The sequence below is a fragment of the Ixodes scapularis genome, unplaced genomic scaffold (assembly GCF_016920785.2).
Source record: "Ixodes scapularis isolate PalLabHiFi unplaced genomic scaffold, ASM1692078v2 ptg001639l_1__unscaffolded, whole genome shotgun sequence".
Classification (NCBI taxonomy): Eukaryota; Metazoa; Arthropoda; class Arachnida; order Ixodida; family Ixodidae; genus Ixodes; species Ixodes scapularis.
In genome coordinates this window covers 700,043-770,987 of record NW_024610181.1, presented here as the reverse complement: position 1 = coordinate 770,987, position 70,945 = coordinate 700,043, and the positions used below count along the sequence as shown (strand labels likewise).

At 46.9% G+C, this 70,945-nt stretch overlaps 4 protein-coding genes across 4 annotated transcripts in view; 1 reads left to right on the top strand and 3 right to left on the bottom strand.

The window, feature by feature from the left end:
* Window positions 1-14,359: 14,359 nt before the first annotated feature.
* Window positions 14,360-29,708, bottom strand: LOC115327669 (serine/arginine repetitive matrix protein 1). The gene is made up of 6 exons (XM_040222924.3): window positions 29,386-29,708; window positions 27,030-27,319; window positions 22,581-22,754; window positions 21,348-21,505; window positions 19,225-19,410; window positions 14,360-15,541 (listed from the first exon to the last, which is right to left on the bottom strand). The coding sequence occupies exons 1-6, from the start codon at window positions 29,628-29,630 to the stop codon at window positions 15,392-15,394; spliced, it is 1,203 nt and encodes a 400-aa protein (XP_040078858.1). The 5' UTR covers window positions 29,631-29,708; the 3' UTR covers window positions 14,360-15,391.
* Window positions 29,709-41,665: 11,957 nt separating this feature from the next.
* Window positions 41,666-44,704, top strand: LOC115327683. Its single transcript, XM_040222922.3, has 2 exons — window positions 41,666-41,891; window positions 42,192-44,704. The coding sequence occupies exons 1-2, from the start codon at window positions 41,680-41,682 to the stop codon at window positions 43,225-43,227; spliced, it is 1,248 nt and encodes a 415-aa protein (XP_040078856.2). The 5' UTR covers window positions 41,666-41,679; the 3' UTR covers window positions 43,228-44,704.
* A 6,716-nt stretch (window positions 44,705-51,420) lies between these two features.
* LOC120850454 lies at window positions 51,421-55,364 on the bottom strand. The gene is made up of 3 exons (XM_040222923.3): window positions 53,336-55,364; window positions 52,267-52,470; window positions 51,421-51,648 (listed from the first exon to the last, which is right to left on the bottom strand). Exons 1-3 carry the CDS (start codon window positions 53,396-53,398, stop codon window positions 51,583-51,585), a joined length of 333 nt encoding a protein of 110 aa, XP_040078857.1. The 5' UTR covers window positions 53,399-55,364; the 3' UTR covers window positions 51,421-51,582.
* A 15,449-nt stretch (window positions 55,365-70,813) lies between these two features.
* The window catches only part of LOC121834580, a 14,380-nt gene continuing 14,248 nt past the window's right edge, over window positions 70,814-70,945 (bottom strand). The window contains exon 4 of the mRNA XM_042288306.1: window positions 70,814-70,877. Coding sequence (XP_042144240.1) covers window positions 70,814-70,877 — 64 coding nt within the window. The remainder of the gene's footprint in view (window positions 70,878-70,945) is intronic.

Genomic DNA, 70,945 nt, shown 5'->3' with positions numbered 1-70,945 from the left:
GCCGCCATCTATGTTGTAGAAAGGGTACCGACTTCAAACCGACACTAGCGCCTTTCTGTTCCGAGTGATGCGTGGGAATGCGAGAATGCAGTCGCTACCAGCGTTTATCTACAAACGTTGGCAACTGCAACCTGTAGTTTATAGTTGCGATGTCTCCAAGCAGCTCGGCTGCCGTAGAGATAGTTACAGAAAGAGTAAATTTCCGCAACCAGCTGTCTAAAAAGCAGCTGGTTGCGATCTTTCAATCCTTATTACCGTTTACACTGAAAAAAACTGATGATGCTGTCTGAGCGGAAGCCTGATCCGTTTGAGCATGGTATTATGCGGGAACCACTGAAAGGGTACGGCTCAAAACTAGCCTGTAGGAATATCCAGCAAAACTGGGACTTTCGATTTGGATCGTCATTATAGGTAAATTAGATATTAGCCTTGGTGAGGGCGTCGAGAACGAGAGCTTTCTCGAACAAAATACGACGGGGCAAGTTAGCTGCGTAGGTAAATGTTAAACATGGTGATGTTGCCCAATCCTCGGGTAAAGCCACCATATTTAGCTTTCTCTGATGCTTATTGGGCAGTCAGAGGTTTCTGCTGGGGGAGTTTTATCGACAAATGTTAAATTTTTCACCCGCACACGGATGGTGATAGACATCTCGGGGGCCGCTGTTGCGTTTGTTCTGAGCATTTCTTGACACACTGGTATTCTTCAGCGTTTGTACGGCAACAGAGCGATTTAAAACCTGCGAATAAATCACGGGTTGTCAATAGCTTCCTTCTTGAAATAGCAGACGCTCACAATTCAAGCTCGCGTTTGATTTCGTTGCCCGCGAAACACAATTTCTATCCGAATTTTTTTTTTTTTTCGTTCGGTTTGCGACACATTGTAGCAGACGAACCCTCGTCGTCTGCTCCCGCTCCTCGCCGGCCCCGCCGAAGCGAGGCATGACGGGATTGCATTTTGGCGCACTCCCGATTTTCTCGGTGCAGCGAGTGCATGCACGCGTGGGGTGTCAGCGCTGAAACGAACTCGGAGAGTGCAACCACTCGTGGAGCGCCGGCCGAAACGAACCCGTTCCACGCTGCGAGTGGGCACGCGTGGGCACGAGTGCCGTGAAACGAACTCGCTATAAAACACTCAGTTGGGAAACTGGCCGTCGAAACCTGGGCCGCTGGCGTCCACCGAGACCGAGCTAAATGCGACAACAGCGCCACTCTTTATCGTTTGCCTGTACTGTGGTCACCTTGAGCTTTTTGAAAGCCTGTTTTTGCGTAAAAACAAACGGAAAAGACTCTTTTTGTATGAAATTTATTGGAGTTTAGTACCAAATGATGGGCGCGTGATGTTTTTATCATCTTTAGTTTGCAAGGTTTTGCGGAACAATTAATATTGTTTTCATACAACCATGCCTCAGCGGGCCTTTCAGGTAGCACGTCCTGACCTAGGTGCATTTTAACGTCGGCAGTTGAACGCGGCGCGTCCGCCGGGGAAACGGGGGTGGCATCCTTTTCGTTACCTCCGTCCCTGGATCTTTGTAGCGTACATGTTCCTATTGTATACCGGTGTGATTTACGTCTTGCAGTTTACAGTGTCAATATATGTACTTTTCTTTAAACCCTAAGCCCCAACTGTGGACAGGTAGAAACAAACACCCATGTTTTCTTTGATTGTCCCGTTGCGCGCTCATTTTGGCGTTTGGTGCACCATGGCTTCCGGGGTATCGGCATCTGGAACTTTGTGTCAGGCGGTAGGTGCCCCCGCGGGTGCTTCGCCCTGCTCCTGTTGGCAGTCGGCCAACTGGTCCTCTGGCAGAATCGTTGTGCGGCGGTTGGCCAGCAACGACGATCTCGTGCAATGTGGCCAGTCCTCTCTCGACTGCGGAATACCCTGCTCCGCCACCTAGACTCCGAGCTCTTTTGGTTGGGCGAGGAAGAGTTCCTCAGGCGGTGGTCTTGCCGCTACGTCCGGCTGGTCGGTGGTCACATCCACTTGCTTTTCGCGCCTCTCGCACAGGTGTGAGAGGCGTGGGGTGTGGTGAAAGGGGGGGGGGGGGGGGGGGGATATGACGTTAGCCAGCCGAACGCTACGCCTGGCTTACACTGACATTTCTTAGGTGAAGGAGAGAACCCTCCTCGTGTGTGCTGATGAGATGTAAACAGCGGTCATATTTGGTTCGCTAAGTTATGTTTTTTCGTTACCTCCGTCCCTGGATCTTTGTAGCGTACATGTTCCTATTGTATACCGGTGTGATTTACGTCTTGCAGTTTACAGTGTCAATAAACTTTTCTTTAAACCCTGTAACCTCTACCGCTGTATCTGTTCTGAAAGCCAAAATAGAAGTCACGTGCACTTCTTCGAGAGGCCGCTGCGGGAGAAATGGTGGCGTGGTGTTCGTCATTAGCTCGGTGCTCGGGAGACAGATTGGGGCCACTTTTTGAAAGCTGTCTCTATGGGAGTTTCCCAACTGAGTGTTTCAGTTACGTTGGCTGTACCCTACGCGTGCATGCACCCGCTGCACCGAGAAAATGGAGCGTGCGCCAAAATGTAATCCCATCATGCCTCGCTCCGGCGAGTAGCGGTAGCCAGGCCAGTGGGGTGAAACTCCCGGCTACTTCCGTCCCGCCGCGTATACTTATGACGTTTGTCCGGTCCGGCGAACTGCTTCCGATTGCCGCGCTCCCAGCGGCTGTTGGCACTTGTTATTTAATTTTAAATAAAATTGATTCATATATCTAATGATTCGAAATAAAAGTGAAGTTGTTTTGAAGGTGTGAATGGCTTTGAAGCTTGTTATTGTAACTTACTCTTTCACTCCTTCAACGTGTCTGGGCGCGCTTTCTCTCTCTCCGAACCCGCGCCTCTCGCCTCGAGATGCGCTGGCCGCTGGCGCCGGGAAGTCGGTGGACCGTTAGAACGCGCGAGGGACGCGAGCCGGCGAGTGTTTCGCTTCTGGGAGTGCGTCGCGGCGCGAGATTCGTCCCGCGTTCGTGCGCGCGCGGCTATCTTTTCTTTTTCGTGGGAACTTGTTGTTGGTGTAATGTGGTCAAGCATGGATTTTCGTCATCAACACACCACCTGATGTGCCAAGTGGGGAAACAATGACTGCCGAAAGCCGGGATATCAATGGTTTCGAGTTCGAATGGACGTGCGGTACGCTCTTTTGGTCTTCTCTTGCTTAAGTTTCTGATTAGATGTTTGCAACAAAACCTAACTGTCGCAGTGGTAGTGAGTATTAATTGTTTGATTTTAGCAATAGCTACGATGGTTTCCAATCACAAAACCAAATCCTATCATTGTTCAGGATTGCTCTTCACTCGCCGCGAGAAATATGTCATTGTCAAATTACTGGAGACTTCTGTGTAGACTTTTTCATACCAAGATCGAGCGCATATGCTCACTTTAAAAGATGGCAAACTTTTTGCTGTGAGCTGTTTATTTGGCACTGTTGTCAGCGATTAACGCGTCTGTTCGTGAGGAGTGAAAATATGAGCCTAAATATTTTTCGATTAACTGAGGATGAGCGATAGAGCGATCCGTTCTGGTTTCCCGTTTCGTTTAGTAGTGACTCACTCCTAAATTTAAGTGATAATATTAAAAACGAATGGGCAGGTTCTCGATGAAGACTCAATACCAAAGAGCTGAGCTGTTTTTCTTGGCACTCATTGCTTAGTTTCCTTTAGTGGCAATTAAGACACCGTCGTCGTTCTTTACTTATATGCTTACTTATATAATCAAATTTGCAAGGACGCATATCATCACCTTCGTCGCACGTAACCTTAACGTTTTATCCTGTTTTGTTGTTCATTTCTTTGTTTCTCGTGTGCAAAACAGTGAGAAATTTCGTCTGTATTTTCTACTGTCTGTTGAATAAAAATGAACGCAAAAGGACAAGCATTGCATATTTTTTGTGTATGTGTCACTTTCGTTGCTTTGCTAGGTTTCTGCTGCTTTGCTGCTGGTCTCGCGTTTCAGTGCTGGCTTGTGTGCGTTTCAACGCACATTAACCGGCATTGAAATGCGAAAACCAGCCGCAAAGCAGCAGAAGCCTAGCAAAGCAACGCGCAAACCGAGCAAAAAAAAAAAAAAGCTAAAATATATATATTTTTAACTTTAGGTGGCGCAAGCTACCGCCCATCCATCCAAACACAATGGCGCTGCCGTACAGTTTCGGTTTTGGTTTCGCTGTGCCGCCATGTTGATTTTAGTACAGCCACCAGATACCAGGGGATTCAAATGGCGCTGCGGCCTCCCAGGGTTTTCCAATTTGCGTTCCATGGGCGGTATAGGAAGTTGCACTCCTCTGGCCAGGCGACGAGCGGTTGTTCTGCTACGAGCCATTTGTACACCTGAACCGAAAGGAAAAAAAAAAAGTAGAATTTCTGGTAGGAATTGTGTCTCGCGGGCAACGAAATCAAACGCGAGCTTGAATAAACTACTTCCATAAATCCCTGCGAGCAACACTGCGCTTGTTGGACTATGAGGGAGGAGAGCGGCATGGTTTCGGTTTCGATCGACACGTCGAGCCTCGAGAAGAGATTATACACAAAGCGTGGATTATAAACAGCTGTTACCTCATGTTTCCTGCTCCCGAGCGCATCGTTTTGGGTCTCTAAACTAACCTAAATGGCCAGACCTCAAAGCTTCAGCATAAGCCCGAACCACACACAAAGCTTGTCTTGACACATGCTTGTTTATTTTTTGTACTCGAGCCTTCCTGATAGCATTTCGAGGTCTGTAGACGAGCCAGTGCTGGGAATCTTGACGCTGCGAAGCTAGGGGATCTTGATTGTGTACGAGTCAACACGCTCATGCACCGAGCTCGCAACTTTACATTAGTGTTGCTGGTCAGCAAGTTTGTTACTTGATTTATGTGTCCATTCACGAAATTACCTTTTTCAGTTACTGTTATTTTTTCTTAATACGCCCGAGTACGCGAGGTAAAACTGGGAGACGCCATGAAAAGCTAAAATTACTGACCCGCAGCACTGCACGAAGTGAAGTCCCTACACGCTTGGATTTTATAAATTCAATATCGCATGAAGTTATCTTGCAATCATATAGGCACATTCACACATACAAACCTTTCTGAAGAAAGCAACAGTGGAGCACTTGCGTGAAGAATGTCGCACAGTTCGGCGGACAGCACGTACACGCCGTGAACCCCTATGCGGTGCGCCAAATGAACCAACGTATTCCAAGCGCGTTTGGCGGTCTAATTACGTTTGCATACGCAGGCACAATATCCGGCATGTCGGGAACCAATAAAAGTGCCCCGGTCTTCCTTTTATATCGCTCGAGAATGCTTAGAGTATTGTGGATTCGTGGGAAGTCGGACAATCAAAAACGCAAGCGCCGCATTTGGTCACGGCGTGATGGCATGAATTGAAGCTCCTCAATGAAAACCGAAACTGACTGGGCAACTATAGTCGGTTACAAGTCAAGAAGGTAGGAGAAGCTCCTCCCACAAGTGTGATGCGCCCGTTTCAAATTTCTCCGCAGTCGAAAGAAGAGTTCGCTGGAAACGCTCCTTGTTCCGCTTCAATGGATTCCAACTTGACTCCGATCCCACTTTTTAAGAAAGCGACCTTTGTATTCATTCGAGAGGGAACCGAGCCCCTGAAAGCAGCCTTTGTATCCATCGGGGGGGAAGCTAATCCCCGAAAGTCGTATTTGTTTCCGTCGGTGGGGGAAAACTCTAATCTCCCTCTCGTGGCTTCCACAATGCTAAGTCGAAGTCGAAAGATAAAGCAAATATGTACAGAAAGGCAAGACCCTCCTCGCGCGTTGGCCGCGACGTCACGGAAACGATGGGACGCTATTGGATGCGGAGGTGGCGGAGGGATATAGGATTCCCTTTGAGGGGCATTTGCCGCTACCTTCTTAACCTGTAACCGACTATAGTTCGCAGAGTGCACTGCGTGGCATTTCGCCGCGATGGGGCGCATCAACCCGTGCTTTATTTGAAAGTTTTTGTCGCTCTGTTGCCGTTCGCACGGCTCTGGCCGTACAGACGGGCACAGGCGCTCAAATATACGAGTGTTTAAAGAAATGATCAGAACAAACGCATCAGAGGCCCCCGAGATCTTTATCTTCACCCGCACACGTAAGTGTGCGGGTGAAAAATTGTGTGCGGTGAAAAAAGTGTGCGGGAAATAAGTGTGCGGGAGAAACCTGCGACTGCCCAATAAGCATCCGAGAAAGCTAAACATAACATCATTATGTTTAACAATTAGCTATGTCAGCTATCTTGCCCAGTCATATTTTCTTTAAGAAAGTTTTCATACTCGACGCCCTTACCAAGGTTAAAATATGATGCGTCTGTAACTACGATCGAAATCGAAAGTACCAGGAAACGTTTTGCTGGATATTCGAACAGACTAGTTTTAAGCCATACGCTTTCAGTGGTTCATGCATAATACCAATACCACCTAGAACACAAGGCCTGCGCGTTTCCTCCTCTAAACGTCATCACTAGTAGATCCCCTCAGCGCCCCCTAGCTAGCCCGGATGAGCAACATCGTCTGCTACATCGTCTGCAACATCGTCTGCTCCATTGACTGCTTCAATGGTTTGTGTAGCAGATAATGAAACAGATGCTCATGTCGAGTGTCTTTTGCTATAGCATACGATGAAGTTGGACGTTCACGTGGAGCGTCAAATGCATGAGTGAAAGTGCCTTACTGCTGTGCGAAGGGCCGCAAAGTCCTCCGCTGGGCGCTGGACGCTGGCACTGAACGCCATTTTTGAGGGCGCTGTTCATACTCCGTTCATTCCTAAGCAGAGAACGCAGCCAATGCCAGAAGCACGAGAGCTCGAGGTGGCTGCTTTGAAGCGTTCTTCGGCAGAACGAGCGTGCGCTCGAGAAATGCTCGTCCCAAAGCCAGGAGCGCGTGCTAGCCGGCGCTTCTGGCCGAGGGTGTGTTCGCATGCACGTTACAAATGACCTGCAAGCTCGCTATCAGCGCTATCAGCTCGCTCTCAGCAGACGCGCACGCCGCTGTGGCCGCAAGTGAATGCGACGTAGTTGACCGTGTTCCAAAATTTACTCGATCTTACTCCAGGATAAGGTGTTTATACCTTGGCGTTCTAAAACCTACCCGCGTCCAGCGTTTTTCCATATCTGTCTTGTCACGTGACACGACCTGTCGGAGTAACTCGGATCCGTTTGAATAAGATTTGGAACGCAGCCGTAGTTCTGAAGCGGCCCATATATACTCTCGTCAAGCTTCGGGGTGTTTGCCGCTTGGGGCGGGTCGGGGATCTACTAACGAAACGTCATGCGCAGGCCTTGTCTTCTAGGTGGTATTGATAATACCCACTGATCTCTACCATGCTCAAACGGATCAAGCTTCTGTTCGGACAGCATCATCAGTTTTCTGTGTAAACACCAGCGGCATTGTAGTTGCAAAAAGTTGTAAAAATTTACGTCTTCTGTAAATATCTCTATGACAGCAGAGTTGCTTGAAGTCATCGCAAATAAAAACTACCTCTTGCAGCGTTGGTAGCGACTGCATTCTCAATCATCACGACGAACAGAAAGGCGCTAGTTTCGATTTGAGGTCAGTTCTCTTTATGCGGAGGGCAAGTTCGTCTGCTTCTTGCGCAGGGGGTAGCGGTGACGTCAGAACGCCGAGCTCTGATTGGCTGATCGCAACCCCCTATCTGAGCGTCGTCTGCTCGCAACGTCGTCTGCGTCTGTCTTACCTTTCCTGCGACTTTCGGAAGTGCAGAGGCCAGATTCACGAAACGATCTTACGTCAAAAATGTGCATATATAGACATAACTTTTCACGAAATAAAATTTTCGTAAGTTTTGCGCAGGTTTAGACGAAATCCTACGACAGCTCCGAAGCTGTCTTACGCACTTCTTACGATCAAATCAGCATGGCCGACAGCGTCGCGGTCGCGACGACCCACGGACGTTTATTTTTCTATGTGCGCTTCACACGCGTCTCGACTTCAAGCAGCAAGAAAAAAAGTAAAAAGCACTTGAAACAGACCACGATGAACAAGAACGCTGGATCCACAAACACCCGGGAAAAGCTCCAACGCCCACGATTCCACCGAACGCGACCAAGCGAGCACGACAGTTAGGCCTAGCAGGCAGTCCGCGACTCGGCGACCGTTTGCCCACGACCGGCTGGCGTGCTGAACGGAATATGCCCGCGCGACCCTTGTGAACCTTTCCCGTATTATACTTTGATCGCTGACCTCAGTTTTGGATTAAGAGGTCAATTTCTTCCTCTTGTTACCTCCTTGTTTCCCGAGGCAACGGTGACTCTCGCCGGTGAAAAAGCGGTGAATCTCCGGCAGACGCAGGAAAGGTAAAGCAGCCATCGCTTTGGCTAGCAGACGTAAACAAGATGACGTTAACTGTGCCAACCCGCCGACGCCGTTAAAGAATGAGGGGTCTCGCCGGACACGAAAGGAGGGGAAAAGTATTTGGGAGGGAACTTGCAGACACTAACACCCTCACTCTCGGTTCTTAGCAAACAAACCTCGGCGCCTCGGGACACCTCGCCAGTGAGTACTTTGACTTCCCTCCTTGATGCACGTCTGCTAGTTGTTAGACAAAAACAACGTACCGCTCGAGTTATTTCGTCTGCCCTCTCTGAAAGGCGAAGTCGAGCTCGCTCGTAAAGACCTGCACTTGTAAAAGTCGCAGGAAAGGTAAAACAGATGCAGACGACGTTGCGAGCAGACGACGTTGCAAAGGAGCAGACGACGCTCAATAGGGTGTCCCAATTCGCCAATCAGGGCTCGGCGTTCTGACGTCACCGCTATTTCCTTTCTCATGCGCAGACGACGAAAATGAGCCCACTTGCGAGGCGTATACAACATAGATTGCAGCAGCATGAGTCATCTGCACTCGGCGAACTCGAACGGTGCCATTGCGTGTGAACCGAATAAACCATTATTCAGCGTGTGTGGGACTGGCCAGACAGTTGATTCTTTCGAACGTGACACGCCTGGCGGCAATGTTGTGAGCTCCAGGGGTGTCGCAAACTTTTGTCGAACCGGATTTTTAGGTCGAACTTTTGGGTTCGACTGAGTCGAACCGGTTCGACGAACCTTCAAACTTTCCACCAGAATCGATTGGATTGGATTGGAGTCTGCGGCTCTTATCCAAGGTTCGACTTTGTGGACAGTGTGGCCAGACCTTGATACAAACATGTCTAGGTTTGGAGAATGTTTTTCTTTTATGCAAAGAGTTATTTGAATTTTGTGAACAGCTGCAATTAAAAGAGACTAATTCTAATCACTGAAGAAGTTAATAACTTTTTTTTTTGTACTGTATTAACTGAAATAACCAATCAGCACTGCCCTTAATGCATCCCTCAGTCATCACCATCCAATCCGAAACCAACTGGCCAGCCTGTCGCGCATGCGCACACGAGTCGAACCTCAATACAAGGTTCGTTGAACTCTCTACTACAAGTTCGAAAAAATCGAACCTGGTCAAACTCGAACCTCGGCCGGTTCGCGACACCCCTAGTGAGCTTGCAGTCATTTCGGCACGCATCTTAGTCAAAAATTTGAATCTATACATCAAAGTAGAGCTGGATATCCCTGTCTTGTCCGCACGACAGGGGAACATTTATTTTTCATTATTTTATTTACCTTGAAAATTTTCACGCTAATTTTAGCGGAAAAATTTCCTACCAAATTTGGAGAGAAAATTTTACCCTCTAACCCGGAAACGGGTGCCCTGTGCTCTAAATCATGGCGCCACGGCGAGGAGGATTGCCGTCGATGGAAAGGAGAAAAATGCCGGGAGAGGGACTCCCTCCCACATTGCTCCGGGCCAAAGTCTGAACCCTGTACCCCTGTGGGTCCAGTGCGGGGGTAGAGGCCCGTTCACGCGCTTGCGATCGAGTATGACCGGATATGCTGCTGCGGGGCTGGTTGTCAGCCGTCTGAAGAGGCTTAAAAACTGATCTTGTCGCTTTTTAAGCATCTTACGACTGGATGCGCTGCTGCGGGGCTGGTTGTAAGCCGTCTCAAGAGGCTTAAAAACTGATCTTGTCGCCGTCGGTTGTATTCAAACGCAAATGTGTGAACGGGCCTTAAAAGGGCGGTGCAAGGATTTTCGGACTTTGGCCAATTAACTGCGGAAATCAATCTGTGTCACCTATAAAACGAAGAACAGCAAAGCATAATTTCTTGAGAGCACTAGTTTTTATTTTAAAAAAAATGAAACAAACCAAAGGTCAAAGTGCCTCTCAACCAGGGTGTAAGATAGACAGGTGGGGAAACGAGAGCCAAATGAGCGACCGGATTGTGTCCCCCTCGGTTTTCTCTCTTTCTGTGGCGCCACCTATGTGGAGCACCGCGAACTCTCACTCCGGGTGGGCGACCGGTGGCGACCGGCTAAACTGACGGAGATGATTTCTCGCGGATTTTCAATGGAGGACTGTCGTGCTCTCGGTTTATTTTGCGTACTCACCCATAGAGTTCCGTGCAAATTCGATTCAGATTTTTTTCCTCTCGCCGCAGCGCCATCTGTCGCAAATCGGCGGTACCCGCAAGCAGACAAGTAGACAATCGGGTCACGGCGCTGCGGTAGGCTTCTATGGGCCATTTCCCCACCTGTCTATCTTACACCCTGCTCTCAACTCTCCACGTCGCCTTTCGAGCGACCATGTTTGGGGGAACCACCTGGTTTCCCATTGGGCTCTCTCTTCAGATACCCCAGCCTCTTCCTCCGCGATTGTCGACTTTTAAAGGATTAGCAACGTCAAAGGTCACGGCGAGCGATTGACACAAAGGACGGTTCGCCACGTGGCCGACGGCGAATGCAGCAGCGGAGGGGGACAGGTTTTTGTTGACTTTTGCATATCCCCCAGTAGCGCTGTCACCGTAGTTCCCGCAGCAGCCACACGCGGCTTCAGATCAGCAAATAGTTTTTTTTCTTTGCAACTACGCAGCGGAATAGCAGTTTATTGAAGCAAGGTGACACGTTTTTGGTCACTTGTGCTTGGATAACCAATATCAAAAATACAAACTGCCAACTCTTTGAACATTAATATCATTGCACTACCCATCTAACGGTGAAAATGTTTGACCAGAGGGAAATTGGCGACTCCCTCATGGAAAAGGGGGGGTGGGGGGAGAGAGGCAGGGGAGTGATGTTTTTTCATTTTTTATGCCCGATCCCCCAAAAGTAATCCTGGTGATAGTTAGGGGGAGAAAATTGGCTTAGAAGGGAGGGAGGAATCATGTTTGTCTTTTTAGACTTATAGCCTCGTCCCCCTAGAGCGACAAACACAGATTTTTGCCTGGAAACACCACAAAAGTTACATGTCGCGGATGGTGTCCCACTGTAACAGCCAACACTTGCGACAAACAATCGACAACAGGTTCCTGCTTGTCTTTGAACTTGAAGCACCGCAAGCAGTACCACCGAGGAACATCTCTCAAAGACAAACTTATTCTCTTCACCCACTTGTAACCTCGGCTGCCTCTCTTCCTTCCCTTTTACCCTTCCTCCCGTCGCTCGCCTCACCGTTAGACCTTCAGAGAAAGCCTTGGTGGCCACTGATCATTCCCGCAGTTCCAGTTCCTCGATTGCTCGTGGGGGTCGTGGCTTGCTCGCTGGCGGCTTTGTTGCGAAAGAGAATTTGCTGCGACTGGTTTTGCTCACGAGATGGTGCTTCAAAACAGTGTTGCGAATGGGCACCCGAATTCCATTCCAATTCCATTTTGGCGAATTAAGAGTTTTCGGTTATTCAATTCCTTTCAACTCCTAGGAATGGGGACACTGAGCCCATTCCCACTCCTGGAATGGCTGAATCGTTCCATTCCATTCCTCTAATTCCTAAACGTAAAAATTGACACTTGACAGCTGCATTACACTGCAGGGTTGGGCAGAAATAGTAAAAAAATGTATTTGAAAATAGAAATACTGGGATAGAGGAAAATAGTAGCTAAAATACTGATACTCAAATATATCTGTAAGAATGTATCGCGATACGTATCGGAAATACATTTTAAGAAGAGTCAAAAAGTCTTTGGAAAATCAAATACAGGAATACATTTTATAAGGGCAGAAATATAAATACTGATAATGCAATACATTTTTCAAATTTCTTTGAGACGCCAAAGTGGAAGTTTTTTTTGTTTGTTTTTTTATCCCGAAATTACTTTCCCGCAGGCTTGGCGCTTCGCCTTGAAAGTAGTGGTTCCGGACGAAGAGGAGTCTTCAATGGGTTCAAAAAACTTTCCATCAAGGATTGACCGCGGCCCCTTCCCTAGCATCCTGTCTGTCTGACCAGTGATGCGAAAAGACTTCGACCTCTAAATAAATTCCATCAAAACATCATCACTTCCCTGTCCAATAAGGGCACCCCTGTCAACACTGATCAGAAGACGTCACGGCGGAGTGAACTAGTATTCTTGTATCTGTAAGTGTTGCCTTGAACATGAAACTTGACCCACGCTGCTGTATGAAAGGACGATGCATACTTTCGTTGTAGGTGACCTCGTTGAAGACTATGCAGGCAGTTGCATTTGGAATTTTCGAGAATAGGGTGGACCACCTGAAGCATCCTGTAGCACATGTCTTATCTTCTGTTACGGTTGATAAAACGATACGGTGGCATCCCTGTTGTGAAGGTCCTACCTGCCGACCTTCTGCCTCCAACGCATGAATGGCAGTCCTCAAGTTTCGGTTAGCATCATCCAAACAGAGACCTGTGAATTGCGACCCGAGATGGCCGGCACAGGTGCGAGCTCTCCGAGAAACAGCGCGCTCGAGACGAGTCGCAGGAGTACGAAGTCTGGGTCGGCACAGCGAGACCACGTCTGGCCTCATTCCTGGATATCGTATCACCAGAGCAGCGGGTCAAGTTCACCTCGACTGATGACGTACCCTTGAGCCGTGCAACAGGCGCAGACGCATTCAGGTTTGTGTTGAACTTCACTGGTGAAAGGCGCCACCGCCGCCCCCTTCCCTCCCCCCTTTGTTCTTTGCTTTGACCCTTGTTCTTTTGTATTGCACCTTTTTTTTGCGTATAAGTAGGCTAGGGCTCCACTCGGGTTTGCAGCTTCCCACTCATTTTATTTCTGAACGACTGACTCGCTGACTAACTGAGTATAGCTAAACGTAAAAAAAAAGAATAAAAAATATAAAGAACCGGGCCCATTCCATTCCGGGCAAAAGGCATCTAATTCCATTCCCATTCCATTCCCTCAACGTTACTGCCATTTCATTCTCATTCCACTCCGGGGTCGCGAAAATGTGGAATGATTCCGGAATCATTCCAACTCCGCAGTGGCAACTTCGCAACACTGCTTCAAAACACCGAGGGCTATACGCCACTGGATCAGGAGGATACACCGAGGTTCGAGGACTGACCAATGTAAGACCGCTTGCCACGAAGTAGGACATGACGTTTCGGCAAACCGTTCCGGCAGACGGGAAACTGTCATCACAGTTTGTGATAATCGGGATGCCGTACTGTTCCCCAAAAGACGCTTAAGATACGAAGTTATAGACATGCTCAAAATCGGCATTAAATTTCGTGGTGCTCACCTAGAATTCCTTGAACGACCCCAAAAAAAGGAACGATTTGGGAATTCTAAGTTCGGAAAATGTTTAATGTCGATTGCCACGACTGTTTGCGGAAAGTTGCCAATGGCAAATGCAGACTAGATGAAGATTTAATCAAGAAATAAAGCAATCATCTCCACTTTCACCGTGTTTCTCTGCACGTTTTACGCCCAAAGAGCAAAGCACGAAAACCGCGTCGCCAGACTCTGTCTGTGCATTTTGAAGTGTTTTGTTGACAACTCCAGTGCCACTAGGAAACAAGTTTCCTTGTCCCAGTGTTCTGCGTTGTGTCCGCCAGGTGGGACGGCGGACTCTGACAAACAGGCTGTCTCTCGTTGTCGTGTGTCGCTATAGTTTGTTGCTGTTTGTCGCTCTAGTGGGACGTGGCTATTAGGCTAGGTGGCGCAAGCTACCACCCGTTACAAAGGATACAGCCATTTATAATCCATCCAGGGGGTTCCCGCTACCTGCCTCGCTTTCATTGCCTTCGTAGACAATGAAAGCGAGGCCCATAGCTTTCAGTTACAATTAATAGTACAAACCCAACTCCAAGTACAAATAATACGGTCCAGACTAGAAACCTGAAAAGTGGTTTTTAACCCGACTTGGAAGTACAATGACTTGTCCTGAATGAATGCTGATGAGTTAAACGATAAGACATCGATGGTGAATGACCTGAGATTTGAAGGGAAACTGGGATGGCAGTTTCTTAGGACTATTGACCTTCAACACTTACCATATTTTTTGCATTGGGAGATTGAAATATAGAGTTTAGCGAATAAATCCAAATAGACAAAAAGTTTACTGGTGGGTGTTTTTCTGGGTTTATTTGAAAACACAGAATCCTAGTATACTTAGGCACTCAGTTCATTGCTATTAGACATCAAACTTCCTGATCATTATCCAATTCAACCAAGAGCAAAAAAAAAAAAAACAAAAAAAAAAAGACAGTCATTTGCAAGTTACTCGAAACCCTTAAAGGGTGAGCACTAAGCCGCTTGCAATGATTTCATATTACGAATAACTTAAATATTGTCAAGATTTTGCATCATGACCCTTTAACTAAAGCAGAAACGTGCCGAGTGTTCTTCAGATACACTAGAAAAAAAACCCAAAAACTACGCAAACATATCTCATCTGGTCGAATTGCTCAATCACAATGCTTGCACGCAACCTACTGTCTCATGGAAGCAGTTCACCAAATGACGAGGCCTAAAACCCCTCCCATTCTTGATACTGTGACCTCCGCTCGAAATCGGGATGCCGATTCAAACACCTTTGCCCTAATCTCTAAAATGACAAACAACTTTATTGAAAATAAAAACAAACAAACAAACATTAAAAGTGATATGCTGAAATACATGAGAAAAAAAAAAGGAAAAAGTGCCCGAACTTTAGGTGCAATACGAGAACAGACAAATACGACACCAATCCGCAGAAAACTTTATGTGGAGCGGGTTGCACGCTTCCGTACGCGTGTCCGTTAATGTTGCAAATGCAACTTTGTCATTGAAAAACAAAAAGCACGAGTTCACAGTTAAAACACTAAAATGGTGCAAGGAAGAGTGAGAATGTTGACGAGTGAACGACTTTGTCCACACACAACCGCGGACGCAAGAAACCGGAACGCGATCGAACCTGCGAGGTGGCGCTTTCCTGCCTCTTGGGCCCTCGACCGCACATTCGTCCCCGAGCCGACAGTGTGGCGACAAACTTCCACTGCATTGTCAGCTTGGGGGCGAACGGAGTGTTGGAAATGCAACGATGAGAAGAAAACTATTTACAATGTCGGCAAAACGAAGCTATGTACAGAGCACTGTCGGCGTCTGGAGGAAGCGGGCGGCTTCAGAAGGCCGTGGCGATGCTGGCGCCCAAGGCCTTGAGGAGGTTCTGGAGGAAAATCATGTCTGGCCTCATCAAGGTCTTTCTCTTGGCGTGGAGGGAGCACAGGTAACTCGCCGACAGGAAGTTAGTCACGAAGTCCTCCGACGCGTCCTGGAAAAGAGGTGACGCCCGTCAAACGCCAACGAATCGAGGCGACACGTTAGAACTGAGACAGTGCCAGAAGTTTAAAGTCGAAAAATTTCTGGCTCGCATTTTTTATATCGTTTGTATTCGCATTAGAGGAGAAAATGTGCCACCTTCATTCAAAATGCTGCAAATTTGCTGCATACGGTAGAATCTCGATGATACGACGACGATTCGTCCGAATTTCGGTACGAAACGAATTTTTCGAAATTTCCGGCCGAAGTTCGTTAAGACTAATATATTACGTTTCGGGATAGTCCGAATGCTTTCTCGGCCGCGGTGAATCATGTGAACGATCATCAACAACCTTTACACATCCTGTGGGACGGCATCACTTGACTCCTACGACTGTAGCAGGCCTTTTGAGTCATTTCTCTCGCCGTACTTTCTATGTACGCACCATGCAATCCCGATAACCGTAGGTGCATTACAAAATTCGAAAACACACCAACGTCTAGCGCTGCTCTATGTTGTCGCGTGATGAGAATTTGGCTCGCCGGAGTAACTCGGATTTGCTTACTCCAGGGTTGCTGCTTTATATTTATTGTCAGGCGATAAATGGGTTTCAGCAACTCTGGACTGACTCGAGTGAACGTGAGAAATGATGTTCGGAATTGACGTTGATCGTGGAATCAACGCTCATCTAACGGCTTTCGGAAGTGTGAATTCACAAATCCTACAGTGGCTGCTCCTCCGGAACCAGAGGAAAACTTGAGAATTGAGGACTGAGACCTGCTTTGTGCCAAGAAATCGGCCTTTGATTTCATTACCGCAGATGACAGCCTCGCTACTTGCGGATTAAGGACTGCCGAGGCAATCGTTGACAAAGTGACGGCACCGCAAGGACGGTCAAGTAGTGGAGATAATGACGGCGACGTAACTAATGACAAGCAGCCACCGACGACTGCTGAAACACTGCATGCCCCCGATGAGCTGCGCCGCATAGTGAGCCCGAGATCAAGGTCAGCGACAACAGGTATACGCTCGTTCTTCCATGTTCCAAAAGTGCCGTTTGGGTGACATAAAAAAAAAAAAAGACTCGGAAGAACATTACCGATTTCTTTAGATTGGGGTGTGACCAATGAATTGCACGTACAGCCGCCCCTTTGCTTTTACGTAGTTAGGCAACTTGTTTTTTGTTAGTATGAATTTTGGATGATACAAAAATTTCCTGCGATCCCTCGAGATTCATATCATCGATATTCTACTGCAATTGCAAAAAAACAACACCATATTTTTTTTTAATTTGCAGTCTTGTGTGGTTGTCATCGGAACTATGGTGTGACCTTTTTCGCGGCGCCATCTATCCATCTATCGGAAATAAAGGAAACCGTTTCCTCTCCTTCGCTACCGTCAACGTCTTTCCCTGCGGCAAGCTGCCGTCCCACCTCGATCCCTCGACGATGGCAAGCGTGACCTTGAAAAGTTGACCAACGTGCAGGGAAGGCTGCTGGTCCCAAAGGCGACACCGAACCTCACTCGAAACGCTTCTACTTGTTCAATCTCTTTATAGATTAAAAACTAGTGCACCCAAGAAAGAGAGGGTTCCCACTCCTCGTATTATGGGTGGCCTTGACTAATTCCCACAATTACTTGGCCAAAGTTAGAAAATCGTTGCACCGCCTTTTTAAAGAGGAGACACTGCTTTTTCATGTAATAGAGGACAGGCGGTTGGGTCTGTTAGTGCACTGCGGCTCGGAGAGCGTAGAGCGCAAGCTCGCACAGCAAGACCCAAGGTTCCTGGTTCTTGTGATCCTCCCCACTCCTGCCCGTTTCGATCTGGACGAGCATCCTACCGGCGTGCGGTCGTGTTTCGCCAAGCGGTGTATGCCGGAGACCCAAGGCTAGCAGTGGTACCGACTATATAGGCCACGTAGCTCGATTCAGTCACAGGCCTACCTGACCTACGACTGAATAGGTATTTACATATTGACGAAAAAAAGGACTACCGTAAAATCCGGAGAGATACTCCACCCGAGAAAGGTAACCCACTCCCATTTCTGGCTCGAGGTGCTACAGTGTAGACCGCATATAACGTATGTCGCGGGAGTCGCGAAAATCCGCACTATAAGCGGTACCGCACTATAACCAAAACATCAATTTTTCAGGCCAAAATACATGCCCTGAGACAACTTACCTTTGTAAAAGAATTTATTTTATGTTAGATGAAAAATAAAGCTTAGATTGAGGAAAGTCTTTATTTCACCGGACTAGTACAGTTCTGTCTCAAGTGTGTCACACATTTTGAAAGAAATGAGCGGCTTTTGCCTGGCGCAGCTTTTTAACGGCGTCGCGGGTTGCGGACGGACGTTGCGAGCGTTCAGGATTGCTAACCCTAATCACTTTTCTCCGGAGATGAAAACGCGTATAATTCGCATCCTTCATACGGTACGCGCCAGTAATACCCTGAACTTGAGCACACGCATGAAATGCGCCAAATAAGAAATCCGGGCGATGTTCGAGGACCCAAATGCTTAGAAATCACCACTGTAGTCAAAGTAAACAAACACCACGACACGGGCGTTTCTGCCGTCTTGAGAGCGCCGCCACGACATCGCCGCACGAGCAGGTGGATCTTCCCTTCTAGTACGTGCTGGGTTATCATAGTGACACACAACGAAAATTCGCAGTCAAGGATAGCGCTTTTACGCGGAACGATGAGATGAACGTCGTCTACGACGACGATCACAACCGACGCCATGTGAAGCAGCCTTCTTCTTCTAAGCGTTGTGAAAGATGGTGGGGGGGGGGGGGGGGGGAGGAGAGGGCCAATAGTGTGTGAAGCAGCCGGCGCAACGCGCGCGAACACTTCTCCTCGACCTGCGATTGGTCTGTCGTTGCGGTTGTTTGTTCCCAACGCAGCGGAGGGACACACGCACGTGAACAACAAGTGCGTGCGTCCCTTCGTCGCTATGGCAACTGAAGCCTCTCTCTTCGCTTCTCCCCGCTAGTTCAAGCAACCTCCTTGCCCCGCGAGTGCCGCTTGCTTGAGGGTAGGGAGGCTCGCGGCTCGCGCCGTCAGCGCCGTTATCTAGTGTCGCACAGGGAAGCGTGCTCGCTGCTCCGGTCGTCGGCGCGGTCGGCGGCTGTGCCAGAAACCGCACTATAACCGGTATTTCCCTTCGCGCGCCTGCATTTTAAGCGGTATGTAATTACATGGAGTTCTATGGGAGGCGAACCGGTGGTTTAAAAAAGCCGCGTTATACCCGGTCCTGCACTATAAGCGGTTACGTTGTAAGTGGTCTATACTGTATTCCATTTGAAACACCGAAAGATAGCCCACTTTTAGTAATCATAGTTTCGGATCAATGATGACCGTGGCGTAAATGCGTCTAGTTAGCTATGGCGAGATATAAGCGAACACTGCTGATTGGAAAGTACAGTCATCTTTGCTTCATTGCCCCTTGCTGCGATAACAACTTCGACAGGGACACACAATCAAAAAATAGCATTTTTTCAACTTGCCTCGACTGCACACCGAAAGTTAGCCCACCCCTCAATTTCACCCAATTTTCCAACTATTTTAGGTGAGCTATCTCTCAGGACTTTACGGTATGTGGGCAAACTTCGACAGACAGACGATGCGGGTCGTTGCCGACGGCGACCGGTATGTGCGCCACGACGACGATCGAAAGACGAGGCAGGCCCACCTGTAGCGCCTGCAAGGCGAGCCCCTGCATGTAGTAGTGGTCGGAGCGACTGGGGGCCAAACCCTGCAGTATCTCCCTCACCAGCCGCGCAAACGACAGCCGCGGAATGAGGAGCTGCGTAGTCCTCTGGAGGCGACGGATGTTCTTGAGCCAGGGTGGGGTGTGATGCTTCGACCTCCGATTGCTCTGGGCAGAAGAGGAGTGGCAACCTTGCTGATTAGCTCCTGCCGATTGGCCTCCACCGGGCTAAAGTGTCAACCGCCATTTTTAAAAAGAAAGCTGATGGCGACTTTTTTTTCTTCTAAAGTCTTACGCTGCATGAAATGCGGTATTTCAGGAGCGGTCGTCTAAATTTGCTTAGAAGACACTTAACAGTCGCCTCGGAAAGAAGCTATACATTTATTAATTTTACCGCTAAACCTGGCGGGAAATGCACCGACGGGCAGACGGATGGGCGAAATCTTGCGATTGGTGGAGCTCCGTTGAAAAGCATTTTGCACCTTCAAAAAAAGAACTCTAGCAATTTCTGCAGTTAGGCAAATCAATACCAAATAAACATAAAAAAAAAAGCTCTTCTTGCATTGTTGTGCCATAGGTAGACTTAACAGAGAATGCACTGCATACTGCTTCGCACTGAAACTGCTGGGAGGAACTCTGCACGTCTTGCGCCTCGATGGCACGAATGTTGTCGTGCGCCACGTCTCTGCAAGAGAGCCCCGCCAAAAGCGGAGTAAGCTCTGCCTGCGCACTGAAAGTGGTCTTGAAGTGGCAATGAACACACAGCCGCTGGGACACCGCCCTTCTGCGATGCCATCGGGAGGAAATCGAGGGACCATTTTTCTTGTGACGCGGTAAATGCGCCGATCGGGGAACTGTTTTGGACGCCCTGGTAGGAGTAAAATGTGAAGTTTGTGCACGCAATCGACAACTACAAGTTACCCGTCTGCTACAATCTCTTAAAATTATGCGATTTCTCGTTTGTTTGAGCAGTATTTATGGTCCGTGGCGGGCCGTAGCTGAAAACAGTTCCGAGATAATAAAATTAACTTGTTTGGGGAGAGGGGATTCTTAAAAACCCTTACATTTAATGCTTTTTAGAGAACGTCGAGACAATGTCTACAGGGTGTCCCAGATTACTTGCATCAAACTTTTAAAAAAGCAAACGGAGTCCTCCAGGGAAGTAAAACAAATTGTACGTCGTTAGCAAGCGTCTTAACATAGTTGCCACATTTTTCTCAATCTGCCCAATTATTCGGTCGATTAAGACCAATTAGCAAACTTCAGTTATTCCTTTAAGGGCCGAGTTGTGAATTGGAAATTCTTTTACGATTTGGTGCAAGTCATCCCAGACGCCTGAAATATACATCTTTTAAGCTGTTTACAATCCACGCACTAAATACTTCCAAATGGCATTCACTTACACCTACGCAACGACGCGTTTGATTGCACGGTGCCCCACACACCATACAAAAATCACAGGAAGTTGCATCTCTCCATTGTAACTATTGCACCCGCTGTTGCCGGGTGCCATTAATAATGCCCGCGAGACGGCCAGGGAAACGTCGCTACTCGTGAGCGACGCTCCTTCGGCGGCTTCGCCGCTCGCGCCTGACGGTTTCAAGATGGCGGCACCCGTGCAACCGGGTGGGTAAAGACGGGAGCAGAGCACGAAAAATCGTGAGCGCCGACTTTGCCGGTCCCGAGAAAAGGGACGATAAAGACGGCGGCAGAAAAGAGGGGAGAGAAAGCAGACGGAGGGTTAGCCGTGCGCTTTTCTCTGCAGCGACTGGAGGTCGTTGGAGCTCTGGTCGACTTTGTTTTCGTGGCATAAACAACGCCGACTTTTTTTTTTTTGCATGGCAGGTTTGAAAAGAAGGCAGCTCCGACCTCACGGGCGACGTTCTGCCGCTTCTCCGCGTACAGTAAGGAGCTGCCGGCTACACAGGCTTGTCGGCACCTTACTCCGGTACGTCCGCGTCTGCACCGCCCCGTCGTACCGAAGCGGCCGGGATGCGTGGGACCTTTTCCTCCTACTTTTGGCACATCTAGTTGAGCGGCTTTAGTGGCCGTATTTTTTAAGATGGCGGCACCCACGCGAAGGCTGCGAGGAAAGGGCCACTTACCCTCCTGGGAGAGGTAGACTTTCGCCTCCTGCCGGGTCCCTTTGGTGCCGAAGGCTCCGGTGCCGGTGGCTCTGGAGCTCGGCGTGCCGCCGCCGATGGCTGTGCGGGAGCTTGGCGCGCCGGGGTCGGTGGACGTCTTTCTGGCGTGGGTTTGGCCCCTGAAGAGAGGTTAAGGTAAGTAAGAAAAACCCAAAAAACCTAAAGAAAAAACCTAAAAAAAAAAAAAAATATAGTTTTTTTTTTAGTGTTTTGTTTGAGGTAAGGCAGTCCCGCAAATCCACGTTTGGGAACTGTTTCGACATGAATTGACAAACGACATAAGCTAAGGCCCCGGCGAGCCAACTGGGGCCTTAACCTGGACACTTGGAGAAAGAGTCGGCGAGAAATCCTGCGGCCGTTATTGGTCATTGTCGCACTTGACCTTGGTACCGTCCAATCACAGTCGCCAGATTTCTTGCCGACTTTTTTGCCGAGTGTCCAGATCAGGGCCCCTGGAATGTCTGACCGAGGCACGTGACAACGCACTGTCGATGCACACTCGCTCCGACCTCGCCCGTGGCTCGGTGGCTGCGGAGAGTCAGATGCAGTTGCCGAAGGCTACGAAGAAATCCTTCCTGGCCGGTACATATTTACATCTTTAACCCTATAAAAAAGAAAAAGAAGCAAAAAACCTCAATATAATTTGATCTCACAGGGTAGATTTGGCTTACGCAGAATTTAGTTGACGGCACGCGTGTGACAGCTGCTTCGTTCGATCTACCCGCACCTCCTTCACTGGTGCAGAAACGTGAGGGAGCGCACTTCCGGTCGTATCTTGACACACATGCCGGAAGTACACCGCCCTGCACTTTTTTGCACCGGTGCGGAAAAATCGAACGAAGCTACTGCGACTTCACGCGGCACCGTGACGACGCATTTGGAATGCGTACCGCGCCGGTGTGTTTGGCGTCCCGTCCCGCCCATGCGCCGAAAGCAGTCTCCAAGTGGCGACGAATGACAACAGAAAAGCTCCGCACGTCGTTAGGGTTTACTAGAACCGGGAGGTGTGCCGACTGCGTCGGCCTCTCCGTAGGAGTTGGGCATCGTGCGACTCAATTCGGCCGCAATGCCTGGTCACGTTTTCAATGAAAAAAAAAAAGGCCACAGCGGGGCTGTACTTTTGTATTTCGAGACAAACCTTAGTGCCCCCCTTTCGGGCTGCAAGCCGACCCGTCGTAACCCGCGACCACCAACCTGCGGAACGGCGCTGGACTCTGGAAGCAGACACTGGGGGCCCTTCGTCGTCCACGGAAGACTCCGGAGATGGTTCTTGTTCCGCCTGCTGGGGTCGTTTCTCCGGCGACCTCGCGCTGAAACTCCTCGAGGTCGCGGGATGGCGCCCGGCGCCCGAAGCCGACGCCTCGGGAACTGTGGAATGGAATGGGAACAATGAAAAGGGAATAACTCTGGCAATCGCTCGCGATGCACCGAATCCCTGCCAAACTAATAAGCGAAAAAGATTTCCCGCTAAATTAAGCGAGCCATACGTGCGGGGAACACACGTGGGGTCCACCACGAAACTTTGCGAACGGTAGCCGTCGCTGTAAAAATGGTCCTAAGACTCTGCAACAATCTGAACGAACTAAAGCCTGGTTCACGCGCTTGCATTTGCTTATGAAGAGTACTTGTGATAACTTACGACTAATAGATACCTTGGCGACATCTACGAGGTGGCCCTGGAACTTTCTTTCACCAGAGCAAAGGTTTTGCAGGGATTGCGAGATCAGCAAAAAGGGATTGTTGACTGTTAGGTGGCCTAGCCTTCCTCATAAAAATAATGCTACGTACCGACTTCTGCCAGGTATCCTTTTCTGATATGGTCACTCTTGAGGGACAGTTGACTTTGAGTGACTTTTGCGCTAAAAAAATATTTTGCGACATCAAATGTACATATTATCTTCAGTGTTGGGGAGCACCTTGACTACATTGTACTGAAAGCACTAGCACTTCATGTAGGTTCGGAAAAACTTGTACTTGAAGTACATTCTTCGTGTATGTACTTGTACTTAACTTGGAGTATTTGTTTTTTCATGGTACTTTCTGAGGAAAGCACAAGTCTCTACATCAAAATACAATGCCCAAATTTTGAAAAAAAAAAAAAAAAAAAAAGAGAAAAGGCGCTTTATTGTGTGAAAGCCCGTTATCGTCTTTTGTGACATCATTTGGTCATTTCTCTAAGTAAAGTGATGGCAGGTTGAAGACAGATACAAGTGTAAGTGCCTTACAAGTTGATTCTGTTAAATAGTTTGTCAGCGAGAGTAAATTAACTACTCTGTGGCTACCTGACTTCATCCAATGTTCACCACCACCGCTGAAAATAACTGATGCACCTCTGATTACCCCTGGGGCAATGCATACCAGTTCAAAAATAAGGGAACATAAAGGCACCGTGAAAGGTTAAAGGGATTGTCCGGTCAAATTTTGTATTCGAGAAAACAATTGAATATCATTGTTACTGCCTCGAGATGCATCGTACATGCAATATCTGAATTTTATATGCCCCTCTGCGTGAGTAATTGAATTTATACTGCTTCAATCGCATTCTAGCGCAAACGCTGGTTTCATTGGCAACATTGAAGCTCTGATGTCAAAAAACACAAAGCAAGCATTTCTGTCTCGTCGTTTGCCTGCGAGTGAACGCTTCAACGAGCTTCGTTTTTGTTGTTGTGCTACACTTGTTTCGTGGTTGGGCGAAATTTTTGTTGCGCAACTGGGTGCCACAACCACCGGGCAGCACCCGCGAGCCAAGACATGACGTTCCACTCTTTTCCGCGAGACGTAGTGACGAGCAAAGTGGATCGTCGCTGTGCGTAGGGACTAGGTTCCCGTCAAAATCAAGATCCCGTTTATGCAACAATCATCTCGCAGAAGACAGCTGAGCCTTGAGCGGACAAAAGGCTCGTAAGCTGAGGTGTGACATTGTGCCAACGATATCGAACTACGTTCGTTCACTCCTCGGCCAAATCGCGTCAATCAATTTGACTATGCAGCGAAACCGAAAGCAGCAGCTAGGCCATCTGGAAACGATACCAGAGGTTGTATATTTAGAACGCGTGCAGCCCGATTCTGTTTGACCCGCGTGTGGAAATGGAGCGTGACTATGATTCACCAAGCCTCGTCCAAGTCAAGTGACGACATGCATTTGAACGATTCGCCGTTTGCCTTCGACCCGCGGACATCGCTTCTGAGGAAATGACCCGCAACCTCATCACCGCTCCAGCGGATCCGCCGACATGTGTACCCAGATGCCGCTTCAGAGGCGAAATCTGCATCCTTTGATTTGCAAGCGCCCCTAGTTCGATCGGTGGCCGTCGCAGTTGTGTTTGCGCGAAACGGCATACGTTTGCTCGAAACCTACGGCTGTTTGCGAGTAATATCCTGCTAAAAGGCGTGACTTTTCTTGCACATGCTTAGGAACTGCATTAAAAGAACCGTATTTCAGTAGAGTACAGCCTAGGAGACTATTATTCGAATCAAAATTCAAGACATCCATCGATTAACGCTTGTTATCCCGACCATCCGACAAACCTTTGTGTTTTGTGACGTCACGCAGCACTTACGGATGTCAGCCATTGACACTGGCGAAATTCGAGGTGCAGTTTCGTACCTACGCTCATGAAAGGTTTAATTAACAAAGGGAGATCATATATCAAAATAAAAATGATGTTTGTCTACATGAAAGCTTCCTCGATGTAACAAGCGCAAAAGTTTAAGTACTTCCGGTTTCGACCGGACAATACCTTTAACAAGTACTTGCGTTCTACTTTGAAAGTACAATTTATTTATATTACAGGGAGTTTTAACAAACGAGGACCATGTTTTTTGGTCCGGGTAACTAAACTATGTGTCAGAGAAAGCTCAAACTCCGTGAGAACATGATGCTGGCAGTTGGGATAGAATGTGAAAGCTTGAGAACATGACGTTACCTTCATCAAAAGATAATTGAGAAACAAAATTTCTCTGAGCCAACGTCTACCTAAGCATGATGTTGTTAGAACAAGAAATGACACTCATGTAGCATCTATTTCAGTGAAAAAAAGAAAAGAAAAACTTCTCAGCAAGAAAGAAGATATTGTTTTCTTTCTTGCTGACAAGTTTTTTTCACTGAAATAGATACTACAGGTACCCAGGGTCATTTCTTTTTTTTTTTTTTTTACATTATTAAGCTTAGCTGGACTTTGGCTCCTAGAGAAACTTTTGTTTTTTTAATAATCTTTTGATCCAGGCGACGTCACATTGTCAAACTTTTGCATTCTATCCCAAAAACCACCGTCACTTTGTCACGAAGTTTGAGCTTTCTGCGATGCTTAGTTTATTTACCCAAGCCAAAAAACGTGGTTCTTGTTTCTAGGGAACTCCCGGTACTTTACTTCAAGCATGATGTGCTTGGTGTACTCCCTGCTTTACTTGAAGTACATAACATCCAATTTACTTTCGTATGTAAAGTACTTTTTAGATGTATTTTACCAAACACTGATTATCTATTAGAAATGGCCGCATACAACGGAGTCAAAACTTTTCAAAGCGAGCATAGAACGAACGTCATCGTCAGAGTCATGATGTTGAGAGTTCGGGCATTCATTGGTAAGAAAGAATAGGGCGAAAATGAAAGCACGTCATTGGCCAAAATTGGGTCAATGGCCTTGGACGCGTTGATTGACAGCATTTGTGACTAACCACCAGTCACGAATATTCCTCTAGCGGAGGCAATGAGCTTAGCCTATATCCTTCAATCACAATTTCTGGGTAAGGATGTATTCGAGTATTTCATTCCAGCATGCTAGAGTTCAAGTTTGCGACTCTTCGCAACCGAAAAGGCAATGCACGCGACGTCCTCGTTGCGGCGACGTTCAGAATGCACTTCATCTTTCTTTTGGTTGCAGACACAGCCGTGGCCGAGTGGACGGGGAAGATTGTAGACACGGCTTCGTGGCAATTTGGACCCCAACCTTGAACGCGCACCCCACATTCGCAGTTACGCCTCGTGTTTCAGGAAACTTTTCTCGTCAATGTCACCTTTTCTGGCTCATTTAACGGCACTCAGCACCCTGATACTCCCTATTTCCATCAATCTCTTACCATTATTCATTCATGCACTCTCAGCATCATCCGGAAACTAACAAATACCTGTGCCACGATACGTGCCTCCTTCAAGGTTAACTCCGGATTTTTTTATTTCGCAGAATCATCACGGGGCACCGCTTTCGCCGCTCCGCCCTGGTTTCCATCAGCTCCTCCCATTTACCAAACTCTCTCTACGTACAGGCCTGCTCGTCGTAAGAGATCACAAGAACTCATTCTTAAGCAAATGCAAGTGTGCACACCAGCCTTAAAGAGCCACTAAAGTGGATTTCGAGACTGTCGTTTAATGCTGCGAAACCAACACATGCGCACAATGGGAATGTTCAAAACCCAAAAATGTCATCGTGCGCAACAATTCTTTTTTCACCATTAAAAGAGCAACCAAATGTCCCGAAACGCACCTCTTACGAGACATCTTGGAAAACGGGCGCGCCGCAATGCCCGTTCGCGTTTTCAACGAAGAAAGAGGCCACGCACGGCTGTACTTTTGTGTTTCGAGACAAACCTTAGTGTACCCCTTTCGGGCTGCAAGCTGACCCGTCCTAACCCACGACGACCCACCTGCGGAACGGCGCTGGACGTCGGATGTAGACACCGCGGGCCCCTCGTCGTCCCCAGAAGACTGCGGAGACAGTTCCCGTCCCGCCTGCCCAGGTCGTTCCGCGGACGACCTCGTGCCGAAACTCCTCGAGGCCGAGGGACGGCGACCGACGCCCGAAGTCGACGCCTCGGGAACGTCTGCCCTCTTTGAAGATTCCGAGGGCTCGTGCTCTGTGTGGACGGAATGCGCCGCGGACGACTTTGCGGCAGAGCCCCTCGGAGTTGCGTGCTTGCGGCTACTCGGCGTGCTCCTGCGGAAACGGGGACCGAAGACGATGGTTGGGACTTGCACGCGGTGCGTCGAACACAAATGGTTATTGCTCCGGTTCGGGGAATCTTAGGGTAAAGTTGGTTTACACAGAACACATTCCCGTGGCATTCTTTGTAACTTGTAAGAAACTTTGCAGTTATTCAAAAAAAATTTTTTTTCGGCAGTTTGATATTTTAAGTTCCAGGGAATGAAGCCAGCTGTCGGATGGCCAACACAACAAGCTTTTTATCTATACTCCATCTGACTAAAACCGTGCAGTAGAGCCAAGGCTACAGAGAAGAGAATGTCCCTACCTGTTGAAGAGGAGGGAAAGGAGAAAAGGGGGAATCCCAGCTTTTCTCTACCATTCCTCCTTTCCCTCCTCTTGAACAGGTTGGCATACACCCTCTTCCTTTTAGCCTTGCCTGTACTGCACGGTTTTAGTGAGACAGAGTATAGGGCTCCTCAAAATGTTAGGCGCTGGAGAAAATCGGCCATGTGCCACAAGTCCTGGTTTTACTCTCTTCATTCACGTTCAGTCTATTGAAAAGCATGGCTAGAGGGTCCAGGTATGCACCATGTATCGCCACACCACCGTCTACACAATGAAGTCCGCCTGCTCTAGTCACCGGACGTCAATAGACGGGCGCTTGAACGCAGCATCTGAAGTTGGCTACAGCTGCGCCATTTTCCGAATGCCGCCTGCTACCAATGCGGCAATGCTAGCTTGGGCTTCAAGCTAGGCGGACAAACATACCGTGTGGTGTGCAGGGTCCGATCCTGCATAAAGCCTCGTCGAAACCACAAAGAGTTCGCTAGGCAACCGCTTTACGCAGTCGGCATCGATCTGCGCACCAGCGCGTCCGACTTTGGCCAGCGTTTCGGCATTCACGTTAGAAGACAACACGTGGAAGATGGCGTCTCCCATTGCTGGCTTCAGACGCTGCATTCGCGCATTCTTCCATAATGAAGACACTGCATTGCCACGGTGACAGAGTAAGACTTTATTGCGCGGAAGGAGATAGAAGGGTGGCTATGATACCGAGGCAACATTTTCTCTGCCGCCCATGTTGTCCTGCTGTTGCCCGAATGTGACAGGTTTGTCAGACAACACGGAGAGAGAGCAACAAGTTGCCCAATTGTTGGGAGTTAAGATATTCGCGTAGTTTGGGGCCATTCGCGAATATCTTCATGGGCAATCTAGAATCTAATTTTCTTTCAAGCTGCCCCCTCCAACCAATGTTTTATAAGAGATACATGGATGATATATTTATAATCTGGCCACACAAAGAGGACACGCTGCTTAGCTCCATCGAAGTTTTTAATTTTGTGGACCCTTCTAATTAGTTTTTCTCAATTATTCCAAAACCGAAGTTAGTTTTCTAGACGTCAGGGTAATAGTTGAGGGCACAAAACTAGTCGCTCGACTCTATCAAAAGCCGACTGACCGTCAAAAATACTTGCACTCCGACACTGGCCAACCACGTCCTTGCAAAACCAGTATACATGGCTTGCACGTGACGTCATTCAAAAAGCGGTTCGATGACCACCAGAGAAGAGGGGAAGAAGGAGCTCCCCTCTTAGCAGGATCCTCTTTTGTGCCTCCCGGATTTGCACCGACGTCGCTATTTTCCTCCCAAAATTAACCAGTTACTCAAAGTTCTTACAAAAGCAGCTTCCCTCTCCTCCTCTTACATGGTGGTCAAAAGTATGCAATGTGACGTCAGTGCAAGCCATGCATAACTTATAGTCAGGCACACAGGTTCAAAAGCGTGCGTTCAAGCCACGGTTCAAACGACGACGGCTCCAACGCTAACCAACTACGAGAAGTATTAAGAGAACAGAAGTACCCTTAACATATTATAGACGATGTTCCGAGAGCAAGAAAAATCATTTTGTAAGTATCGCAGCGGGTTGCGGACAGTGTTGAGAGATGGCTAAACTCGCCTACGAAAACTCCGAATTCTCCCGGGTCCCGGCAGAATAGACACTGCCTATGTTTTATGTCCGCACCCACTTCTGTAGAATATGCGAGCTGCGTAAAGGTGCGCCACGAGGGGGGCTTACCAGAAAGATGCTTGTTTGGGTTGTGAAGGCCGTCGCGAAGCGTCTTCTGCTTCCCAGCCTGCCTCAGACAACGACGACGGACTGTCTTGCTCCTGGTACCGCCATCGCTTCGGAGGGTGGGCCTCTCGCGGAGGGAGTTGGGGAAAGATGTCGTATTCATACCCCTCCGACTCCCATCGCTTCCGGGCGTCCCCCGGTTCTCTGCCTAGCAGCCGGTCCCCCGGTTGATATCGGCGTGAAGCCATCACTGCGCGACACGGCGTGACGGCGTCACAACGTGACTGCGACGGTAGCTACGTCAACTACGTCTGCCACAATCGGCGAAAATCCCGCCAGACACCTGGATTCTGGATTGGATTGGTGCGTCAGTGACATTTGAAGCGAATTAGTGTGCCTAGATTTTAGAGTAGTTCTAAGCGCTTGATGGTGTCACGTGTTTTATGGGACGCGTTTGAGATACGAGTTGTCCGAGCTGCGAGCTGACAAAAGCAAATACTTGACAAAGGTTATAATTGTCTGCAAAACGCCTTTGCGTCTCCACTTGCTTCTCTCCTCGCCAAGCAAAAATGCAATGCATGCGCACTTGAGGCGTTCGTCATTAAACTGCAAACGCTCTCCATGGTTTGAGTTGCTCTCTCTCTTTAAGAGCGGCTCTCTCAGGCGAAACTTGTAGCAGAAGTTGTGAGTTGACGTTGTAAATATTTAGCGAACACTTGTTTTAATAAAAAAAAATAATGTTCAAAGTTTCAGGCGGAGGCTAAAAACTTTTCTTTGATTTAGGAAAGTATAATAAGTGTGATGAACAAAACTTGGGGAAACACAATGCTGATGCACATTGATCAAATCAATCCAATCCATTTGGTAGCTTTCTTTTCTCTCTTTTTCGCGTCTGTCGCGTTGATGGTGGCGCCTTTGCTTGACTGTCGCCCGCTTTCTGCGGCGTATATTTGGCATCTGGTGGTCGTCAGTTTTCCTAAGTATTGTGTAATGACGGTTCGTAAAGAAGAGCTGGCGCAGTTCCGTCGCTGGTACGACCGTGCGGCCAGGTGAGACTGACGCGCCACATTTTCAAAACTGTTATGACAGTTGACTTAAAACGAAAAGAGTAAAGCTATACGCACTCCGGAGTGCGCTTCGGACGGAAATGACTATACGCACTCCGCTAATCTCGTATAGAAAGAATGGTCACTGGCAGATTTCTCAGCGGTGGCATAGCATAGTGGTTATGGTGTCTGCTTCGTACGCATGTGGACACGGGTTCGATTTGCAATCGGCCGACTTTTTTTTTTTTTTTTTTTTTCTGTTTTTTCGAACATTTTGTTTTGTCGAGGCATTGGGCGATATTTACATTTCTTTTTTGCGATGAACACTAAAAATTTCGTTGTCGACGAAACTTCGCGGAACTAAATGGTATGGGACCCCTTTCCGGCGGTGCGATCGGGGCAGCGGGGCTTGGGTTGCCGGCTGAACGCCGCGAAGCGGCGTGTACTGGTTAAGTTTTGTAATTAGCAGCTGCATACTGTCGCCGCGAAGCGGCGTGAACGCAGGCGGGGGGCTGGGTTAACGAGCCCCCCAGTGATACACGCGTCGTCCGAAAAGGGTGGCCCGAACGGCATGAGCTTTCCGAGGAGTGCGTATAGCCATTTCCGTCCGAAGCGCACTCCGGAGTGCGTATAGCTTTACTCAAACGAAAAACGTAGCTGTCTAGAGACATCTTGTAAACCCTGAAATGGGGAACGATAAAAAAACGGACGATCCCCATCTCAGGGTTTACAAGATGTCGATTGATTACCAGCTCGCCTGCACTTTCTCACTGCTTACTGTCTTGAGTCCCGTCCGTCGGAACTCTTGCAGGGCGTTCAAGTGCCGTCCGATGGTACTCCACTCACGCATTCAACTGCTTTCCGAAAGTCTCTTATAAAACGAGTTCTCAAAACGAGTTTTTCGAAGCGGAGTGTAGCCTAGCCCTTGGATGCTCGAGTAGCGGTCCTCCAGCTCGACCTCGAGAAGACATTCGACTGTGTAGCGCACGAAATTCTCTTTGCGATTTTGGACCATGTGAGTGTGGGGCAAGTAATTCGCGAGGGCGTGGCTCTGGCGTACCGAAATCGTACTACAAGGCTGATTATAAACAAGTGTCTGGGGGCCCCCATTAAAGTACAACGTTCGGTGCGCCAGGGCTGCCCCCTCAGTCCTCTTTTGTACAGTATTTATATCGAAACGTTATGTTTAAGGATACAGTATTCTGGGGGGATTACGGATTTTCAACTGGGTTGCTCAGAAGTTAGGCTTTTGGCCTACGCCGACGACATTGCTGTGTTTTGCACCAACAAAGAAAGTGTCGAACGAGTAGTGAGGGTAATTAAGGGGTATTCTGCAACCACGGGGACTAATGTAAACTGGGACAAAAGTATTGGGTTTTGGCACGGGGAATGGACTTCAAGACCGAGTTTTTTTGCAAATGTTAGATGGGAAACAACCCCCGTCAAGTACTTGGGAGTACCGCTAGAATGCTATAAGAGCAGCGAGGAATATTGGAATGCGCAAGCACAAGAAATGATATCTCAACTGGAACAATGGAAAGGACAGCATCTCTCGATATTTGCCAGAGCGACGGCGTGTAATTTATTTTTAGTATCAAAAATATGGTATGTGATGCAGGTGCTGTATTGCACATGACTTAACATTCAAAAACTTCATAGAGTGTTTGCTCTTCTTATTTGGGGGTCATCCTGGGAAAGGTGAGCGAGGGACAATTTGTTTAGGCAAGTCCGGGACGGGGGACTCGGATTGTCCCGCCTGTTTCTCCGTCCGGTAGTAAATAGATTTTTGTTTTCTCGGGACACTTCCGACCTTTTTCTAAGAACTGTGTGTCAGCTGAGGTTGGCGCGAGCGCTGCCTCAGCTGATAGTGTCGTCCACAGAGTGTATACTTGGGCATGTTCGTGGTTATTTCAGAGAAATTGTAAGCTCTTTTCGGTTCTTGCAGACACATTTTTCTATGGATTATTTAAATACCGTTAAACGTAAAAAGCTATATAAAGATTTAAGAAGCAGCATATTTTCTCTACCGAGGTACTGATCCATATACTGTGAAGGCCCAGGGCAGGATGTTTTGAAAAGAGTGAAGAGGATGCCACTTTGGCATCCTCTTCACTCTTTTTTATTTGGGGGTTAAGACTTTGTTTTTTAAACTTCATACCGGAACGTTATCAGTTAGAACATATTTAGAAAGAATTGACAGTTTTGTCCCTTGGGGAACAAACTGTTACACTTGTAAGGTCCCCGAGACTATTGAACATGTTTTTTTACATTGTTGGGAGGGGGTATTCTTCTGGGATGTGCTCCAAAGAACCCTACACAAAGATTTTCCTTTAGACCAACACGGTATTAGATTTTTGGCAATAGATAATGAAGGAGGGGTGCCATTTGATTTGCTAATGCTTCTGGGCCTCCACAGTCTATGGCTCTCCCGCACCGCGAGGCTCCATAACGATGCCGATGCTAGACCGGCCAGGATGTATGTACAGAAGCTGATGTACCAGATTGGGTATCCAGAATCGAACCGTAAGAAACGTTGAGAGACTTTTGATGTGACGTCAACCATCGAAGGGATGATTGTTTCATACTTCCTTTTCATTTGTATATAATTAACATGTAACCATGTGTGTGTAATGTAAATATGTGTGTGTGTGTGTTTTCGGTTTAAATGATCGGGTAATAAAGAAAAAAAAATGAGTGTAGCCTAGTGGTAAGATGTCCGTTTCATAAGCAAGCGATCCCGGGTTCGATCCCCAGTGCGGCTTACTTTTTCGTTTTTGTTTTCTCGAACATTTTATTTTGCCGACGCATTTGGCGATGTTTACGTATATTTTTTTACGATTAATACAGAAAAATACGGATGTCGTCGCCGAAATTTCGCTGAACGAAATGGTATGTGACTTGGTTTCCGGAGGTGCATGGGGTACAGCGGGGCTTGGTTTGCCGGTTGTTCGCCGCGAAGTGGCGTGTACGACGGGGCCAATGGGTTAATACCTTTGTAATTAGCAGCCGTATACTGTCGCCGCGAAGCGGCGTAAACGCAGGCGGGGGTCTGTGTTAACGAGCTCCCCAGTGATACAGGCGCTGTCCGACTCTCTTTTGGACGGCACTTGTAGGCGCGAGTGGAGTGCCGTTGGACGGCACTGTAGACACAGCCAACGAAAAAAAACACACAAGAGGACGAAACAAACGACTGTCGTTTGTTTCGTCCTCTCGTGTCATCCATAGTTCCCCTGAGACGCAGGAAAAAAAAAAAAAAAAGACGGACAGTACAACGAAGTCTCTATTATGGATATGGATATCATTCACCAGCTCGCCTGTGTTTTTTACCTTTCGTCCTCTTGTGCGTTTCTTTCGTTTTAAGTCAACTTAGATCAGCAACACGCTCAAGTCTTTAATTGTTACGACAGCCTTCCATTTAGCGCATACTATTTGACGTGGTAACGAATACGACGCAGCAAAGGTAGCAGCCTGAGACGGAGTTTGGGAACCCGACGTATCGGTAAGGGGACGTTTCGGCATGGGGACGAACCTATCTTTCCGGCTGCTGGGGCAAAAGAAATAAAAAGAAAAAATTTGGGGCAAAAAAAAGGCCGGCAGTTTCGTCCCATTAGAGCCCTGCGCAGATAACAGTTGTATCTGCATCCGCAGACTTTATATCCGAACCGCATCTGCGAAATTCGGAACCACATCTGACTCTCAACCCGCGCATTCATTTTACATCATAAAATCATGCATGAATAAAAATTAGAAAAGGCATATTGATAATATCTTATAAGCCGCCTGCCTACCTTTCTACAAAGACCTTTGTGTAAGAACATGGTGAAAGTCATTTTATCATATTCTGTTTTATCATATTTCTATGATAAGCGATCATCCTTTACATTTCATATCGCTGGAAAGATGCTCGCAGTTCTGAGATCGTCTTGGGTGTCCGTGGCATTGACACTCTGTCCAGCAGATGCGCTTGAAAGGAAGGGAATTTATATTTATTTTCCTTTTTGCTTTGTGAAACCTACTTCAAGCGGGCACATGTTTTAAAAACATGAAAATTGACAAAGGACAGACTAATAACATTGTGACATTTTATTTAGGCCAAACAATAAAAAATGGGAGAGGAGAGGCGCTCACTCGCCACAGCAAAGTGCTCGTCTATTTGTGGTAAGGTGCGAGTACACCACATCACATTATGCAGTAATGGCAACACCTCCTATCAATTACAGTTTTAAACACAAACCCTCAACTGTATGCTTGGATCCATATACTTAAAAAACAACTCGGTGCCAACTGTCGAGAAACAGAAAACACGCACACACGCAGCGTTTCACTCGTCGAGGTTGCTGTGTAGAAAAAACAATATTGTCACCATGGATGGATTCAGACTCTTGCCCCTCTTAAATTAATACCTTCTAATAAGAAGTCTCTCTTGGTTGGTGCACTTGATGCTACTGGGGTTGCACGTACGAACTGCGCTCAAGGATGAGGTGCGGAAACTCGTGCTGGTGCCAGTTCCACCATTCCAGAGGATTGAATTCAGTCTTCTTGATCTACTTGTAGGCGAAGAAGGCACTTGCAGGCTTCATCTACTTTCTTGTCGCTTGTACAATTTGGGGTTTCTTTGCACGAAGAACATTTTCCTCTCTTTCCCTGCCAAACAAGAACTTGCTTCCCGGGACGACTTATAGTTCTGCGTTCTTTACTTTTTCTAGGGAGAGTATTTTTGGTGAGATAGAACGTTCTAAAGTGATCTTTGGTGAGAATTAAATTTTTGTTGACGTAAAGAACAATTTTCTCCCCGATTGGCACCTTTTATCTCGGAGATTAGTTTGCCCCCGTAATACAGTCGATAATGCACTTCATAGTATTGCTCACTTATTCACTGTATACACGTTTATGGGCTGCCTCGTCAAAAATGCATCCGCACCCGAAGATATCTGCGTCTAATCTGCATCTGCAGTCCCTGCTGTTCGCACCCGACCCGCAATCCGCCGAATCTGATTAATTTTTATCTGAATCCGCCAGTTTACTGCGGATATCCACGGGTAATCTGCGGATATGCAGGGCTTTACCTCCCATTGGCTGGCTGCAACTAAAGGTGTCCCTCTGTTCACTGCCCCGGGGCCATTAGAAAGCAGAGGGAAGGAGTTTCTTTTAATCAGCTGGGGGGCAAAAGATTAGCCACAAGTGGGGGAGCCCAATCTGGGTCAGTGGCTCTCAAGCCATGATCCGCAGACCCCCGGGCTGTTGACCCTTTAAGTGCCCGTTTTCTTTCGGCCCGGCAATCCCCCTGTGCCGGTTTTCTTTTTTTCCACTGCACAAACAAATTGTCTGCTCAACAATTACATCCACAACGTCTGGGTGGAAACAGGAGCTCAAAGTACTCCAGTTCACTTCAGGTTTTTGAGATGCCCGAGGGACGGACTCCGGAAGACGACGAGTCGAAACTGTGAGGAATGGGAGCGAAGTCGCCTGTAGTCCACTTGTAGCCACTGTCGTCAAGTTTTTTCTTTTTGAGTAGCCTCTTAGGTGACGTCAACTCGTCGCTTTCGTCAGTCTCCAAAGTACGCTCGGTTTCACTGTCTTTGGATTCTGAATTCGTTAAAAGTTCCTGTATTTCAGCATCCGTCAAGGAGCGCAAAGTCGAAGCACGTGCGTTCGCCTTTGGAAAAGAATGTTGACGCGGAAACGCATACGGAAGCCACCTTTATGAAAATCTCCACCTGCCGTCAAGAGGCGAAACCACCACTCAAAACATTGATTCAATTGGTTGTCCATGGATGGCGCTTCCTGTTCAGAAGAATATTGTCAACCCGAGTTTAGCCGGCAGAGGCGGGGTGTAAATTGAAAACCCAAAACGAGCATACTTGGGTGCGGCAGGGAGTGCGGAGGGAAGCGCGCCCGAGTATACTCGGGCGCGGCACTTAAAAGGGTTAAGGTATGTAGGCGGGGGTCCACACCGACTCGGAGACGACTCCATCGAGGACGGCTCAAATACCGAAAAGAGGCTGGAATGGTTGGCTCAAAGATTTTTGCAGCTGCAATAGACTCGCCGTTACCGTTGTTCAGTTATTGGGCGCATTTTTGACAACGGGTGGTCTCGGAGAGAACAGATGGACCCTTTGTACGCTCGGATACGTGTTGCTGATTCTGTTTCGTGTTTGTCTAAGCTCGTCCACGGTATGCCGAAGACACAAAGCACGATTTATGTTCAGCCAGACCGACTACTTCAGCTTGCAGCACCGTTGGGTCCGCAAGTGTGAAACACGTCGTAATCGTATTCGGTGGGGTCGACGGATTTATTTATTTATTCAAAATACCCCGAAAGGTAGGAGGGTATTACATGGGGGGGGGGGGGGGGAACTCACGCAAGCACATATATTATTATACACTCAAAAACACAAAGCATACAGAGACAATATGAGAACATGGAATAAAAAAGTGTATTAAGTATTAGTATATTCTTTCTTTTACGTGTCCGTTGTTTTAGACAAGTGCATACCCTTCTATTAGTATAACTGCACATGAGCTCTTGGAAGGTAAACATATCTAGTTCAGTTGCAATGTGAGCCGGTAGATTGTTCCAGTTGATTATGATTCATGGTATGAATGATCGTGCATAACTAGACGAGTGGCATGTGATGTGCGTTACTTTGAATGAATGACCGTGACGTGGAAAGATAATGGGGTGTGTTGGAAAAAAATACTTGTGAGGCGATGCATGGCTTTCGAAATAATGGCAGACGGGCATGTTTATGGCGGCGTGATAGGTCTTGCAACTCAGCGGTGGACCAGGGGCGCCACCATACGGGAAGACAGCGGGTGAGGACACGCAACAGCCAGTCACGAATGACAGCTTTCCGGCAAACCAAATTTTCAAATACGCGCGCATTCGAAAAATTAGTCCGCCGGTACGCCATCACTTGTGATTGGCTGTCGCGTGCCCTCCCCCGCTGTCTTCCCGTCTGGTGCTCCCTTCTCGTGTCCTGCGCCATGGCGCAGAAAGAGGGGTGCGTCACAATCTTTGATTGGATTTTTGATAGGGAAATCGGCCACTCTTGAATGTGATTTCAGATTTTGTATGATGCTTAGAGGCTGTAGTTTGAGTTATGACAATATATAGGCAATCTCAGAATCTACTTAAAGGGCCCCTGAATAGAATTTTTTTTTTGTTAAACAGTCCGGCTGGGATATGCATGTCAAAAAATTAATTTTCCGCAAAAAAAAAAAAAATTTAGAGCAATATTGACGTTGCGAGACACAATTTAGTCGGTAGTCACCTTCTTTCCACTTGTTTGCTCTTGGCATCTCAAGTGCGTAAAGGAGAGGTGGATCAGCTTGGCCATCACGTTGAGGTGGAGAGGGTGCATAGCCGTCTCGTTGAGCTGGAAAGAGCATATGACCGTTCCGTGACGTCATGGACTTTGCGCGCAAAATTTAAGATAAATCATGCACCTTCAATATTGCTCTAAAAAAATTTTTTTTTTTCTTATAAAATTAATTTTTGACAAGCGTTTCCCAACCAGACTGTTTTAAAAACATTCTTGTTACATTTCAAGGGCCCTTAAGGCGAAACTGAGTGTAGGTGGTGGGACCTGGCTTCCTCGGTTGTGGGAACCCTCAAACTTGTCAGAGCATGTGCTCGTGCATGTTCGTGCTGGAACCTCCCAAACCGGCGGTTCCCTAAGACAATTTATATAGAGAAAAAAAAAAGGATGTGTGCGTGCATTGTTTTGGTTGCTTTGCCTCGGAAAGTTTCCTCCGGGCCCAGTCGCAATTGTAGAGCATGAACCGCAGTGGGGCTAAGGGTTCCTGCAACTGCCGTTTTGTTTAGCGCCCTACTCCAGCTGTGCTTCCAATTCGGTGCCAAAGTGGCAACGAGTGACATTGGAGGGACCGGAGTGTCGGGCTGTCGAATGTCGCTATCCAAAAAAAGTACAAGAGAATGTGAACGTCGCTTTCGTCGTGGATTCTCAACTTTCGGCTGTCAAAGCTTCCACGGACTGCCGATCCGGAGAGCGACCTGCATCAGGCTCACATCCAACTCCACTGCTGTGACGACACCACCCGAATCGCGGCTGACGACGCCTCTACGACGCCGTCGGGCGAACATTGACAGACCACTTTTTAGGACGGAATAACTGCGCCAGTCGGAGAAGTGTTCCAAGTGCTGGGCGTGACAGTGCTTAAAGCGGCGGCCCACCGATGTCTGGTTGGCACTTGCGGACACCGGGCAAGGTGCCCACAATCCGAACGATTGTCCGCGCAACCTCCGAGATTTCTGCCACTTCTTTGAGAGAAAGCCCTCGTCAGAGAGACCCAGTCGGTCCTCCTCTTTCCCACCCAACTATCCCGTGCGTCGTCGCCGCTTGCAAACAGTAGTTTTCGAACGTAAACGGCACTTTGGTGCCCAAATGCACCACCGCAACGTAGAGTGATAACGCTTCTTTGTTTTGCTTCTCCTGCAGGGGTCTGGACATGAGGAGCAACCTGCATCCATCGGATTGAGAGACAGCTACTGAAAGCACAACGATGCGGACGTGGCGGTTTTCTTCGAGCGTCTGCTTCTTGGGTAAGTGTGCATAGACCTGCCTAGCTTTGCATTTATCTTGCAGGGCAGCAGCTGTGAGATACGTGGAAACATGTGCCGCGATGAACAAGACGACAAACAACCGATAGGCTCCAATGCTCCGTTTCTCGTCTTTCGAACATTTTTGTATTGCGGTCATCTGGTTCAAAGCCAGCTGTTGAAACAATTTGTTTGCACAAACTTGCATTGTGACCCTTCATATTCCATTGTTTTTGCTAGAATAAGAGAACTGCAAGTCAGTGAATGATTTGCGTTGCTATGGGGTGCACAAGTGAAGCTTGGTTCTGAGCGAAAAATTGAATTTCAGCTAACTGTCCCTAGCATCCTAGATTTTCAGAAACGATGCATTACCAAGTGTTGCAGGGGTCATTTTTGCATCTCCTCCTCTTTCTTACTGAGCTGCCAGAATAGGAGTTCCACTAGTGGCATCAGTGGAGCAAGCTTCATGGCTGTAACGAGAAATATTTGTCAGTTCTGCCCAACTCTAATTTTGAGCTACCTCTGTGTTCTGCCCTGATGGCACATCATCCGAGCTGTTTTATGTGGTGGGTGTTTTTCTCACTTGGGGCCAAGTACTTCGGTGGATGCGTTAACTAGCGGCTCAAACTCATGACTTGAATCACCCCTTCCACTAAACGTGCCACGTGCACTTCCAGTGCTTGTGACTAGAGTCAAACTCTGGAGCTCCATCCTCGGACTCTGTGTTCATGGAATCAAATAGTCCTACTTCCGGAAGAGTGACGAAGGTCTGCCTGGTCCCGCCAAGAGCAGACACCGATCATGGACGGCTCGCGTTTGTTTTGGTTGCCATTTCGCCACTGCTGGTTCGTCCGGCGCCGACGGATTTCACGACGGATGTATCATTGCAGAAGCAACAAATTGCGATTCATATCATCGTGCGGCCTTACGATGAAGTTGGATTGTGTTGATAGTCCCGAGCGGTGCATTCTGCGAATTGTCTGCGTCCTTAATTATGCCAATCTTTCCTTTGGAGTGGCTACGCGTAAGCACATATAGCTTTGTAGACGCTGTTTCTAACCTCCCCATGCTGGTTTCCACCAGATGTTTCTTGTGTTCCTTCAATCTCATTCGTGTGACATGAATTTATGGCAAACACAACCTTGAGAATGCAGTGGTTCTGGTTTGCACCATACATTGCATTCATTCTTTGTTGCTAAGGCAGTTTCATGAAATTATTCCGTAGCCACTTAGCTCAGGAAAGCAGCGCAGCTTCTGCATTCCAATACGGTGCGCACTACATGCACAAAACTGTGCAATCCGACTTTGTTTACGTTTTTTCCCTAAATAACGACTACGCATAATAAAGCTTACAACGTTTCATTTTTTGGCAATAGACAGAGTGAATTGGATTCCGAAGTGCCTATAAGAAGTTGCGTATGCCTCAGTCCAAGTTTCTGGAATTATAAAGAGCGAACAACGACACAAGCGTACGCTCGAGCAGCTGCAGCATCAGAGTGGCATCTTCTGCGCTCTGCTTTGTCGGCTTGCTGTCCCCTCCCCTGTGTCACCTTACTCGTAATGGATCTTGCAATGTTCCCCGAGAAAAGCAAAACAAAAGAAAACGACCGGGTATTCACACAGGGTGCAAACTGCATCCGGAGGTGCTCCAAAAGCCCGTTTAGTGGAGACTCCAATGGAATGAGTCGAAGTCACTGTGTGCACCCTATGACTTCATTAAGCAAGAAAGCAGGAAGGAAATTTAACAAAACAAAATTTTGGGAACATACTTTGAAGTCGGGAATTGTACTTTCCTCGGAAAGTACCAGAAAAAAAATACTTTAAATAAAGTACAAGTACATACTCAAAGAATGTACTCCAAGTAAAGTACAAGTTTCATAAACCTACTTGAAGTAGTACTTTAAGTAAAAGTACTTCCCAGCACTGTTTAATATCCATAGAACAGCCTATGTCAGCCGATGTCGGATCACACTGGTTGGTTCTTCCTTCACTTGGTGTCGCTGGCTCGAAACCCTATGTCACACTCGCATTGTCCAGGGCGCTGGAGGGTGTCGCATTCCGGAACCAAGTACGGGTTTCAAGTGCCCTGGTACATTGTCTGGTCAGGTTTTGCTTTCGTGATTTGGGCGGAGGAACCAGACCGTGAAGTAGAGAGATTCTGCAGCATTCTGGGTCTTGCCTTGTGTGCAGCAGCCAGCAGCTTTTCATTTGTTAGTTTCTTGTAAATAAGAATCACTTCCTTTTCCCTGCACCTTGGTCAATATTTGAGTGTGATCCGACATTGGCTGTTCTATGGATATTAAAACTGCGTGACTGGATGCTGACGCAGCGAGATACTGGACTAAATGAATGCTGGCAAGCAGCTGACCGGTTTTATTTCTCAATAAACCAAGAAAAACATAAACAACCTTCTACTGGGGGTGCGATTGTGCCTGCACAACGGCTCACTCGGTGCTGTCAGTTATACTAGAGATGCCGCAAACGTTTTTCAAAGTCGAGTTTCAAAGATTGAACTACGGGGTTAGAAAGGTTTGAAGCAGTTCAAAGCTTTTAAGCCTTTAAGCCTTTTGCATTAAAAAATCCAACAATTTTGCAACTTTTGAATTTTTTACGCCAAGAAGCTGGACTATTTTCGAACTTTCGAGTTTGTCGCACTGTTTGTTGACTGGGCATGGGAACAGCCATACGATGCGGACGGCTAACGTTTTTCGCTTCTTCTGTACGCAGTTGATGTTCAGCACATGCTTCCTACCAACAGTGGATTCAAGTTCTACAGTTCTACTCGCAAAACCTGTCACAGCGGCGGGTAAACTGCCAGTCATCAACAAGAACACGCCACTTCGTCTCCCACCGGACACGCCCACCATCCTGCCAAAAACGTTCGAGAGGCCAGCCTCATCATCAGCGACATCAGCGGCGCCACACGATAAGAGGGACCGGCCGATCGCCTATGCTTTCACTGGGCATGGGAACAGCCATACGATGCGGACGGCTAACGTTTTTCGCTTCTGTACGCAGTTGATGTTCAGCACATGCTTCCTACCAACAGTGGATTCAAGTTCTACAGTTCTACTCGCAAAACCTGTCACAGCGGCGGGTAAACTGCCAGTCATCAACAAGAACACGCCACTTCGTCTCCCATCGGACACGCCCACCATCCTGCCAAAAACGTTCGAGAGGCCAGCCTCATCATCAGCGACATCAGCGGCACCACACGATAAGAGGGACCGGCCGATCGCCTATGCTTTCACTGGGCATGGGAACAGCCATACGATGCGGACGGCTAACGTTTTTCGCTTCTTCTGTACGCAGGTTAGTAATATCGATTCTTTGTACACTAAAAAATCAAGCGACGTTTTTCTTTTGGTGTTCCCATGCCCACGGGAGTTGTTCTCGATCGTCGGTCAGAGTATAGATGTTGTAAAATTGCTGATGCTATGCGGCGACGTTGAGGTAAACCCCGGTCCTGAAACGCGTAACAAACAGCTTGACGACATGTGCAAACTGCTTCAAGATGGTCAGTCTAAACTACTAATGGTTGTAAATGAAATCAAAACAAATCAACAGCAGTTGGAAGACAAAATCACTGACATCTCTAACCGGCTCCAGAATGTGGAAACTAAGACTAATGTTCTTGATAGACTGGATTGTGAAGTACGCACTACACATCAGGTTCTAGAAGAAGTTAAAAAAGAAAATGCATTCTTGCGTGCTAGACTTGACGACCTCGAAGATCGGTCTCGGCGAGACAATCTAATCTTTCATGGTATAGATGACTCGCCCTCAGAGACCTGGGCCCAATCTGAGCAAAAAGTACACTCGCTGCTTTCTAACGTCCCTGAGCTGAGCATTTCTGAAGAGGGAATCACTCGTGCGCACCGGCTTGGTACGTTTTCTCGAAACAAGTGTCGACCAGTAATGGTAAAACTTGTGTCAACCAAAACTAAAGAGAGCATCCTTTCAGCAAAAGCTAAACTAAAAACATGGAACGTCTCAGTCAATGAAGACTTCGCACCAGCCACACGTTATGCGCGCAAGAAGTTGTTTGACTTCGCAAAATCTCAGAGTCCCAATAGTATATTTAAGATAAGGTACAACAGGCTTCACCTAAACAAGAAGTGTTACGCCTACTGCAGTACGAGTGACGAAGTTTATGAAATTTCCAGTGCTACCAGTGCTACTGATAGAGGTGCTGAGTCACTCCAACCGCAACACGTGCAATCAGCAACGTCATAACAATCGTGCACTCTTCCAGTCAAAGATTCGAAGGTGGAAAATGTTTCTGTTTTCTTTACAAATATCCGAAGCGTAATAAAGAAACGCGATGAATTGTGCTCCGCTCTTGATTCTGCTTCTGCCGACATCATTGTGTTGACCGAGACATGGCTCTCTAGCAAAATACGTAACGATGAACTTTTTTTTGTGATAAGCAGTACAAAGTTTATCGGCATGATAGGGATTCGTGGACGGGCGGAGGCGTGCTGGTTGCAGTTGCTGATTGCATTGAGTCATCCCATATTAACTTAGCATCTAGCTTAGAAATTGTGTGTGTACGTTTCCAACTAAGTCACAGAAACATTGTTGTCTGTGCATGTTACCGCCCACCTACCTTTGCTAAGAATTTTGTGGAGTTATTACATGACACACTTAGCGGGATTGTTTCAAGGTTTCCTAACTCGCAGCTATTTATTTTTGGCGATTTTAACTACCCAAATATTAACTGGTCACAAGATATTCCTATTTGCGTGCCTTATTCTTCTGAAAGCAACGATTTCCTAAATCTCTGTGCAGATTTTAATCTTTCGCAATTAGTAACCGAGCCCACGAGAATTACGTCCTCAGCATCCAACGTTCTTGATCTTATTTTAACTACGTCTAAGGACCTCGTAGAGCCGATCTCTTATCTTCCAGGTCTTAGCAACCATTTAGCCTTGCATTTTTTCCTGAAAAGTCCTAGGAACAATCCTGCTGTTTGTGTCAAACACATCCGTGATCACGCCAGAGCCGACTTTGAATCCATAAACCGCGAGCTATGTACATTCATGGGCTCTTATATGCAGAATTTTTCAGAACGATCGGTTGAAGGCAATTGGTGTCTGTTCAAAGATAAAATTACTTCATTGATCACCAACTACATTCCCTGTCGTGTTGTCAAATCAAACTCGAAATCACCTTGGTATAATACGACTTTAAAAAGGCTGTCTAATAAGAAAAAGCGCTTGTTTCGAGCAGCTAAATCATCAATGTCTCCCGATCGCTGGGCCGCGTACCATTCGGCAGCTGAAGTATACAAATTGGCCGTCGATGAAACTAAATATAACTTCTTCAGCATAAAATTACCCTCAATGCTCACTAACAATCCAAAACAGTTTTGGGACTTAGTCAACCCTGCCGACAAACATTTAATACAACTTAAAAATTCAGGCGGAGAGGTGATTTCTGGTGAAGATTGCGCTATGACTTTCAACGAAAGTTTCATCAGTGTCTTTAGTGATTTCTTAGGTGCCAACCATCCCGTACTACCATCTTCTGATTTTTTGCCCATGTTACCAATTGTGTTTGATCCACCCGGTATTGTTAAAATTATTGAAAACCTCAAGCTGTCGTCGGCATCAGGTGTCGACGAGATAAACGCGAAATTTCTAAAAAATACCAAAATGTACTCCTCAATCATCTTGTCATCTTTGTTTCAACAATCACTTGATCATGGCGTCTTACCCGAGGACTGGAAGGTAGGGAAGGTTGTTCCAATTCACAAAGCTGGTGACCGTTTCTCCCCTTTCAATTACAGGCCAATATCTCTTACTAGCGTACCCTGCAAAATCATGGAGCACACAATTTCTTCACAGCTCTCGCGTTTCCTGTAGTGCAACTCCTTCTTTAGCCCTTTTCAACATGGATTCCGCAAATCTTTCTCGTGCGATACTCAGCTTTTAGTTTTCACCCACAACCTCCACTCGGCTCTGGACCGTGGATCTCAGACTGGCTGCATCTTTCTGGACTTTGCAAAGGCTTTCGATAAGGTAACACATAAACTACTACTATACAAGCTTAGCCTACTTAGTATTGATCCATATATCTTATCTTGGTTAGAGTGTTTCCTCACTAACAGATCGCAATTTGTAACTGTCAATAACAAAAACTCGTCATCGTCCCTCGTTAAGTCCGGTGTACCACAGGGTTCTGTCCTAGGCCCCCTCTTATTCTTAGTATATATAAATGACCTACCTACTAGCATTTCCTCCTCCATAAGCGTATTTGCGGATGATTGCGTTGTTTACCGTGAAATTACTAATGACTCTGACGTACACATAATTCAATCTGATTTAAATGCAATTTCTTCCTGGTGTGATGCTTGGCACATGAAACTAAACACTATGAAGTGTAAGACAATGAGGATTTCTCGCAAAGCAGCACTCTGTCCTAACTACTTCCTATCAAATAACATCCTTGAAAACGCATCAACTTACAAATATCTAGGTGTTCATATCTCTCCTGACCTATCATGGAAAACTCACACCGAATATATCGTTAATAACAGTAACCGCATGCTTGGATATTTAAGACGTAACTTTTCGCTAGCTCCATCATCATTAAAATTACTACTTTATAAAACACTGGTGCAACCAAAACTTGAATATGCATGCTCGGTCTGGGATCCCGGTACAGAAAGCCTCATATCAGCGCTTGAAGCCATCCAAAACCGGTCAGCACGTTTTATATTATCAAACTACCATCGTACATCAAGCGTCACATCCATGAAAGCTAGTCTCTCACTGCCCCCTCTTTCCACTCATCGCACTATCTCCCGTCTCTGTTTATTCCATAAAATTTAATATGCCAATTCACTCTTGAAAGAACAACTAATCAGTGCTCCCATCTACGTATCCTCTCGCCTCGATCACTGCTGCAAAGTTGGTATACCCACTTCCATTTCAAATTCTTTTTTCAAATCTTTCATCCCAAAAACATCTCGTGATTGGAACGGCCTTCCCTCACCCATTGCGTCCATTGGCGATTTTGTCCTCTTTAAAGAAGCTTTAACAAGTTACTATTCATGATCTGTGCCGGACTAACCATTTTCAGCGTTTTTTGTACTTCCGTTGCCCACCCCCTCTGTAATGCTTCGGCCCTGAGGGTATAATAAATAAATAAATAAATAAATAAACTACAGTGTTCGAAATCCTGCACCATTTGTGCCAAATTGCGCCATAAATGAAAGTCTGTTTCATCTTGCGCCAAAGTGCCATTTTTGCTAATTGTGCCTCACCTGCGCCAAAATAAACTTGAACGAAGCAAAAAAATATTTTTTTTATTGCTGGTTGATTTAATTTTTTGTAAAGCAGGGTGAAACGAAAGGGGTACAAATATTTATTTTAATGTGTCTCTACCCATTGTATAGTTTGTCTTGTCTTAGGTCAAAGCACAGTCAAGGGCTGCAATGTATACACCAACTCATGTTTACAAACAAACCGGAGCGCCCCTAGCGGATGCCTCCGGTGCCACGCATGCGCAATGGAGTGTTGACAAGAAGCTCGCTGCGCCCATAAACAAAGCATTGAAATGCGATGTTGTCGGCGTCGGTGTGAGTCCCCTGCCCTTTTTCGCGTTCGAATTGTTGATTCTACGTCTTCCTGGCAATGCCTCACTACTTGAGCGGCCTCAGCGAAATTACCGAGGCTCGTTACACCGCAAAACTTTGTGATAATAATGTGACATGCAGCGATTCATTCTGCATGGACGCCGCAGAATGGACACTAAGGCTGATTCGCATGATGAGGTTTCGCTCGCAATTTTCAACCGCAACGTCGCTCGGGCTGCAAAAGTGTGAACCGTAGCTGAGATGGTCGACGTCGATACTGAAAATCAGAAGCAGAATTGGACCAAGTGAGTCAGCAATAACAAGTCGGTGATGGCCGCTGGTAACAATGATGAACATCTCCTTTTTCTACTGTTTACATCGAGCCTGCTTACCAACCTTCAATCTTAAGTCTTTTGAGGCCTGCACTTACTTCTTACCGCAAGTACCAGGCCAACGTTTGGTCTACGGGCTGGTGTCGTCTAAAAGAGCAGACGACAAACAGAGACGTCTGAAACAGCAGACGACAGTTTGAACGATCAGGCGGCCGTTTGAACTTGAAGGCGCACTGAATGTAGTCCGCAGGTAATCCGTACGACTTGACCATTTTCCGGCATTGATGTTGGAACAAAACAAATAAATCTGATGACCACAAGTATCTGCGAATACAACCCAGAGTGCTCTTCGCCCAAGCAATCCTGGTGCGACGGCGTCTGGTTTTCCCTTTTTACGGCACATATCCACATTCTCGGACAAAACGAGCACATGAAAACTGACCTTCAATCTTTTCTCGACTCTTTTTGTACAGTCCCAGTCGCGGCTTTTGACGAGAAGGCAGGTTTTTGTCTCGTTCCTTTATAAAACAACGCAGGAATACACGTCTCACATGGGGACTTCTGCCCACAGCCACAGACCGGAAGTGCGCCCAACGTGCCACCACTGTGTTGTGACGTTACAGAGATGAGTTCGTGAATAGAGATTAGCACACATACTAAAAGCTCAAGTCTAGGGGAGTTTGCAGCTTTTGATTGGTTTAGCCAATCAACTGGTCTCCCTGTATCTGAACTGGTCTCCCATATGTGAACTGGTCCCCCATATGTGAGCTGGTTTCCCTGTTTAGATATGGGGACCTGTCGTACGTGGCATTAATCCATTTGCACTTAGGGATATGAGTAGACAGATCCAACCAGCCAGTTTCGCCATGCCACTACTACCGTAATTTAATCCGGGAACTGAAGTCCTTTTGGATGCGCCGTAACCTAGCTGATCTGGGTGCACGCAAGCAGATCATGAAGCAGCACAAGCGGTCTCGTGCACTGGCATCTGGCCCTGTGACCTACAAGTAAAATTCGGTGTTTTCATTTTTTTTTTTTTCAAAATTTGGCATAGTTTTTTTTGTGTTTATTTTAAAATTTAGTTTTCGGTCTTTTTCTGTGTATATTTATGCCCACAAAAGTTTACCGTTTTTTTTCGGCGAATATGAAAGAAATATCATCGGACACTGGATCAGATGATTCTTTGATATCTGTGATACCTCAAGGAATAACGGCACAGATACATTGAAAAAAAACAACAAAAAAAAACAGAAGTACGAACCACTCAGTGCCCAAAAAACATGGAACTTCGCCTTCTCTACATCAGGATTATGCGATCTTGTCATAGTAAACACATATGTGCCTCACTACTGACACTACACTTGTTAAAAATATAACATACCACCCACCCATTAGTGACCATGACGTAATTCATTTCAACATTGAATTTGAAACTCAGCGGAAATCACCATATTTTAAAACAATTAAAGACTATAATAAAGCTAATTACTCCGCAATTAACAATGAGCTTGAAATATTTTTCGATAGTTTTCAGCATGACTGTATGAGCAGGACAGTCGATGAAAACTGGATTCTCTTCAGAAATAAACTTGCACACCTTGCCAACACTTACATCCCATCAATAAACATAACTTGTGACAAATCAAATCCCTGGTTCACAAAAACGCTTAACCAACTAAACAGAAAAAAGAAAAGACTATTTAGCCGTGCCAAACAACTGACTACCGATCTCGCTTGGAAGCAGTACAATGATATTGCTAAAATTTATAAGAAATCTATTACAGAGGCGAAGGCAAAATTCTTTAACAATGACTTAGTAAACATTCTTCGCAATAAACCTAAAAAGTTCTGGGAGGTAATTAATCCAAAAACGCCTAGACCGGTACAACTAATGAGCGATGATCGGTTGCCATTATCGGATGAAGAAAGCGCCAACTGTCTTAACGATTATTTCACCTCAGTCTTCACCACAGATGACCACAGTAACATGCCTCATCTTAACAACGCATATCACACTCCCATGGCTGCCATTGAAATAACGTATGCAGGTATCATAAGCTCTATAGAAAGGTTGCAGTTGTCGTCGAGTTCTGGGGACGACAAAATTAATTCCAAATTACTGAAAAACACTAAATTACACTCAGCTCGTTTTTTGTTAATAATCTTCCAACAATCTTTGTCTTCCGGCGAGCTTCCTACAGATTGGAAAATTGGCAAAGTGGTCCCCATACACAAATCGGGGGATCGAACTTCACCATCAAATTATCGTCCTATATCTCTAACCAGTGTCCCCTGCAAGCTACTTGAGCACATAATATATTCAAATGTCATGAAGCATTTCGAAAATAACCTCATCCTCTTTCCAAACCAACACGGGTTCAGACAATCATATTCTTGCGAAACGCAACTTGTACAACTTGTTCATGAAATACACAATAACATCGATAATAACATACAGACAGACGCCATATTCATTGATTTTTCTAAAGCATTCGATAAGGTATCCCACAGTTTACTCATGCTCAAGATAAACCAACTTCACATTCATCCACTCGTAACATCATGGATAGGACAATTCTTAACCAATCGTACTCAGCATACTGTGATTAACAACCAGTCGTCAGCTTATTCTCCTGTATCATCCGGAGTCCCCCAGGGCAGTGTTCTCGGACCTCTGCTTTTTTTAACATTCGTAAATGACCTACCAGATCGCATAACATCCTGTATTCGACTTTTTGCTGATGACTGCGTAATTTACCGATCTGTATCTAACCTGAACGATAACATAACCCTACAAGCTGACCTTAACCTAATAGCCGACTGGTGTAAACAGTGGAAAATGACAATTAACTTCTCTAAAACAAATCTCGTTTCCTTCACGCGTGCTCATAGTCCTCTCTCTTTCACTTACACCATGTGCAGTCAGGTAATTACCAAGTGTCCATCTTACAAATATCTGGGTGTTCACTTATCTGACGATCTCTCATGGAACACGCATATAACACACGTCCTGTCTAATGCTAACCGCTCTCTTGGCTATCTTCGACGAAACCTGAAACTAGCACCATCATCAGTTAAACAACTAGCCTACACTACACTCGTAAGATCGCAACTTGAATACGCGTCATCCATCTGGTCCCCTTGGCAACATTCATTGATAACAAACATAGAGGCACTTCAAAACCGCGCAATCAGATTCATTTTTTCAGATTACTCACGAGACACCAGCATCACTTCTTTACGAATGAAAGCTAACCTTGATCTCCTCTCAACCAGAAGGAAATTATCACGCCTGTCTCTTTTTCACAAGATTTACTATCATAACCATGACATCAGAACTTCACTATTATCCCCAGCCACTCGCATATTTCCTCGCATTGATAACGTCTGTAAAGTTCGTCCAATTTTCGCCTCGTCAGTTTCGTTTCTTAACTCCACCTTGCCATTCACAATAACTGACTGGAATAGCCTGCCTAACAGTATCGTGACCCAGACAGATTATAATACATTCATATCCCAACTGACCATCCATCTGCATTTGCACTAATAGCAAAGTCAACTCGTGTTTATAGAAATGTTTTATTTGGGTATTTTTCTGTTTCATCAGCTGTTTTTCCCTAAAAATGTTTTAAGTGTGTTTTTTCCTGTTTTTGCTGCTTTATATAACAAAGTTTTCCAGCATGTCACCCACTTTTTTGTTTGTTCATTTATATAATGTTTCTTCAGCAGTTACTACCACCTTGTGTAATGCCAGCAATGGCCTTCAAGGTTTAATAAATGATGATGATATGTACTTTCCAAGGTTCTCCTCGTTGATCCACACTCATTCGTTCCTGTTAATGACCCTGGGCTTCGAGAATGCCCTCTCAACGTAAACACTGGGTACTTGCAGGCTGAGGAGATGAAGCGGTGCCTGATGCAAAATCGACCAATCAACAAAATGTGACTAGCAGAAGAGACACGGTGCGACGTTTTGAAGCACAACATATTTTGTGTACTCACTTCACTAAACTCTGGTGGCAGATGTTCCATGAAGCTAAAAACCTTATACTAGCCCACACCCTAGCTTTCTTTTAGGACCAGGAACTTGACACACTAAGCCCGTTCACAGAAACGACACAGAGGTCCCGCGAAGAACAACCCAAGACCTCTTGTGTTGCCTGTAAACCTTGGAAGAGGGCAATCACGAAGAGGTCACAGAGTGTCGAACCTTGCAACGCCCTCTCTACCCCCCCCCCCCCCCCAGATCTGCAGGCGACCCTAAAAATGTGACCACTTTTGGTTAAAACAGAATTTTAGAGAATGCATTCGGCTTACTTTTATCGGTTTAAACCGAAAACGCCGAACCTAAAAACTCACCTTTTTCGGTTAAAACCGAATTTTCAAAAACGAATTCGGCGTACTTTTATTGGTTTAAACCGAAAACTCCGAACCCTACCTACAAGCATGCGCAGAACAGCTGGTGAGATCAGTCTGTTGATACGGATTGACCCATGTGCATGTTGAAATACAGACCTATGTTTGTCATGCAAAGAAAGAGTATGAGGTGGGTCATTCCATGATAATCATTCTATTGAATAAATGCACGCCGAAGCTTGACTACTTAGCTTCTTAGTGGAGCCTAGAATTCAAGCTTCTATTTTATGTCCTGGAGCAGTTCGCTGAGGTAAGAATTGATCAGAGAGATCCTCCTGGATTGGGACTTCTCTCGGGGCTTTCTGTCCACATACTTGTGAAAGGCATCTGAAAAAGAAAAGAAATATACTAATCAGTCGCGCACTACTTCTTTGTCTTCCCTCAAAGTTTGTATAAAAAGTATAATATTTATTTGCTGCAGTAATGAACAAAGCTAATACACATAAAGTTTTGCCTTGCCTATGACATGAAAGGGCCCTCATAAATTGCTCTTAGCCCCTTATTGTATGCTCGAAAGAAATCTTTCATCGAGCAAATGTCCTTCCTAAAACGTGCACTGACAGCAAGCTCTTAAAAACTAACTTTGTACCCTCAAAGCTGTAGGTCATGCTGGATGTCAGGGTTGTTCACCTATAGCTTGTGCCGGTAACCACATATTAATACCTCCTATAGAGCTCCACCATTCATGGAGCTTGGCGTGCGCATTAAATTACCTATAAAATCTCATATAGAGAATTCCACCTTTAGAAATTTGCATGTTGTGATTTTTGCAACAAAGAGAAAGAAATGGTGCTTGCTTCACTTTGGTTTTTTGTTTCAAACTTTTGTTCTGAATTCAAACTTTCAAAGGCCCCACAATATTTCATCTCACAAATTTGCAACCGCCCCAACTGAAATCTGAGGTCTGCAACGCCCCTAAGAAATAGGCGGACTACTGTGGATTACCTCCACCTTTGCAGGAGTCGGGGCCCTCTTGGCTATTGGTCCTTTAAAGCGCAAGCAGGGTTTTCCGGTTACACTCCGCATTTGTAGGCTCTCGCGGTCAAACACAAGCTTGGCCGCCTCCTTGATAAACATGGAGTCGCCCCGCGCTCCCATAATGTACGCCATCTTGTCTGCCCTCACGAGCACACCATTTCCAAGGTGGACCTGGAAAGGAATTAATTGACAGATACACTATATTGTCACGAATGGCAAATGATGAGGCGGCAAATAACTGGAGAAACTAAACGTTTAATGGGGCGAACTTGTGCCCCAAAAAATAGAAGGTTAGCATCGCAGGCATCGATATCGGCGAAACAGCAGGATCGAGCACTGGGGCGACTGACTCCGGCTTGCCACGCAGAGCTCTTTATGTATCCGCGTGGGTTTCTGGAACATTCGGTGCGTAGAACATTCATACCTCAATCAGACGACAAGGTTCTCAAACTTACAAGAACGCTAAATTGAAAGAATAAATGAAAGGAGCGTCCGCTTCCAGTAATCTAACCTGGGGCCTCTGCGCGAAAGCCAAGCGTGGTAACCATTTGGCTACGCATGCGCTCGCTCGGCGATGCGCGTGGCAATATATACAGTTTATGCACGCGCACACAAAGGATTACAATTACTTGCCAGTCGTAACACAATATAGCACACTTTGGAAAAGCTGTGAAGACAACGATACACAAAATAGTGTTGCCACCATCTACAATAAAATTCGAAAGGTTGTTTCGTAAGGTGGGAAAATCGAGTTCTGATGACGCGTCGGTCTGCTTGCGTTGTGCCTTATAAATTTTGCTTGTGGACAACTTCATATGCTTGTTTTCTACCCTGAAATCAGTGCATGTCTCTGATCTTGCAGTCATGCTAGATTTCATGACAAGCACTACGTTGATGCTGTCCAAAGCAAGGTGTTTTTTTTTTCTAGTCTTCACGCCTCTCTGTAGTGAAAATATACTTCTTAGTCTAGCATTGAAGTGAGGCAGCGTTAGCACTAGCTTCGCCCGGCAAACCATGTTTTCAAAGTTGGGCTTGCCTTCAAACGTTTTGGACATTTCGTCCCAGAATGATGTGGCGGGCTTGTCTTGCAACAGTGCATTCTTGGGTTCAGTGAAAAAAGAAGGCAGCATTCGCCATTTCCTCTGCGGAGCGTCGACGCATGGCAACAGATAAGCGTACCAGCTTTGCAGGACTGACAGCTGTTTACGAGCTTCGTAGTTCAATGCTGTGCTGGGCTGGATGAATTGCACCTTGTGGTAAAATGGTCCGGATACCGGAAGCCTTTGCTTCACCTCAACGACAGCCGTCTAATAGAAAGCCTTAGGTGCTTGACATCCGAGCTTCCCCCTTCCATGCTTTGAAGAAGCTCTAGGCAGCTCTCTTCAAGGTAGACTTCCCCCAGCAGAAGAAGCGAACGCGGATCCATGGGGTTCCGCTTCTCGACATCTTGAATTCCTTCAGGTCGCATGAAATTTTGGCGGAGGCACCAAATGAGCCTTGGGCTTTCTTGTTGCATGACAGCAATGAGGTTCTCTTTGCTCTGAAACAGAGCATTTATTTTGTTGAAAAACCCCAAGACGGAGGCCACGAACTTCAAATATGCCCCGTTAATTGGGTTCATGTCGGCCAAGATCAGCCCTGCGGCTGAAACTCTGTCCTCTGGTGACGCTTGCAAAAAAAGCAACTTCAATGTGTCCCATTCCTGAAGGATGCGCTCGACGCATTTTTGCAGTGCCGGCCACCGTGTTTCGCTCGGCCTTAGGATTCTCTGCTTCTCCGTCTTAAAGTATTCCTGCAGACCAGCAAGCTGAGCTTGGCACTTGCTGAATGGTGCGAGCGTAGCAGCTTTTTGAGGTTTCCATTTTGAAAGTCCCTACAAACTCCTCGAAAAGTCAAAGTCTGTCCCTACGTCTCTGCAGCGTAAATAAAAAGTAACTGCTGATGTCCCTACGAATAGCGACGTGTCCCTACATCTGACAACACTAACTGAGGCATCAGTTTGCCGTTTATTTACATTTTTTTTCTGGCATAGTGGCCCTGAGCTTGGCCACGTGTATTTCAGATACTGCATGCATTAAATTGTGTATACTGTAAAGTTTAGCATAAACGCTTGCCCCCAAGAAATCGCCCTTCCCATTTTTTTATTTGTTTATTTATTTGGGAAAGTAAGGTCGTTGCGAAACGTGTCACATCCATACCAAGAAGGTTCACAGTGCCTCTTAAAAAAAAAGGGGGGGGGGGGTAGGAAATATGAGTGAAGAAGGGGGCAAATAAATAAATAAATCGCATCAGCTGCGTGATCTGCAATATCAGTTCGTGACAAGTGTGTTCGCCGCGGGTTCCCTCGTGCTTATTGCATTGTGACATGCGACTCTGCAGCGTCCGCAATCTGCAGGTATCCATTCCCGTGAGGTGCAATTTTTTAACTTGTTCCCGTGTTTCTTTTTTCTTTTGTCTGCGATTTGCGTGCGCGATATTGGTTCCCGTGATACCCAAGTTTGTAGCGGGTTTTTGCTTGTATATCGCGCTCTGTAGCGGAAATGCGCTGCGTTTGCGTTCTCGGTGATGTGATTGCTGCGCCAATTGCGCCAAACTGCGCCAAGGGGCTAACCCTGCTATATCCTGCTACATTTTGCCAAAATATGGGTAATCTGCGCCAAGCCCGTGCCAAAAGACTAATTTTGGTCTTTTTTCAAAAACAAAACTAAACTGAGTGCCGTAATTGAGCACGCGTAAGCTAGGTGGCACAAGCGGCCGCCCGACAGAAAGTGCCCCGCATCAATCGTTCATCCGGTCTTGCATCGTTTTTCCCACCGTCTCTCGTTTCCCGCCAGGGATGTTCCATACCTCGCTGAAGTATTCCCTTTCTTGGGCGTAAAATTTCCCTATTTGGGCACTTTTTCCCTGCATAAATCTGAAATATCCCTGCACGATGCGTTTGTTGTAAGGCGAGAGCTTCTCTTTCTTTCTCATCTCTTCGCTTTCACCTTGTGACAACATGCCGGCAAGTTTTTTTTATTGTTTTGGTGGTGCTGGGTGCTGCCTTGCTGTACCATCATTGGTGCTCCTAGGCTAAGTCCTGCGAATTCACACAATTTTTGGCTCTTCACGGTATTTGACAACACTTCTCGGTAGCTTACCGCGTGGCAAGCAATGGGCTTGTCGAGAGAAGTAACGCAACGCTTGTCTCGGTGCTGAGAAAGGTATTCAATGCAGAGCCATCATGTTGGGAAGAGAAACTAAGCGCTGCAGCTTTGGCTGTGAACACAGCCGTTAATTCAACTTTACAGTTTTCTCCTTTTGAGTTGATGCACGGATATGTGCCCAAACTACCCATGGAGAAGTTCCGGCACCTTGGAACCACCACCTTAGAAGCAAGACTCCTAGACCTTTCAGAATGCCGCAGCGAAGCGTAACAGAATTTTGAGCAAGCTCAGCAACTACGAAAACGTCGCTATGACAAGAGCCATCGCCATGTCACCTTTCAACCAGGTCTGTATGTGTGGCTTCGACGTCGAGAACCAATCACAGATGGCACTACAAAACTTGCTCCAACCTACAAGGGACCTTATCAAATCATTGCACAGAAGACTCTAGTCACTTATGAGATCCGCCGTAAAACTAATCCAGCCGACAATTCATCCAGAGACGAGAGAGTTGCGCACTCCAGTCAGCTCAAAGTATTCCATCCTCCATTTGTAGACCCTACCCTCCTTGCCCATCTGTGACCCGGATCGATAGCCAGTGCCAAAGCAGAACCTGTAACAACTGGACCGACAGCCAGTGCTGAAGCAGAACCCGTTGCAACCGGACCAACACCCAGTGTCAACACAGAACTTACAACCCCCGGTCCAAGCTTGAGGCCCCAACGAGTGCGACGCCTGCCCAACTACTTGACAGATTACGACCTTTCTGAATGAAAGCTTCGGGACCAAAGGGCCCCGTCGAAGGGGTTGTCAGTGGGAAAGTGGAAAAAGTAGGTGTGGAGAAGGACAGCGTTTGACATTCTTGGCAACACCTTCTTTTGGCACAACAAGATGGCACCCGAGCTGGGGTGGTGAATCTCAGTTGGATTAGGCGGCCTCACAACAAATTCTGCATGTGCTGCTTCGAACCAGTCCTCTCTGAGGATCAGGGGCAGGGGGTGCGCGCAAGTACCATCACCTCAACCACAGCGGAGATGAGACCGACGGAGATGTGGGTGCACAGAGGTCCAGATGGTACAACTGTGCCCCCACCAACGACGGCAATGGGTGGCTTTGTTCATGGTAGCAAGCTCAAGGTTCCGATGAGCTCTTGCGACAGTATGGTCAACTTAGACCCACTGTCAGGGAAAGTGTCAACCTTGCCGATTGTTGGGACGTCAGCTTGGATTACCGCACACTTGACAATTGAGCCCTCAAGTGGCTCAGAGTTCTGGAGGCAGGACATGGCAGAGGGATTGGTCTTGAAGGTGGCTGACTGCTGATTACGTGGGGTCCTTGCAGCGATGCATTTGGCGGAGAGGTGACCCTGATGCCGGCAATTATAGCATATGGCTCTGCTTAAGTCTTGGCCGGGGCGATAGGTAGGAGCTCCATGTCTGGACGTGATGGCAAGGTATCGTGCCTCCTGCTGTTCTTTTGAAAAAGATGATATGCTTTGTGGTATGGCAGAGACACGGTCAGCTCTATTTGAAGGTTGAGTATAGGAAGGTGTTGCATGGTGGTTCGGCAACTGGTGGCCTTGCTCTTGCAGCCTCCGTGCAGTTTGATCTTAGATCAGAATGGCTTAAGATCTGGTCGAGTCGTGTTACAATGTCCATGTATGCAGTACCGTCGCAGTGCACTGCGCTGTGATGGATGTCGCTAGATGTTCGTCATTGATGCCTTGAGCAGCATACTCTATGCGTTGAGCATCAGTCAGTACGATGGGGCATTTCGAGATGAGTTTCAGTTTGCTAGGGAATAGTTGACAAGGCTCTCTCCAGGCGACTGCACTAGAGCGGTGACCTTGTGCTGCCACTGCAGAAGCGTGAGGCGATCACCGAGCCGTGCCTGGAAGGCGGCCTTAAAGCTGTCGTCACAAGTTAGGCACTCGTGTCCAAAAACAGCTTTCCGGTTAGCGGCTGGGCCTCGAAGCTTGCCGAGAGCGACTGCGAGAAGTGTCGAGGGCTCCCAGGAAGCCAGTCCTTGAGTGCGCTCCAGCTCCTCGATCCGGTGACAGGCCGAAATACCTCCATTGCCACTAAAAGTTGGAAGCGACGCGGACAAATCCGGCAGAGTAGTCACCTGCACAGGGGCTGGTGCACGTTGAGACACGGTCAGTAACTGCTGCAACATGCTTGGCAGTGGCCGTGTGGACTGCGCCGGGTTGAGAGTGGGGAAAGGCGACAACTCTTGCGGGCCTTGTGCGGAGGCCGCCGAGTTGGGAAGGGGCAGGGGCGCGATGGCGATGGCGGGGGTTTTCGGGCGATGTCGTCCAGGAGGCAGCGGATGATCTCCTCCTTCGATCTGGCGACATCAAGTTTGCGACGAGGCAACTCGTCGCGAAGGTACTTTGCCGTAAAGCCGGCGAGGTCGCTCGGTGTGGCTTCGGCCCAGTTGACAAGAGGCATGGCGGGCGGGCGGGCGGGCGGGCGAAACAAAAGATGGGACTCGCTCTTCAGGCAAGTTAGGCGGGCGGTGCAGGGGGGTGAGTGGCCTCCGGGCTCTTTGACGGGTCGACTGCGCCAAATGTGAGGGTACGGATGACAGGGGCAGGATTAATCGTTACTTAAAGGCGTTTAATAACGATGGCGAACTCATACAGCAGTTATTTCGGCCACAAGGCCTGGCGGGAGCGTCACCCAGTGTACCCTGGAAGGGCCAGGCTTAACTATGTAAACAACAAGACGTCGGCAGGTGGCACTAGTAATGAGCCTGCTCACAGCGCGAAGTAGTTTGCACAAGATCTGATTGTAACAGAAGACCATGATGCATTTCACGTTTGAAACATTCACAATTTGAAGAAATAGCAACTGATCTTAAATCTAGGTACAAGTATCTTAATTTATCACATAAGGGTGGGAATTAGTAACCCTCTGCAGGAGCTTAACTTTTTTTACTGCAGTTCTTGGAGTGCCAAGGAGTATTGTATAACGCTTTATTGCCATACGATATATATGATGCGTATCAAGTATGTTGCTGTTTCCAACACAAGAAGCACACCAGAAAACACCAACTCCAAAACACCACCGCAGAAAATAAATAAACCTGGAAACACGGAATTGTACCGATAATTTACAAGACGTTTAAAAATATGTGAAATGCCTACTCGCCTGGCTCCATTCATTCGCGTTCTTCAAGGGGATCATGGAAGCACCTTGTGTGCAGTCCTGGGTGGCCTTCATGGATGTTGGTCACATGCCATGTGATGCTCGTCCATGCGTCCACAAGAAGGTAGCCGGTGCCCCGGGTAGCAGTCGCAACCCAGTACATGTGGTTCACAGCTGGCTGTGACCACAGAGCGAGCACACCACAGTCCTTCCCTTTGCTTGCAGCAGTCAAGTTCTTCTTGATGCCTGCGACTTGACGAGCAAGCAAAATTAGCACCCTTTATTTACCGTTTAGTAGCACCTGGTTTGCACGAAAACATCCTAGGATGTTTTCAGAAAACATCCTAGGACCCTCAAAAAACAGTAATGCACTTTGTCACTCATACTTCTCATGTTGCAGAATGTTTTTTGCACACGAAACAAGCAATGTTAGTGCAAAATGCATTGCAGTAATCATTAGTCTGAAAAAGGCAGAATTTCAACTCTATTTTGGAATCATTTTTGTTCACAATTTGTGAATAAAGGTAAAAATAAACTATGATCAAGATCATATATGTGAAATGAAAAAAAAATGAAAAAAGTGCTTTCAACCGAAGTCTGGGCCTACGATGCACGCTTACATAAGGATGTTATGCCACTAACAAGTGTTCAACTAACCCTGCTCCTAGACGTACCAAATACACATTCTTAGCAGCTGCTCTTGTGACAGAATGTTGGCTAATAGCAACAAAAATACACACTGCAACATGGTTAGCATGAACAAGCAAAAGCCACTTTTTCAAGATTTTCTCTTAGGATGCACAGGGTGTCATCAAACCTTCTAGTGCAGCAGCTAGTGCTCACCCAGCTAAGGATTCCCGTTAGATCCAATTAGAAGTCTAACTCATTTTAATTGGAACCAATTGGTTATACTGGGTTCTAGCTGGAAGCACACTGGCCAATGGGTATCAACAATTGGAATTATTTAACCAGTTGGAACCTGAATGGGTTCCAAATGGTTCTTGTTGGTTCCCATTGACAGTGAACAATTGGTTATCCGAAAACCTAACTGGTACCAATGGGGAAATTCTAATTGGAACCTAACAGGAATTTATAACTGGGTCGGGACCCTAACATAGACAATAAAATTTGAAGCTTGTCAAGGCAGTGTAAGAGCAAAAATGGTAAAAGGGCTGAAGTCGTGTTTGTGCTAAATTTGTAATAATGCGCGCCTGCTCTCCACTAGTATGTATTACAACCGAAGATTACTTCAGTCAGCAATACTTCCCCCTCCTTTGTTTGCAAGCAGTAGTTTTGTTTGTTTGTACACAGTGGCATTGGGTCCTTCAATATGATACTTACTTTTTGAGACATGCCAGATATCGAAATAGTACAGAACGGCTGCTTCCTGCTCTCTCATGTGCTTGGCGAGGGAATGGTGCCGGTCTGTCGTCAGGGGCCGCACCGTGAGGTCCTTCTCTTTGACGAAGTCCAGGGACCTAATCAGGCCCTCCTTTTCCATCTGCCCACTGTTGCGGACCGCCTTGCACTGCGTATTCAGCGTAAAGCAGAACTAGTTATTTCCTGTATCAGTATCTGCAATGATTATCACAGTTACTTACACCTAGTATTGTGCAGCATATCAGTTTCTCCACATTAAAGAAAAAAAAATTGTTTCACAGCTTGGCATTTATTTAAGATCATTAACTTGGCAACTATATTTGTCTTCAACCACAGTGTTATGATCTGCGTGACAGTAGTCCTTTGACATTCACTAGTGATACATTCTAATCAAACAGCCTAAAACTAATTAAAAGGACAGGAAATCTGTGCTGCCAAATCTGCGATAACTCTTATACTAAACATAAAATTTAGATTTTCCCAGATAAATTCAAATTAAAGAAATAACTACGGATCTGCTGTTTTTTTCTGATTAGTCCAAAGATGTGAAACCCTGCAAAGTGCCAGAGGAGCTAGGATCGAACTTGCCTGGTCATAGGTGTCAAAACTAGAAGGCTTTAGAGTGTATATCACAGTGCACTAGTATTGTAATACCATATTACCAGTTTAAAATGGGCCTCTACAATCGGGTGGTTTTGTTCATCTCTCACCTCTCCAACCTGTACCTGCTCGAAGTGCAGGACCTTGCTTGCATGGGGTGCGTACAGGAAGTATGTCAAGTACTTTGCGCTGAAGCCAGGGGAGTCACATTTCCCATCACCAGCGAGGCCCAGGGGCTGGTCAGGGAGCTTGTCCATTAGCTGCCCCTGCTCATCTGCCCACACCTGTGGCAAGAAATATTGAAATGCTTGATACTGCCATAAACAATGTTGAGAAACGCTGCACAAAAAAAAAAAGCTAGCTAAAAACTAAGTGTGACGTGATTATCACCTGTGCTATTGCATGAAGCAAAACCGTTCGCTGATAATTGTAGAAAGTCTTCTCGCAGAAGACCTCCACATTCATCAAATCGAGCACCGGCAGTTTTTTGGCTGATGATGCTCCCGTGAACAAAATGGCTGCCGACAGGAGCAGGGCGCCAGCAGCCCTGCCGTTGATGCACAGCGTGCTGTCCCACACATGCACATGCTTATCGGGGCAATGGGTGCGCACTGTGAGGCGTGTGGCATTCACCATTCTAGACACTTTGCAGGGGCCATAGCAGGTCTTGCAGGTTGTGAACAGCTCCTTCAAGCAGCTTTCGAACACGAGGAACTTTCGCTCCTCGTGTAGAGGCACGTTGCTGGTAACGACGTGATCCCTGGAAAATGTACTAATAATTAGTATTCAAGGTTTACTTGTGAACTAGCTAACATGTCATTGCTTCCCTGCAACAATAACTGCCCACACTGCGAGGGAACCATTAGGATCGGGCGAGATGTCTGCTAAGGGTTTAAAAAGGCATTGGAACTATTCTGGCTTTTCAAGGGGTGGCACAGACAGCTTGCACCAAATCCAATGTCGAGAGAAACGGGTCTAACACTAGCGACGTCCACCCAAACAGCTGCTGTGTGAAGAACACGAGGCAGAGAAATTTATTTAAACAGACACCATAGGCAAGCATGAGGGGCTGACGGTGTCATTTATTGCAGCAAGCTGATCATCAAAATGTGTTCAGTCTAAACATGCCAACGATATCTATTTGAACTGTAAAAAAATAAAAGTTTGAAATGGCCTGAACTGATCTGGGCTTTTCTAGGGCTTTTCAGTTTCTCAATAGCTTTTCTTCCCCCAAAATTGCCGTTAGTGTCACCTGGGATAAGCCCTGCATAAAATTGAATTAATTTTTGGGTTTACACTTGTTAAATTGTGAAGTAGGTCTATATAGATGGGCTGCACTCTAGTTACCAGGGCTTTCCTGATGCTGATTCAAGTTGTGTATCACGCATCCTATTTTTTTAGCCACTATCTAGCCCAGGGGTGGCCAAACTGTGGCTCCCGAGCCGCATGCGGCTCTTCGCGTGTTGAAGTGTGGCTTGTGGCTCCTTCCACTTCCGCTCTCCCCACCACTCCCCCGCCTCCCTCCTGGTCACACGGGCACTTCCCCAAAAAGAGAAATGGAGCGCGTTTTAAATCGAAAGACAGGTTGTGGTTTGGTAGTCTTGTGCTACTGCTACCTTACGTAGAGTTGGACTGCTTTTGACTCGGATAGATTGAAAATAGTTTGAATTTCGTTTATTGCTCTGGACAAAAGTTTGTCCCCCCCTTTTCTGCCTTTCCTCTTCCACGCGATTCTTGGAAGTTCCGTGGTTTTGTTTTTGCTGCCTTTAGGCCGGGTCAGCCTGGCCACCCCTGATCTAGCCTGTTCTACCCAACTAGGAAAGCATTCTCACTCGACAAAGCTCCACTCGACGGATGGCACGTAGAGAGGATCCCTGCTGTCCTCGAGATTAGTTGACACTGGGCTTTCGGCCGCCTCCATGAATATACCGTATTTTTGCGGTTCTAAGCACCCTTCCCCAACTTTCAAAAATAAATACCTGAAAAGGTTTGCATGCGAATGTAAGCACCCCCTCCCAACAAGAAAATTGAGATCAGAGATGCCGGTATTGCCGAGCGCCGGAGTTGCGAGGGAGTGAGTGAAAACACATTTATTGGTACCATCTTTGGTGGCGGGCGGAGGCACTACGGCATGGGCCTTAGGGAAGGGGGAAAAGGGTTAGAAGGACTGGCTGAGTCCCTTTTTCTTCATGTAGAAGACCATGGATCTCAGCACTCTCAGTCTCGTCTCTTCGTCTCCTTCCGGCAGCAAAGTAAACAAAAAGTCGATTATTGTTGAATTACCCGAGATTGCAGTGAAGATAGAAAAAAGACAAGTTTTGGGTTATTCAAAAATGATGAACTTACACCAGCTCCCTTGCCCCTTTACATTTTGTTTATCAAGAGTACTGCTAGATCATTCTGCACTTGATTCCGTTGGATGCTAACAGGCTCACTGAGTGATATCTTTCGAGCTTCCGTGGCTTCTTCGGAGTTGTCACCGAGCCAAGCTTGCGAACACAAACTGTCGCACGCTGGGGCTGTGCTGCTCCTGCATTCTGTCATTGCAACAGTCGCTTGGCATCTGTTCTCTAAGAGTGGTGCACCATCTGATAGTTTTGGCAGGTACAACAAACAATATATAAACAAGAGCACATACTTGCCTAGAGCACTGTGGAGGTGCTTCTGGTGAAGATTCATCCTCTCCAACGTCCTCAAATGTAGCGTCTGCCGGCAAACCAGACACTACATCTGTATCTTGATCTCTACACTGTGGGGGCAATGAAGCAAGTGAGTGCGAGCGTATGTGGGCTCGCAGTAGGCACTCAGCTAAAGTGTAAGCAAAGCTGCAAGCTCGGGCTTGCAGCTTCGGTGAAACCTGTGTGCAAACGTTTATGGTGCTGTGCATAGTCCTGCAAAAGAGAAAATATTCAACCGTTAAAATGCAAACAGATGCGCAACAAAGTGTTCTAAGCTTTGTATTCCAGAGTATGATATATAGAGAAAACAACATATTAGAACCATTTTTTCTTGTGTTACACCGAAACTATGTCTTGGAATCAAACCAATTGACTTTGAAGTGTGGCACTTTGTACTTTCTGCTTCCTTGAAAAGCCAAATAAATTTCGCATGAAATCTCGATATATGCTTTGATTTTAGTTCTAAATATCTACTTCAAGACGTCAGTTTTGTTCATATGACTGATGCATAATCTGTACTCAATGGAATAAGTGTGAATCTTCATTTCAGTCTCACCTTCTCTTTGTGACTTCGCCATGCAGTGGACGTTGAAGAAGACTCCTGTTTTTAATTGCATCTGTGTCTTCAGTCCTTCGGTCAGCTCAGATGACGACACTGACGATGGCTCCGCCGCTCCTCAGCAAAGTGGAATTCTTGCAGCTCGTTTTAATAGGTCTGTCGCCTCTTGCACGGTCACCAAACGAGGTGCTTCGACCAGCTTGTTCAGCAGAAACACTTTATACTCCACACTGTCTTCATTGGAGAGGGGAAAGAACACTGCTCTTCCAATTGCAAGTTCGCTTGTGCGAGAGTTCAGATCGCAGGCTACATACAAAACACCGACGAAGTCCGGGAATTCATGCAGTGCCCAGGATTTTGAAGGAAGCGCAAGCTTACGAAGCTCTTTTAGACCGGCGACTACGTCACTTGCTTCATCGACTCCCACCGCGGCACTTGTGGAAGGACTCTCCCGTGGAGATGGTAATCTTTCATTTGTTCTACGGAATTTTCTGGCGCTTTCTGCAGGAGTCACTTGCTGTCGCTTCCTTTGTGGCCTAGGGGCTGGAGTTCTCTTGCTCAGATGTGTAGGTAGATTCGGCAAGATCGTCGGCACCGCATCAGGCGCAAGCGTCTGAGTTCCTCTTGGCGTTCGAACTTCGGTTCCATTAATCACATGCACATAATCCCTTAAAATAAAGTGTGGTTCGAAATGCAGCTCGCACAGTCAGCGTCCAGTGGTTTGTCGAGCCTATGAATATTCCTTTGCCAAGCCAGGCGTCGTTCTTCGTCGGCTGGGGCCTTAAACAGAGAAATCCTACGGTCCTGGTGAGTTCGGGCATATCCTGTCTTGCACCCGGGAGCATAGCAGTGATTTAAACGCCGCTTTTTAGCCATCGGGCGCCAGCAAAAAGTTCAACAACTAGCTCCAAGCGACCGCTGACTGCTGGAAGGAGTGGGAAGAAGCGAGCGCGCTTCAAGCGGGCGCCGCCAGCGCCGTTGCTGCTTTTTACTCGAGCGGATACCGGCGTATGCAATAGCTCGCACCACTAGAAACTTCTAGCCCACTGTAGTCCCACCACATAAACAAACACCGTTGGTGGTCTTGGCTTGGCTTGTGACTTGACCTGGCTTGGCTTGGCCAGTGCCCACATTCCCGCATGGCGCGCTGCGTTTCTGCAGCACCTTTCTGTGAGAGGCACGCGTTGTACAAACACAAAAGCGATAAAAATGCTTTTTATGTTTTCTATTTGCCTCTTCACGGGGGCCCAATAGCTCATAAATTCTCTCCCACACCCTCACTCCTTTTCCCACTTGATCTCCTGCATTGAGCCGGAGGGATGGCTTTCTCCTCTTGCTTTCTGCAGACTCTCGCACCTCGTGGCTGAACTGAATTCCGAATATAGACGCTTTGCAGCAGCTGTTCATGGACGCCGCCATAACTGACCTTCAGTTTTTGTTTCCTCTTACTCCGTTTATTTCACTTCATCATTACCATAGCAGGCCAGGTTATTGCCATCCTAGATTCAACTGTGTCCTTTTCTAAAGCATCGGCCTTTGTAGAGGATCGTCAACTACCGTTTCAGTTGCTCGGCATCTCGGTAAGACAAGAGAAGGTCAGCAGTGGCGGCTGAAATTTGGCGCGTGTGTAAAGCGTCTATAACGCGAGGTGCGTTTTGGAGCACGTAATTCCGAAAAAAACTCACGTTATATTCGTGCGAATACGGCAATCATGCTCATGGAGTCAATCCTTGAGGCACTTTCACCTTACAGAACAAATAAAACTACAATAAAATCAGTCTTGGGTAAGTTACTTTTTAAGAAATAATTCGTTACAGTTACTGTTACTTTCAGAAAAAACTAGTGAAGTTACTGTTACAGTTACTGTTACTTTTAAACAGTAACGACGTTACTTCTCAGTTACTTTTCTATAACACAAAAATTTAGAAAAAATTAGAAAATGCCCCTCATTAAGTTTTCTAGCATAAAATTAAAAAGTGTGCTTTTTACTTCATATTGAAACTTAGCAGCAGCTGCTTCTCGAAATTAGTGTCTGAAAGTTTCCCCCGCTTGATGGCGAACAGGTCCCTGCTGTTGCTGAATAGGCGCTCAACTGGCGCGCTGGAAGGAATTGCATGGGGGCAAATGCAGACCCAATATAAATGCCCTATCCTCGGTAGCACTAGCACATTGCTGGCTTGTTTATGATTGCGCTGGGTTCATAGAGGTGCTGGACATATTTCAGTTCGTACCCGGCTAGCCAGAAACAAACCCCGCGCAAACAGCAGTCAGTTTTGCATCGACTGTTGACACCACGCCGGAGTAGTAGCGCTAATCAAAACACGAATCATGCACTGTGCTTTCCGCGTGTAACGATTGATTTACCCGATTAAAAAGTGCTTGCGCAGAAAAAAGAAAAACCGCAACATAGATAGTGCTTCAAGATACAAAGATGTAAGTATTCAGTCAGAAAGTACAAGCGCGTCCGTAAAGATAACTAGTTTTTTTTTTTCATCAAACCTACACATGTGTATATTCGGGTCGTGACTCGCGAGAATGAATGAATAAAGACTTTATTTGGCCCAAAGGAAGATGGATTCCGAAGTCTGTTGAGTCCGGGCTCCCCTTCGTGCCTGTGTTGCTCAGTTGGTGTTGGGAAGTGGTCCCCCAGGGTCCTGGAGGATCCAGGTCCTGGGTTGCACTTCTCTTTCCGCGATTTGTACGATGGCCAGTTGAGTGTCCTTGCTGGGGCTTACAACCGCGGCCTCCCATTTGTTACTTGTCTTAAATACCTTGGGTACGATATATGGGCACTTCCATAAGATAAGTTGCATGTGTGCCTGATCCCCGCACCTCCGGCAGCTGGTTTGGTAAAGGTTGGGGTGTATCTTACTTAGTATGTGTGGGTTTGGTAGTGCATTGGCCTGTACCTGTCTAATTATTACTGCCCGATGCCTTGTGAGTGTCTTGTGTGGTTCCGGATATCTGGCCCTATCCGAGCGGTAGTGACTTAAAATGTCCCTGCAGCCTGTTAGTGGGGTCGGGGATTGAGGGGCCTGTGTGGTGTCTCCCTGAGCAGCTAGTTCGCGGGCGAGACTGTCGGCGCGCTCGTTTCCCTCTAGACTTGCATGGGCTGGTGTCCATCGGATCGCGATTTTCCCTTTATGCCCGTGTCCCACTAGAGCGACAGACGGAAACAAAAGACAGCGACAAGCCTCGAACCCATGCAGCATGCACGCGATGGTATCTTCGGCAGGCGTTTAGTCGTTCGGTGCTCGTGAAGTAAGCAGGAGCGATTGCAAGTATGCCAAAGATACCCTCGCGTGCATGATGCGCGTGTTTGAGCACAGCCTCCTTTATTTTTCAAAGCCTCTCAAATCGTGAAAGACTCTGGTTTGAGGCTTGTCGCTGTCGTTTGTTTCTGTCTGTCGCTCTAGTGGGACACGGGCATTAGTGGGGCTAGACGTCAGTAGTCTAAGGGCGGTGTTTGCAACTGTACCCTGTTCGAATCGTCTTATGGCGTCCTGGGAGTCAAAGATGATTGCCCCGTCCTTGCTGCTGCGTCCTATCTCATTTATGGCGAGCACAATGGCGCACTCCTCGGCTTCTCTCGTGTTTGGGGTTCTCACCGAGGGGGTGATTGTCGCTTCTTCGTTTGGTTTTATGGCCACTATCACGTGTGCCCTCTCTTGTGGGTACGGTGAGGCGTCCACATACCATACGTTAAGTTTGTTGACCCATGCCTGTTGCAGCGCCCCTACTCTGTGAGTTCGGCGCCCCTCGCTTCCTCCGCCCATGTGGCGTGGTAGCGGTATAAGGTGTAGCGGGCTCCTGAAGCTCTCCGGTACTCTTGCCTCGTGTCCTGTACTTTCGCAGTGGTACCCGATCCTCTTAAGGGTTTCCACCCCTGCCTGCGTCTGGGTATGTCTTGATTCCTGGGCTGTGCGTGTGGCTTCTGCTAGCTCTCGGATTGTGTTGTGCAGTCCCAATTCTAGTAGCCGCTGATTGGGCACTGACTTGGGTAACCCCACCGCTTGTTTAAAGAGGGATCTGAGGTGTGCATTTAGGCGTTCCTCTTCCTTTGCCAGGAGTTTAAGTATGGAGTTGTGTATACCAATCTAGAGACTATGACGGCTCGTATCAGCCTGCAGAGATGTCTTTCCGAGAGGCCCTTGTGCCTTGAGGCCACCTTTGTCAGCAGTCTGGCTACTTTCTCTGCCTGTTGTCCAAATTTGCGGACGAACTCTGTGTTGTGTCCGTCCCTTTGGATGAGCAGCCTGAGCACTTTTATCGTGTGTACCTCTGGGGGATGGTTTCCCCCGATTTAGTGGTGAGCGTGATTGTTTGAGGGCCCTTCGGTTGGTGCTTCCCGCAATATAGGAGAAGGAGTTCCGATTTCTGAGGGGAGCATTGCAGTCTGCTGCATATTCCTGTATTATCCTAAACGCCTCCTGCAGGTTGCCTTGTGTGTCACCATCTCTCCCCTTGTTGATCCAGAGAGTAATGTCATCAGCATAGAGAATATGTGGGAGATGCGCTAGCTTTGCCGGAAGGCCTCTCATTACTTTGTTGAAGAGGAAAGGGGAGGGGACCGCACCTTGCGGTGTGCCCTTTCCCCCAGTACGTCACAAGTTCGTGCTAGGTCAACTTGACACTCGAATTGTCAAAAAAGAGGATTTGGAAGGTGCAAGAAATAGCTGGATTGTACTCATTCAATGATATATATTATTCATAAACAAGGAAAGTAACGAAAAAAGTAACCTCGTTACTTTCATCGTTGCCTCAGAAAATGTAATAGAACTACAGTTACAAGTTACATTTTTAAAAAGTAACTCCTTAAAATTACAAGTTACCACAAAAGTAACAAAGTTACAGTAACGCGTTACTAGTAACTCGTTACTACCCAAGACTGCATAAAATAGGGTTACTTCGTGACAAATTTCGTACGTTTTTATTTTCTCACTGAACAACTATCAACATAGACGCGAATGAATAGTGGCATAACATTGCTAAAACCTTTCCTCACACGACGGTATGTTCTACAAATTCGCATCTGTAATACAAATGGCTATAGTCATGTTAAAAGCTTTCACCAAGTTGCCCCGTCGTGTAGGGCATCTTTGTGACAACATTGTTTTTGGCTGAATATGATTGCGAAAAAAAAGGGCTGGCATAAAGTTACCCGATCAAAAGATTATATGCGTTAACTACAATTGGTTTCTGCTCTGGCAACGTTACAATTGTATTACAAAATATTCATACATGTACCTCCTCAATCAAGATCTTTTACCTCAAAGATGCCTCGCTTGCCCACCGGCGTAGGTGATTCAATTTTGTACAAAATTTCTTCTGAGTACAAAATAGCGTCTCCACGGTCCGGCCATCTCCAATTCTTTTTGGTCCTCTCCATAGTGTTGACGATGTACCCCTCAGGTTTGATTTCCGTCACTCTTCCCGGGAAAAGTCGTCCTTCGAAGTTTACTACGACAAAGTCATCCCCCTTGAAGGTGCTTTCTCTGGAACCCATACCACGGACCCTCGGGACGTTGCTAGTATTTGGAATCACGGAAGTGGTAGGAGTGTCCGTTTCCGATAGGTGGTCAAGACTTCCGGAGAGTACCTCGGAATCACTTGTGTCTTCTTCCGACCACCTTTTGTTGTCGCTGTGCTGACCATCTGAAGACGATTCGCTGTCACTGCTTTCTTCTGCGATGTTGTCCTCAAGAGAAGACCTCTTCCTAGGTCGCCTAGCTCCGATACCGGAGGAAGAGCTGCCCTTCTTTCCCGTTGTCGGTTTTCCCGTCCTGCTGGCTTCTTCCACTTTGGCAACCGATATGCTTTTCCCCGCTGGGACATTGAGTATCTTCCTCCTCTTGGTGGCCTGCTTTCCAGTCCCCTCTTTTCTTTTTTATTTAATTCCTCCAAGAAGATATCCCCTACGACGTCTGTCATGGATTTCAAGCTGTCCTCGAGGACTGATTTAGGAAGCTGTTGGAGAGCCTTGGTTTTGTCCAGGGGAAAAATCCCGGTCTTCCGGAATCTTGACTTCAGGTTTGTTTTAATGCTTTCTTCCAATTTGATCGTCATTTTTTTTTTTATTAGACCGGGCAATTTGTTTTTTGGCACGGATGTGCAGCAGTTTCCAGAGGTTGACTTTTTCAATTCCGCCAAATGTGAACGGCAAATTATTTTCGGGCTACGAAAAACGGCGGCATCGAGAGGCTGCAGTAGATGAGTCGCATTCGGTTTGAGCGCGATGAACTCTACATTATTTTCTTCGCACAGACGAAGCACTTCGAGGCTAATGTGGGAACTCGAATTGTCCCCGACGAGAGCTTTTGGACCATCTTGCTTTTCAATAGGGGGACCATAAGGGACATGAACCAGTCTTCGAAAACTTGGTTATCGAACCAACCAGATTTCGTTAGATTATAACGGGCCGCCTCTGGTCCATTTTCTGTCCATGTCGACCAAAGCTTTTCTTTTTTGTAATTGACGTAAAGCGGAGCCAACTCTTCCGCAGCACTTCCACAAACCATAATGAAAGTACAGGCTTTTGATGAGTTTTGAATTTTTCTGGATACTTAGCTCCTTTTTTAGTTATCACTTTTTTGCTCCCTGGATCATCCTGTACATTTGTTTCGTCGCAGTTCCAAATGTTTTCGTCCCGAATACCATCTGGCTCTTTCTCCAGATGGCCAAAAAACGTGTCAATCACTTCTGCATCCGTTGATGCCCTTGCGTATGGGATGTTTTTTGACACGCATTCAGAGAGGATATCTTTGTAACGTTTCAAGAAAGAGTTTGCCCACTCCTTACCGGGAAAGTTGCCATCTTTGGAAGCAGACACTTTTCTTCCCGTTCGGTCAAGTCAAACTTTGTCATTGGGAAGCCAAATGAAGACAATCAACCTCTTCTCCTCCTCTTCCGTAAAAGCAGGTTGACGACCAACTTTTTGAGCCGGTCGATCGACTGAACCCCGAGCCTGTGTGGTCTTCAACAGCAAGGTGTTCCCATCAATATTTAACCTAAGAGGAAAAACAAACAACACATAAGACATAGGTAATGGTAATGCATAGGTAAGGACCTAAAAAGAAGAAAAAGAAAGATGTTTTAATACTACTCACAAACCTATCAGATACTGCCCTCGATGAA

Coding starts and splice junctions, on each gene's coding strand:
- LOC115327683 (XM_040222922.3), top strand. CDS start 41,680: ATGCGGACGGCTAACGTTTTTCGCTTCTTCTGTACGCAGTTGATGTTC. Junction 41,892..42,191: donor TTCGAGAGGCCAGCCTCATC/ATCAGCGACATC, acceptor ATCATCAGCGAC/ATCAGCGGCACCACACGATA.
- LOC120850454 (XM_040222923.3), bottom strand. CDS start 53,398: ATGCACTGTTGCAAGACAAGCCCGCCACATCATTCTGGGACGAAATGT. Junction 52,471..53,335: donor AATGTCCAAAACGTTTGAAG/GCAAGCCCAACT, acceptor ATTCCTTTCCAG/GTCCACCTTGGAAATGGTGT. Junction 51,649..52,266: donor CGACTCCTGCAAAGGTGGAG/GTAATCCACAGT, acceptor TTTCTTTTTCAG/ATGCCTTTCACAAGTATGTG.
- LOC115327669 (XM_040222924.3), bottom strand. CDS start 29,630: ATGGCTTCACGCCGATATCAACCGGGGGACCGGCTGCTAGGCAGAGAA. Junction 21,506..22,580: donor AGTCCAGCGCCGTTCCGCAG/GTTGGTGGTCGC, acceptor ACCTCTCTTCAG/GGGCCAAACCCACGCCAGAA. Junction 19,411..21,347: donor AGTCTACCTCTCCCAGGAGG/GTAAGTGGCCCT, acceptor TCTTCTGCCCAG/AGCAATCGGAGGTCGAAGCA.